At 34.3% G+C, this 72,089-nt stretch overlaps 1 protein-coding gene across 1 annotated transcript; it reads left to right on the forward strand.

Moving 5' to 3' along the window:
• Nucleotides 1–50,355: 50,355 nt before the first annotated feature.
• LOC141690674 (CENP-B homolog protein 2-like) lies at nucleotides 50,356–55,793 on the forward strand. Its single transcript, XM_074495453.1, has 6 exons — nucleotides 50,356–51,864; nucleotides 53,424–53,519; nucleotides 53,614–54,169; nucleotides 54,261–54,397; nucleotides 54,529–54,641; nucleotides 55,739–55,793. The coding sequence occupies exons 1-6, from the start codon at nucleotides 50,356–50,358 to the stop codon at nucleotides 55,791–55,793; spliced, it is 2,466 nt and encodes an 821-aa protein (XP_074351554.1).
• Nucleotides 55,794–72,089: the final 16,296 nt, after the last annotated feature.

The following is a 72,089-nucleotide window of genomic DNA, read 5'->3' on the forward strand; positions in this document are numbered from 1 at the left end:
ATTAAGGCTTCCATGGGCATTCCAAGGACCTTTCATGGATTAAAAGCTTCAAGGAAGGTATAACTCTTCATGGTCTTAGTTTTAAGTTTTGTTGTTTAGATTTCCTAATGTTTAGATGATGGGTTAGTGTAATGGGTGTGTAATCATGTTTAGAGCTTGTTATGAGTAGTTTAGTTGGTGAGAGGCATGATTATTGTGTGTTTAGAGATTGGTTGATTTTGTGATATTTTTGGAGTTGGAAATCTTGGTTATTAGTTAATGAACTTAAGTAAACTCTTAGTTCATAATTGAGAAATAAGTATGAATTGGAAATATTGAATTGTTGGGGCTGTTGTAGTATGTTATGGATGGATGTTGGTTGTATGAATGATATGTGGTTGAATTGTGGTTGTTTTGAATTGGTTTAAAATTGGGAAATCGCGTAAACATAGCCGTCGTAATGTCCGATTTACTTTACACTGCTTTTGTTCATAACATTAGGACACGAGAACCCCCTTCAAGTTTATGACCACTGCCATTTTTAGATAGCTCATGTTACGAGCTTCGTTTTGATATGTAGTTCGTTCGATTCCGATGCACGGTTTAGGAGAAACGACCGTTTCAAGTAACGGCGTTTCGCGAACGAAACTTTTCCCCTCGCCTTACTTTGAAACATAGGTTAAAGACCAAAAAGGGTTAATTAATGTATGAAACATTTATGGTAAGTGTGTTAGGCAGTTGGTAAGACACTCGCGAAGGAATCGCTTTAAAACTCGTAAAGGTTAAATTATTAAAAATGGTGGAGCCGAGGGTACCCGAGTGACTTAAGCGAATCAGTGAGCGCAAAACAAGCGTTAGAGTCTAAGTTAGTTAAAGTATAGATTTACAAGTGACTTTGGTTTAATTCCAACTTACTTGTTGTTTATAGGTTACCAGACTCGTCCCGATCTATTCGTAACCCCAGTCGCTCAGGCAAGTATTCTATCCGTTATACTGTTGTTGTGATGTAAATATATGTATATGCATTATCTTGTGATATTGCATGATTGTTATTAGCAAATTTTGCGATATATTGGAGCATGCTAATATGGTATATATGCATGTCTGTTTCGTAATATGGTTATCTATCTGTTGATTTCAATGCTTATAGTTGCATAATACCTATGCTAGAAATAAGCAAGTAGTTGCGTATACCCTTAGTATATGGGATAAAAGGTGAACATATTTCTAAACCGGGAGTCGATGTTCCCGAGTATATTATATATATATATATTTATTTATATATATATATGGATATAGTTTTTAAAACTATTAATCGAATAAGGTTTATTCGATAATTTTAACTTTATTTTATTATTGAATATTATTTTGAATATTCATTCGAGGACTTATGACTCCTTTTACTTTATTAATGAATATTATTTTGAATATTATTCGAAGGCGTATGACTCCTTTTATTTATTTATCTGAATATTATTTGAATATTCATTCGAGGGCTTATGACTCTTTTATATTATTTATTGAATATTATTTGAATATTCATTCGAGGGCTTATGACTCTTTTATATTATTTATTGAATATTATTTGAATATTCATTCGAGGGCTTATGACTCAGTTTATATTATTTAATGAATATTATTTGAATATTCATTTGAGGATCTATGACTCCGATTATTTGCTGAGGTATATTCTTTATTTTATTAAAGAATAAGGTGTCAGTAATCAAACTTATTTTCGATTATTCAAATAAAGATAATACTTTCATATAAGTATATCTTTGGTTATTTAATACTCGTTTCAAGTATAAGTTTTAATACTTCTACTTCAATTATTTTTATAAAGATTATTCTTTATGGGAATATTATTTAAATAATAATATTCAGTCATTTTCTAAATATTCTGGGGACTGATTTACTTTATTAAATCAGCTTTACTCCAAACACTCTATAAAGTGTTTTCGAGTCTTCAAAATGATTTTTAAAGTCAGAGCGGATCCCAAAACTCATTTTTATATTTAAGATCTTCCTTTTTAAGGGGATTTAAATACTCGCTCAAAACCTGGGGAATCCGGCTCTGTGGTGTATTTTATATTCGCAACGAGGTTGCAGTTTTGGTAAATGAATTGATTACTTGCCCAATGTTCGGGAAGTAAGCCCATCTAATTGAGTCGGCATAAGCGACAGGCCGGGGTACGGTCTATTATTGTGTAAGTGGCTGGGTGGCAGTCCATCAACGCGTAAGAGGCCGGGTGGCGGTCCAGCACAAGGTCCTTATGAGGCCAGGGTGATGACCGGTGGGGGATTCATCCATCTACTAGTAGAAAAGGTTACTTATTGGTATCTTTGCCTGATCAGCAAGATATCTGGTTTATGCCAAAATTCTTTTCCTTCCAAATTTATTGGATATTGCAACTCTGTTCATACTTTACATGACAGAGGTTTTCAGGAAATGTATAAAGAAGATGTATATGTGGATATATATATATATATCAGAACTTAATGAAGTATATCCTAACTTCATTTCCTTTAATAATATTTCAAAGATTGAATCTATTCAAGTCTTATCTTGTGGTCTCATCAGTGGGATGAACTTTTGAAACTAATTATAACTTGAACGGTGGTAGTTCAAGTAGTATTTGGGAAAGATATAAGTATATTGGGGTATCTTGTAACTTCATCTTTTAAACTTATATCTAATTAATAATTGTCTTATGAATGACAAAGATTTTCAGAAAAACGTTGAGACAAGGTTAGATATATGAGATCACCTTGCAATGATATTTTTTTATATACAGTTATACACTGGGACTTTGTGTATATTATGCATGGAAGATGACTTCCAATATTTTGAAAAGTATATATGTATATATATACTGAATATTTTGCGACTTCATCGCATTAAGATATCAAACTTGGTTCATTTCTTTTGACCAAGACTTTCATGAGTATTATGAGTAGGCTCATATATTGTAAATCATTATGCATATTATTTTGGTGGGCTTGCTGCTCACCCTTGCTTTCTTCTTTCATCACACAACAACAGTTAGGAAAGATGGCCAGACTCCAGCAGACCCAGCGCAAGCGCGTGGGAAGCATCCCGCGTCTTCCCGTTGTTGTTGTAGCTGCTATAGCTGCAGAGGTAGATCTATTGTAGATCAGACCATCTACTTTTGAGAATCAATTATGTATAATTATAACTTGTGGCAGATAATGGCAATTAACTGTAAATTTATCAAGTAATCATTTTGGGTTGTAATAACTTTTAAATTGTGGATTCAAAGACTTGTACTTATTTAAATTTCATCTCTGAGACTATAACGGGTTGTGGTGTGTGTTAGTGTGGGGTCACAGCATAAGGTTATTTATTATTAATTAAGTGAAGTGATATTGTGGAAAGAAAGACCGTGACGACCCGGATCCCCGACCCCGGATCTGGGGGTGTTACAGAAATGGTATCAGAGCTAAGCGTTATAAACCTCAGAGATGATGGGACGTTAAGATAATAAGTTAACTAAGATAATAAGAACTCTTGCCAAGTTCATAGTCGGGCTACCTAACGTAGCACTGACAGTTAAAACCCTTATGGGGACCCTTATAAATATCGTGATAGGAGCGTAGTTCGTTATCGTATATGGTAGCGGGACTCCGAACCCTGAGGTTGAGGAGCAACATCGTGATGATATTTTATTACTAATTGGAGATCGGATTGTGGATCCGATAGAGTGTCCTAATGCAGGACCGGATGATGTTGATATTGAGGATGTTGTCCTAGTAGGGATAGTTGTTGAGGAGGACCCCATGGAGGATCCTGACAGGATTGGATAAAGGACCACTGATGAATTGATGACCATGGTTTGGTCGACTACCAGAGGTAGGATTGGCCGGTCACTACCGGAGGTTCGTTCAAGTTTGTAAAGATAGTAACCCCTTTAACGCGGCTTACTCGTAAGACTGAGAAGTTCGAATGGATAGAGAAATGCGAGAACAGCTTTCAAGAACTGAAGCAGAGGTCGGTGATGGCCCCTATGCTGGCGTTGCCGGATGGAAAAGGAGATTTTGTGAAGTGTAGTGACGCTTCGCACAAGGGCTTAGGGTGCGTGCTTATGCAGCACGGTAAGGTAATCGCGTACATGTCAAGACAATTAAGGTAATATGAAATTCGATATCCCCGCTCATGAGCTTAGGCTCGTGGTAATAGTTTTACCCTAAAGATTGGAAGCACTACTTGTTTGGAGAGAAGTGCGAGAATTACCTAAGCCATAAGTGTTCTAGTACATTTTCGCGTAGAAAGAGCTCAACATATACCAGAGGAGGCAGTTAGAGCTAATCAAGAATAATGATTGGGAGATTCTTTATCATTCGGGGAAAGCCAATGTGGTGGCTGATGCCCTTAGTAAAAAGGAGAGACCCAAGATGATAATGTCTTTGGGATAGTTTATAAGAGATTTTGAGAAAATGGAAATAGAAGTGAAGGTAACCGGAGCCGGTACCGAAAAGCTGTTTGAGATTGCAATACAGACCGAATTTTTGGAAAAGAGCATACGGTGCCAGAGAAAGATGATAAGGGAATAATGAGGTATTCCTACAGAAATTGGGTTCCAAAAGTTCAAGAGCGTAAGGATGAGAACTTAGATGACAGCCATAGTTTGAGGAATAGGATTTAGGGCAAACCCTGAATGTGATAGTCAGGGAGGTTGCCATCAAGAAAGAAAGAACCCATAACATAATAGAGTGGAAAACAAGGTTTTTAATGTATAAGATAACCCCGATTATGGGAAAAGGTTGAAACATTTCATACTAAGGAAACAGAAAGTCGAGTAAGGAAAGGAGACCCGAATGGTACTCCTATACGACAATTTATGGACCAGTCTAGACAGAACTTAGACTATTATCCCCAACCTCCACCCTGAGGAGACAGTGCGGTGAGAAATTCTTTCAGGACCTTTAAATTGCTAAGCTCTCAGAGTTCCAAGGAACAGGTTGACCTAGTCGAGGCAAGAGCCTGGCTAAAGGAAATAGAGGAATCATTTGAGATTCTGAATGATTGACGAACCATAAAAGACTATTTTTGTCACTTACCCTCCTAAGAGAGAGACCACCCGCTGGTGAAAGACCAAGGAAGGCACGGAGTAAGAGATTATAATAAACTGATTTAAGTTCAGTCAATTGTTTTCGGGAAAGTAATTCCCAAAGATAAGGAGATAGTGTAAAAGCTTTAGAGCCAGAACAAAGGCAGAAGAGTATGATGAATTATGAATCTAAGATGTAAAAGTTGTCAAGATTCGTTCTGAGGACACGAATCCAGAATGACGGGATATTTGAAATCAATGCTTATGTTGTGTTGGTTCATGAAATAATGATAAGAGAAAGGAAAATAAAAAGAAATTGAAGTGGAAAGGAATATAAAGGCAACAGAGTTTGAGGAATGATAAGGGAGTTGGGTATGGGGAAACCCTAAAGACTCATATTAATAGAAATAGAAAATTATATGATCGTCAGGATGAGGGTGATTCACCATGAGTTAAAATTGATGGTTGAGGGCATAAGAGATACATATATATTATCCCCTGTAAGTTGGGAGGATTCGAAGAAACCTTGAGATAGTTCGAAGGATAAATAATGAGACGCGGATAGACTGAGGAGACAAGAAAGTAAGAAATTAAGAAAATTGGATGAAGGAAGTGACCTTCAAGAATGTGAAGTGTAAGACCGGTGGCTTGATACCCAGGAAGGGAGACGCCAGGTATGAAAGATATCCCAATATTGAGATGACTGTTGAGATAAACAACAAAAGTAAATAAGGATTTATTAAGAAGAAGTTCACGTTGAACACGACCAATATCTTCCAGATCATCCATGTGATCATTACCAAATCAGGAAAGAAAAGCGGATAACCATTTTTATCTTTTGGAGGCCATGTGGATTGACCTTAACTTGAATAAGGATGCTATTGTGAAATTCGGTATAGACTATCGAGGTAGAAATGATTGAATAAGATACCCTTAGCAGGGATATATGACTTTATTTATCCATGGAAGGATGCTTGTACCTTTTTAAAGGTGGAATTAAGGATAGAACATCGGTAACTTAAAACGAATCCTAGGGGAATGCATAAAGGTTGGCATTTCACCCTTAATAGGGATAGTATGAGTTTTGACAGTATGAATTGGAAAGGATTAAGGTAATAATAACCTTTAAGGATCAGTGGAGAAATTTTTTCAGAAGTATATAGACAATGGTTCTAGTATCAGTAAATGGTATTTTGATATGCCCTGTATATAGGGAATACAGGAGGAACGATTGAAGGATAACCTTAGAGGTTTTACAAGGAGAAAGGAAATATTCGAAATTCTCAAGAATAAAAATGTTGATAAAGGAAATATGACATAATTATAATGATGCCAAGTGGGGCACGTGTTAAACCACGAGAAAGTATGGATCGAACCAGTATAGGTCGAAATTATTCAGGGCAATTAAGACTTAAGATAAAAGATGTTCTAGGTATGATTGAGAGTCAGTCGTGACAGTGATTAACCTCTAAAGACTGAGGCAATAACTTATGGAAAAATGGTGATTTTTTTTTTTACTCATCAGATTTTAAGGAATACATCTTCACAAAAGCAGTGATTGAAATAAGGTAGAAAATTTATTTGGAGGTGGTTAAAATGACATTGACTATAAGGAAATTTTAATATCAGGAAAGGCCAAAGAGGTGGCCGACACTTTAAAGGTAAGAGGATAATTATAGGCGCTTGTGCCAGAGGAATACAGTGATGATGGTTAAAACTGTGAAGGTTGTATTATGGTTTGGAAGATTGACATTCCTTCTGATGACTGTGCAATACCCAACCGTAATAGTAGTTGGTAAAGGTTTAATTCGTGTAATCGCCATGAACGGGCTATCTATCTTAGAAGGTCCTATCTTGAATGAGCCAGGACTATATTTCAAAAAGGACTAAACAAACCTTTGAGTTAAGTCTTCTATTGAAGGTATATGATTAAGAATGGTATTAACCTGCTATCGTTGCTTTGAGCAAAACTCTTCTGCAAATTTTATCTGCTTCATGTCATGTATGTATGTCAGAATCAGGAGTGTACTCCATGAATCATGAATGGTGATTATGTTATCTCCTTAGAAGGAATTGATACGACATGTATGGACTCCGTATGGTTAGCTATTAAGACTTCATGGAAAATGAATGACTACAGTAGGTCAGTGATGGACCATAGTAAGGCAGCAATGATTCTGCGAGTATTGAGCTGAATACAACCGTGAGAGTTGTATTGGAATGGGTGTTGAGATTGTGTACCACTAATCGGGTCGTGGTAGTGTATAAGTTATCATTGATAGACTAATTAAGTAGAGTATCTACCTAGTGAATAATTATTCTTTCTTATCAATAGAGAGTCGTATTATTATACGAGGAAGGTTGCGGTACAAGCATAGAATTCTAGTAACGATGATGTCTAGAATGAGATCCCAGGTTCGATTTTCGATATCGAGGGAGTTTCAAAGGTAATTATGTATAAGCTAAAGGAAGTGCATGGGTCCATAGAATGATGGACGGAATAGCAAATATTTAAGCATGTGAAATGCGATGCGATAATACTCGATGTTGATATAAATACATATATGTTTTGTTCTCCTATGACAAACCTCTATAGTTCAGAGGTAGATTCCAAGCCAGATATTTTATGGCAATATTTTTTTACATATATATACAATTCTCTTCAGTTCGCTCTTTTCTCTTCTTTTCATTTCATTCATGTAAGCTAAGAAGAACAACCCTTCTAGAAGGGGAGGTATTGCCGAATGACTATCTATCTTTGTGATAGAAGCCCAGTAGGATACCACATGTTGTTTAATTGCTTGTCAAGTACTAAAGGCTGGCCACCTTCTGTACTAACTATGCGATATAACAAGTGTTCATGATCATAGTGATCTCTCAACAAATTCCTTTACTTCTATTTGATTGATCAAAATTTGGAAAATAGAAACAACTGAAAAAGGAGTAATAAAGTGGTGGTAGTATGCGGAATGGGAACACATTCGTGATACTAAGGTTGACGTGGTTATTAAAAGGTTATAGAATGCTAACAAGCAAAAGTATAACCAGTATAATATTAGGAACGGAAGGTAGTAGCGATTACGAACTGGAAAAGAATGGGTATTAAGAAGCAAAAGCTATAATGCTAGAAGCTATAATGAGAGTCTGTGCAATAGACTTGAAAGGAATTGGAATGATCACTTAATGCGGATTGAGTTATCTTACGACAATAGATCATATGTCATTATCGAGATGTCGCCTTATGAGACCCTTGAGGGAAGATAATGTCGATCTCCCTTATGTTAGGATGAAGTTGTAGAGCGCAAGATGCTCGGACCCGCAGTAGTCCAAAGGACCAAGGATATGATAGATCTAATCAGAGGACGGCTGGTAGTAGCCCAAGATGGACATGATAAGTATGTTGATTTGACATGAAAGGATAAAGAGTATGAAATAGGGGACCTAGTAATGTTATAGGTATCCCTTGGAAAGGATTGATGAGGTTCAGAAAGAAAGGAAAGCTAAGTCTACAATTTGTTGGACCCTTGGATATATTAAGACGTTTGGGAAGTTAGCATATGAGCTAGCCCTAACCCAGAACATGTAGCAGGTCGTAACGTGTTTCACGTATCAATGTTAAGGAAGTGTAATTCAGATGCCAGATAAATAGAGGCATATGAGCGCATAGATATGCAACCCGACGTAACCTATATGGAGCAACCAGGGAAGGTTATAGAGTGAAAAGGAACAAGTGCTTAGGAGAAGGATTATCAAACTAGGCAGAGTTTGATGGTAGAACCACAATGTGGGAAAATTGACTTGAGAGTTAGAAAGTGCAATATTAAGAAGGTATCCCCATTTGTTTTCTATCTGATTCCGGGACAGAATCCTTTTAAGGAGGGGAGACTGTAATAACCCCAATTTTTGGGAAATTTTTGAAACCCTTATGAATAGTGTTTTTGCTGAATGAGAAAACTTTTCATGCCACACTACGTAGGGGTTCTGTTATTGATCTTCTGGGATATTATTAGTACTCTATGTGGTATATAAGTGTATGTAAAGATCGTCAGAATCCAATTTCCGAACACTTTGATTTTTCCCGGAAATCCACTAGATACGGAAAGAATTGAGAAAAAGGTAACAGAATAAAAAGGATTTAAATTAAAGGATTATAAGAGTGGATCATAAAAAGGAATATAATGTATTGAGAAAGGTTAAGGGAACCTAAGTAATAAGATCCCGGGTATGATCCCTCAAACGATAAACGAAAACGAAAGTTAAGAGAACCGTATAACAGATCAGCGGTCATTAGGCAAACAATTAGGAAGTTAATCAAAGGGATTAGAGAGGATGATGTCACCCAACCAATGAGAAGAGGACAAGGAGGGGAGGATGACATCATGAGGATGATGCAAGCATGACATAAGAGGGAAGGAAATGTGGTGGAATATTAACCACACAAAGTCAAGGCTACAAAGGGAATTAACCAAAAAACAAGACAAAAAGCAACCAACCAAGCAAAACAAATCACAAAACACCAAACCTTCCATTTCTTCATGAAGCTCTCGGCTTCTTTCTTAAGAATTGGGAAGTCCAAGCTCCTCCACTTGCCATTTTACAAGGTAATTATCCTAGCTTCTCCTAGTTAAGTTACATACTAACTAGAAATCTTAGCTTCAAAATCCTTTCCTAGCATTTCCTATAAATCATTCAAGAAGATGGTGAATAGTACTTTCTTGAAATTAATTTTTGTGTTCTTGATTTCTTTGAAAGAACAAGCTTGTAGGAGGTTAGATTAAGGCTTCCATGGGCATTCCAAGGACCTTTCATGGATTAAAAGCTTCAAGGAAGGTATAACTCTTCATGGTCTTAGTTTTAAGTTTTGTTGTTTAGATTTCCTAATGTTTAGATGATGGGTTAGTGTAATGGGTGTGTAATCATGTTTAGAGCTTGTTATGAGTAGTTTAGTTGGTGAGAGGCATGATTATTGTGTGTTTAGAGATTGGTTGATTTTGTGATATTTTTGGAGTTGGAAATCTTGGTTATTAGTTAATGAACTTAAGTAAACTCTTAGTTCATAATTGAGAAATAAGTATGAATTGGAAATATTGAATTGTTGGGGCTGTTGTAGTATGGTATGGATGGATGTTGGTTGTATGAATGATATGTGGTTGAATTGTGGTTGTTTTGAATTGGTTTAAAATTGGGAAATCGCGTAAACATAGCCGTCGTAATGTCCGATTTACTTTAGACTGCTTTTGTTCATAACATTAGGACCCGAGAACCCCCTGCTAGTTTATCACCACTGCCATGTTTAGATAGCTCATGTTACGAGCTTCGTTTTGATATGTAGTTCGTTCGATTCCGATGCACGGTTTAGGAGAAACGACCGTTTCAAGTAACGACGTTTCGCGAACGAAACTTTTCCCCTCACCTTACTTTGAAACATAGGTTAAAGACCAAAAAGGGTTAATTAATGTATGAAACATTTATGGTAAGTGTGTTAGGCAGTTGGTAAGACACTCGCGAAGGAATCGCTTTAAAACTCGTAAAGGTTAAATTATTAAAAATGGTGGAGCCGAGGGTACCCGAGTGACTTAAGCGAATCAGTGAGCGCAAAACAAGCGTTAGAGTCTAAGTTAGTTAAAGTATAGATTTACAAGTGACTTTGGTTTAATTCCAACTTACTTGTTGTTTATAGGTTACCAGACTCGTCCCGAGCCATTCGTAACCCCAGTCGCTCAGGCAAGTATTCTATCCGTTATACTGTTGTTGTGATGTAAATATATGTATATGCATTATCTTGTGATATTGCATGATTGTTATTAGCAAATTTTGCGATATATTGGAGCATGCTAATATGGTATATATGCATGTCTGTTTCGTAATCTGGTTATCTATCTGTTGATTTCAATGCTTATAGTTGCATAATACCTATGCTAGAAATAAGCAAGTAGTTGCGTATACCCTTAGTATAGGGGATAAAAGGTGAACATATTTCTAAACCGGGAGTCGATGTTCCCGAGTATATTATATATATATATATTTATTTATATATATATGGATATAGTTTTTAAAACTATTAATCGAATAAGGTTTATTCGATAATTTTAACTTTATTTTATTATTGAATATTATTTTGAATATTCATTCGAGGACTTATGACTCCTTTTACTTTATTAATGAATATTATTTTGAATATTATTCGAAGGCGTATGACTCCTTTTATTTATTTATCTGAATATTATTTGAATATTCATTCGAGGGCTTATGACTCTTTTATATTATTTATTGAATATTATTTGAATATTCATTCGAGGGCTTATGACTCTTTTATATTATTTATTGAATATTATTTGAATATTCATTCGAGGGCTTATGACTCAGTTTATATTATTTAATGAATATTATTTGAATATTCATTTGAGGATCTATGACTCCGATTATTTGCTGAGGTATATTCTTTATTTTATTAAAGAATAAGGTGTCAGTAATCAAACTTATTTTCGATTATTCAAATAAAGATAATACTTTCATATAAGTATATCTTTGGTTATTTAATACTCGTTTCAAGTATAAGTTTTAATACTTCTACTTCAATTATTTTTATAAAGATTATTCTTTATGGGAATATTATTTAAATAATAATATTCAGTCATTTTCTAAATATTCTGGGGACTGATTTACTTTATTAAATCAGCTTTACTCCAAACACTCTATAAAGTGTTTTCGAGTCTTCAAAATGATTTTTAAAGTCAGAGCGGATCCCAAAACTCATTTTTATATTTAAGATCTTCCTTTTTAAGGGGATTTAAATACTCGCTCAAAACCTGGGGAATCCGGCTCTGTGGTGTATTTTATATTCGCAACGAGGTTGCAGTTTTGGTAAATGAATTGATTACTTGCCCAATGTTCGGGAAGTAAGCCCATCTAATTGAGTCGGCATAAGCGACAGGCCGGGGTACGGTCTATTATTGTGTAAGTGGCTGGGTGGCAGTCCATCAACGCGTAAGAGGCCGGGTGGCGGTCCAGCACAAGGTCCTTATGAGGCCAGGGTGATGACCGGTGGGGGATTCATCCATCTACTAGTAGAAAAGGTTACTTATTGGTATCTTTGCCTGATCAGTGGTCTCATCAGTGGGATGAACTTTTACTTATTAATAATATTTCAAAGATTGAATCTTTTCAAGTCTTATCTTGTGGTCTCATCAGTGGGATGAACTTTTGAAACTAATTATAACTTGAACGGTGGTAGTTCAAGTAGTATTTGGGAAAGATATAAGTATATTGGGGTATCTTGTAACTTCATCTTTTAAACTTATATCTAACTAATAATTGTCTTATGAATGACAAAGATTTTCAGAAAAACGTTGAGACAAGGTTAGATATATGAGATCACCTTGCAATGATATTTTTTTATATACAGTTATACACTGGGACTTTGTGTATATTATGCATGGAAGATGACTTCCAATATTTTGAAAAGTATATATGTATATATATACTGAATATTTTGCGACTTCATCGCATTAAGATATCAAACTTGGTTCATTTCTTTTGACCAAGACTTTCATGAGTATTATGAGTAGGCTCATATATTGTAAATCATTATGCATATTATTTTGGTGGGCTTGCTGCTCACCCTTGCTTTCTTCTTTCATCACACAACAACAGTTAGGAAAGATGGCCAGACTCCAGCAGACCCAGCGCAAGCGCGTGGGAAGCATCCCGCGTCTTCCCGTTGTTGTTGTAGCTGCTATAGCTGCAGAGGTAGATCTATTGTAGATCAGACCATCTACTTTTGAGAATCAATTATGTATAATTATAACTTGTGGCAGATAATGGCAATTAACTGTAAATTTATCAAGTAATCATTTTGGGTTGTAATAACTTTTAAATTGTGGATTCAAAGACTTGTACTTATTTAAATTTCATCTCTGAGACTATAACGGGTTGTGGTGTGTGTTAGTGTGGGGTCACATCATAAGGTTATTTATTATTAATTAAGTGAAGTGATATTGTGGAAAGAAAGACCGTGACGACCCGGATCCCCGACCCCGGATCTGGGGGTGTTACAATTACTTAAACAGACATATCACTTATCAGAGTTTAGAAACATATATCAGACAACAGTCAGTACTTAAAAACATTTATCAATTAAGCACATAATACACAATGAGATTAATTATGTAAATACTGAGCATAAAGTCTAATAACACAGAACAAGACTAAGCAGATTTAGAGAAAGAACCTGAAATTATTCCAAGTTCATTTACCAATCTTGTAAAAGTAGCTTCACATAGTGGTTTTGTGAAGATATCTGCTAGTTGTTGATCTGTGGGAACAAAATACAATTCCACTGTACCTTCATCCACATGTTGCCTGATGAAGTGGTACCTGATGCTGATGTGCTTTGTCATAGAGTGTTGAACTGGATTACCTGTCATAGCAATAGCACTTTGATTATCACAGTAAATAGGGATTTTGAAATATGTTAACCCATAATCCAGTAACTGATTCTTCATCCAAAGAATCTGTGCACAACAGCTTCCTGCAGCAATATACTCTGCTTCTGCAGTTGATGTGGAAATTGACTTTTGTTTCTTGCTGAACCAAGAAACCAATCTGCCTCCAAGAAATTGGCAGCTTCCACTTGTGCTTTTCCTATCAATTTTGCAGCCTGCAAAATCTGCATCTGAGTAACCTATTAGTTTAAAGTCTGATTCTCTAGGATACCACAATCCCAGATCAGCTGTTCCTTTAAGATACTTAAAGATTCTTTTCACAGCTGTTAAGTGAGGTTCTCTTGGATCTGCTTGAAATCTTGCACAAAGACAGGTAGCATACATGATATCAGGTCTACTAGCAGTTAGATAGAGTAGAGAGCCAATCATACCTCTATAAGCATTAATATCTACTGATTTACCAGTATCCTTATCCAGTTTTGTTGCAGTGGTCATGGGAGTGGATGCACTTGAACAATCTTGCATTCCAAATTTCTTCAGCAAGTTTCTGGTGTACTTAGATTGACAAATGAAAGTGCCTTCTTCATTCTGCTTGACTTGAAGGCCCAGAAAGTAGCTAAGTTCCCCCATCATACTCATCTGATATCTTGACTGCATCAGTTTGGCAAACTTCTTGCAAAGTCCGTCATTTGTAGATCCAAAGATGATATCATTAACATAAATCTGGACCAGAAGTAAGTCCTTTCCATGGTTGAGGTAGAATAGTGTTTTGTCTATTGTTCCTCTGTTGAATCCACTTTCCAGAAGAAACTGAGCTAAAGTCTCATACCATGCTCTAGGAGCTTGCTTAAGTCCATAAAGTGCTTTATCAAGCCCGTAGACATAATCTGGATGTTTGGAATCTACAAACCTGGAGGTTGTTCAATATATACTTCCTCCTCCAATTCTCCATTGAGAAAAGCAGTTTTCACACCCATTTGAAAGACAGTAAACTTTTTGTGAGCAGCATAAGCCAAAAATATCCTTATGGCTTCTAACCTAGCAACTGGTGCAAATGTTTCATCATAATCAATTCCTTCTTATTGAGAATATCCTTTTGCAACCAGCCTTGCCTTATTCCTTGTAATTATGCCATCACTGTCAGTTTTGTTTCTGAATACCCATTTTGTACCAACAACAGATCTATTCTTTGGTCTTGGCACTAGGGTCCAGACTTTGTTTCTTTCAAATTCATTTAACTCTTCCTGCATTGCTTGCACCCAATCAGCATCTTGAAGAGCTTCTTCAACTTTCTTTGGCTCAGTCTGAGAGAGAAAAGAATTGTAGAGACATTCATTTGAAGTACCTGTTCTAGTTCTGACACCTGCATCAGGATTTCCAATTATCAAATCAGGTGTATGTGATTTTGTCCACTTCCTTGCAGATGGAAGGTTGTCTCTAGAACTGGATGCTCCCCCATTATCCATGCTATCTTCATTTTCATTTTCTGATGCTCCCCCTGAAACTATGCTCTCTGAGTTGGAGTCTTCAGTATTTAGATTTTCAGAATTATCAGAACTTGGCTTATCAGAACTTGACGAATCAGAACTTGAAGAGCCAGATGTATGTTCTGATGTTTCTTGAGCTGTGGTAGGATCTTGAGTATGCTCCCCCTGCATAGGTGCATCTGCCTTTGACGTAGTTACCACAGTTTCAATAACATCAGAGTTTAATCCATCAGAGTTTACAGTATCAGGACTTAGACTGTCAGGAGTTTCAGTATCAGAATTTGAGTCTTTATTTTCAAATCTCAGCTGATCATGGTCAATGAAATCTTCAAGACCAGTAATCTTCTTGTCATCAAAAGAGACATTGATAGATTCCATGACCACTTTTGTTCTCAAATTATAGACTCTGAAGGCTTTTGTGGAAAGTGGATATCCAACAAAGATTCCTTCATCAGCTTTTAGATCAAACTTTGATAGCTGTTCAGGATGAGTCTTGAGAACAAAACACTTGCATCCAAATACATGAAAGTATTTCAGATTTGGCTTCTTTTTCTTCACCATCTCATATGGTGTTTTTCCATGCTTGTTAATGAGTGTTACATTTTGAGTAAAACAAGCAGTCTGCACAGCTTCAGCCCAGAAATAGGTTGGAAGCTTCGCTTCTTCAAGCATTGTACATGCAGCTTCAATGAGAGTTCTATTCTTCCTTTCAACAACTCCATTTTGCTGTGGAGTTCCAGGAGCAGAAAATTCCTGCTTTATTCCATGGTTTTTGCAGAACTCTTCCATTATCAAATTCTTGAACTCAGTGCCATTATCACTCCTTAAAATTTTCACAGAATCTTTGACCATTTTATCCAGCTGTTTGACATGATCAATCAAGATAGATGCAGTTTCACTTTTTGTGGGCAAGAAATACACCCAAGTGTATCTGGTGAACTCATCCACTATGACCAACGCATACTTCTTCTTTGCAATAGACATGACATTTACTGGACCAAATAGATCAACATGTAGTAGATGATAAGGCTCAAGAATTGATGATTCAGTCTTGCTCTTGAATGAAGATTTTCTTTGTTTGGCCTTCTGACAGGAATCACAAAGACCATCAGGAGCAAATACTGACTTTGGCAGTCCTCTCACAAGATTTTTCTTGACCAGTTCATTTATATTGTTGAAATTTAAATGAGAGAGTTTCTTATGCCAATTCCAGCTTTCTTCAATTGATGCTCTACTCATCAGACAGATTGCAGAACCATCAGTACTTGTTGAAAGCTTAGCTTCATAAATGTTACCACGCCTGTATCCTTTCAGAACAACTTTGCCTTTAGATTTACTCACAATTTCACAGTGTTCTTCAAAGAAATCAACATGATAACCTCTGTCACATATTTGACTTATACTCAGTAGGTTGTGTTTAAGTCATGAGACCAGAGCTACTTGTTTAATTATGATATTTCCAAGATTGATATTGCCATATCCCAATGTTTTTCCAATGTTGCCATCTCCATAAGAAACACTTGGGCCAGCTTTCTCCACAAAGTCTGATAGCAGGGCCTTATTTTCAGTCATATGTCCTGAACATCCACTGTCCAGAACTAGAATATTTTTCCTGTTGCCCTGCAATCACAAAGACCACTAATTATTAGTTTTAAGGACCCAGACTTGCTTGGATCCTTTGGCCTTATTAAGTTTGTTAACATTTGCAGCGGATTTAGCATCAGAGTTTATGTTAACATTTTTCTTATCAGAACTTACACTATCAAACTTTGAATCAGAATTTACACTAGAAGGAACAATGGAAACTTTCTTCAAAGAAGGTTTTATTTGATAATAATCATAGTACAAGCTATGATATTCCTTACAAGTATAAATGGAATGCCATAAACTACCACAATGAAAACAAGGATTTTGTGGTTTGTATCTAACAGACTGACTCTTAACTCCTGACTTTGAAGGTAAGGAGTTAATATGCAGTAAGTTTCGTACCTTGGCATCCTTAGCAATTGATGCTATATCTTCAGCAGTATAATCACTCTTCTCCTTTGGTACGGTCTTTGCTGCTTCACCTGCAACTGCAACAGCGAGCGTGGTTGGTTTGTGAGGGCCTTCCTTGATTCTATCAAGGTATTCTGGATCTGTTGCTTCCAGGAACATGGTCATCCTTACCTTCCATATGGGATATTCAGATGGTCTCAGTATGGGAACTCTGATGGTCTCATACCGACTCTGAATTTGTGTCTTTGGTGGTTCCTCAGTTTTGGTAGGCTTAGTTGGAGTTTCTGTATCCGACATGATTGTGTTTGGATCTTTAACTGTATGTGTGTTAACAGATAGGCTCTGATACCACTTGTTAGGTCAAACACACACTGTAGAGGGGGTGAATACAGTGTATAGTACACTCAAATCGAACTTTAAGAACTTAAGTAACAGAAAACAAACTTTATTGAAATAATAAACTCTGTTACAGTATGGAACTGTTACCTCTCAGTGATGAACAATATCACGAGAGCTGCTAGGGTTACAATGAATAATCTTCTCGAATAATGATAACACTTATAGTGTAAACCCTATGTCTGTGTTTATATACTACACAGTTACAAGATAATCGCTAATTGATATGGAATATAATTCTGCTTCCTAAAATATATCAATCAGATATCTTTTCTTCCAAGTATTCCATTCTTTACAGAATTCCTTCTTCATGCATATCTCTTCTTATGTTTATCTTGATCTTCTTTCCTTTAATCAGCTACTGTCCTTATCTGATCGTCCTTCAGCACTTAAGTTCTGATATCTATCTTCTGATGATTATCTCCTGATAACATAAGTACTGATATCCTTAAGTCCTGACTTCCAGTATAAGTACTGATCAACAGTTAAGTACTGATTTATCCTGTTCAAGTAAGATCTGAAAGCTAAACATAAAACATATTAGCCATGACATTATCAAATATATCTAACATTTAAGAATAAGTATAATTGTTAACATTGAGTTGATTGGGGCTGTTATGATGTAGTGTGGATGGATGTTGGTTGTATGAATGAATTGGGATTGATTGGTGATTGAATTGGAATGGTATAAAATTGGGAAATCGCGTAAACATAGTCGTCGTAATGTCCGATTTACTTTAGACTGCTTTTGTTCATAACATTAGGACCCGAGAACTCCCTGCTAGGTTTTGACCATTGACATTTTTAAATAGTTCATGTTATGAGCTTCGTTTTGATATGTGGTTCGTTTGATTCCGATGTACGGTTTAGGAGAAACGGCCGTTTTAAGTAACGACGTTTCGCGAACGAACCATTACCCCTCGCCTTACTTTAAAACATAGGATAAAGACCTTAAAGGACTAATTAGAGTATGAAACATTTATGTAAAGTGTAATAGGAAGTTGGTAAGACACTTGCGAAGGAATCGCCTTAAAACTCGTAATGGTTAAATTATTAAAAATGGTGGAGCCAAGGGTACTCGAGTGACTTAAGAGAATCAGTAAGCGCAAAGCGAGCGTTAGAGTCTAATTTGGTTAAAGTATAGATTTACAAGTGACTTTGGTTTAATTCCAACTCACATGTTGTTTATAGGTTATCAGACTCGTCCCGAGCCATTTGTAACCCCCAGTCGCTCAGGCAAGTTTTCTACCCGTATAACTGTTGTTGTGATGTATATGTGTATATGCATGATCTTGTGATAAATGCATGATTGTTATTAGCAAATTCTTGTGATATATTGTAGCATGTGATATGGTATATATGCATGCCTGTTTTGTATTTTTGATGCATATATTTGTTTATTCAGTTGATAATACCTATGCTAGAGATAAGCGGTATTTGAGTATACCCTTAGTATAGGGGATCCAAAGGTGAATTTTTTTTAAAACCGGGAGGCGAGGCTCCCGAGTATTATATATATATACATATATATATATATATGAATAGTTTTTAAAACTATTAATCGAATAAGGTTTATTCGATAACTTTATATTAATTAATGAATATTACTTGAATATTCATTCGAGAATTTATGACTCCTTTTATTTTATTTAATGAATATTACTTGAATATTCACTCGAGGACTTATGACTCCTTTTATTTTATTTAATGAATATTACTTGAATATTCACTCGAGGACTTATGACTCCTTTTATTTTATTTAATGAATATTAATTGAATATTCACTCGAGGACTTATGACTCCTTTTATTTTATTTAATGAATATTATTTTGAATATTCATTCGAGGGCTTATGACTCAGTTTATATTATCTAATGAATATTATTGGAATATTCATTTGAGGATCTATGACTCCGATTATTTGCTGAGATATATTCTTTATTTTATTAAAGAATAAGGTGTCGATAATCAAACTTATCTTTGATTATTCAAATAAAGATAATACTTTCGTATAAGTATATCTTTGGTTATTTAATACTCATTTCAAGTATAAGTTTTACAACTTCTACTTCAATTATTTGTATAAAGATTATTCTTTAAGGGAATATTATTTAAATAATAATATTCAGATATTTTCTAATATATCGGGACTGATTTATTTCATTAAATCAGCATTACTTCAAACATTCTTTAAAGTGTTTTCTAGTCTTTAAAATGATTTTTAAAAGTTAGAGCGGATCCCAAAACTCATTTTTATGTATTTAAGATCTTCCTTTTTAAAAGGGGATTTAAATACTCGCTCAAAACCAGAGGGATCCAGCTCTGTGGTGTATTTTATATTCGCAACAAGGTTGCGGTTTTGGTAAATGAATTGATTACTTACCCAACGTTCGGGAAGTAAGTCCATCTATCGAGTCGGCATAAGCAACATGGCTCAGTAGGCGTCCATGATAGTGTAAGTGGCTCAGTGGGAGTCCATCAAATGCGTAAGTGGCTGAGTGGCAGTCCAGCATAAGGTCCTATGCGTAAGTGGGGAATTCGTCCATCTATTAGTAGAAAAGGTTACTTATTGGTATCTTTGCCTGATCAGCAAGATATCGGGTTTATGCCACGATTCTTTTTTTTTCCTTCCAAAAATTTATTGGATGTTACAAACTCTGTTCATACTTTACATGACAGAGGTTTTCAGGAATTGTATAAAGAATGTATATATATAGGTGTATATATATATCGGGACTTAATGAACTATCTCGTAACTTCATTATTTATAATGATATTCAAAGATTAATCTATTCAAATCTTATCTTGTAGTCTCATCTATGTGATGAACTGTTGAAAGCTCATTATAACTTGAACGGTGGTAGTTCAAGTAGTATTTGGAAAAGATATAAGTATATTGGAGTATCTTGTAACTTCATCTTTTAAACTTATATCTAGTAAATGATTACCTTATGCATATCAAAGATTTTCAGAAAAACGTTGAGACAAGGTTAGATATATGAGATCACCTTGCAACGATAGTTTTATACAGTTATAAACTGGAACTCTGTGTATATTATGCATGGAAAAGGACTTCCAAGATTTTGAAAAGTATATATGTATATATATACTGAATATTTTGCGACTTCATCGCATTAAGATATCAAACTTGGTTCATTTCTTTTGACCAAGACTTTCATGAGTACTATGAGAAGGCTCATATATTGTTAATCATTATATATATTATTTTGGTGGGCTTGCTGCTCACCCTTGCTTTCTTCTTTCATCACACAACAACAGATAGAAAAGATGAACAGGACCAAGTTCCCGATTCGCAAGCAGTTAGAAAACGTACTGCAGTCTTCTGGAAGCATTGATGCCGCCATAGCTGAGTTAGGAGCTACCAATAGGCTAGGTTTTCAACTATTGATGAACCAGAATTATGTATAATATGAATTATAATAATGGCAAGGAATATGTAAATTTATTCAGAACCCTTTTAAGGTGTAACGGTTTATAATTGTGGAATATAAGGACTTGTGTTATTTTCGAGTATTCATCTCTAAGACTATAACTTGTGGTGTGTGTGTGTATATTGTGGGGTCACAGTACGGAGTAGTTGATCGTTTAATAAGATTGGGTGTTATTAAGGGAAATGGAACTCATGACAACCCGGATCCCCGACCCCGGATTTGGGGGTGTTACATTGGGGGGCAAATGATAGGGATTAATAAATCCTGATTGTGTAAATTAAATATTATATTTGGGCTGATATGCCCAATAAGAAGATGTATGACATTCAGACCAAAAAGGGTAACACATTAATCAGGCATGATGGACCAGATCAGGCCTGATGGAACACAAAAACCCTGAATATTAATTAATTTCATAAATTAACTAATAAGGGAAAAATCAGCTATTGAGAACTGTCCCAATAAGGACATAAATCCTTGCAGATTAGTCTCTAAGGGACCTAGAAGGATAAGGAATCAGTTTCCTACTATTTAGGACTCCAAAGTCCATTCTAATTCTGAGACTTGGCTACCAAGTCTCCTATACCAAGTCCAATTCAAGGACCACCAACATCTATATAAGGGGTCTCACCCCACAAATTAGAACTACGTTTTTTTATTTGATCCCTGGCATAAAACAAGGTACGTAGGCATCTTGTTAAGGCAGATTGAGTCACGAAACACAAAAGCAGTCAAATCGAGCCTCGAAACTCACGTTCCTTAGTAATAAATACAGCAATTATATATCTTAGTTTTTAATCCATAACAATATATGTTTTAATATAATATTTGCAGGAAATAATGAAGAAAGTGCTCCAAAGAAAAATAATTGGATGGTTTCGAGATTCTTATGCTAGTTCTGTTTTGGCTTGAATTGATGGTTTTGTCCGTGGAAACCCTCAAGTTATGATAATTGTTTTTGCTTTTGCTCCTTTTCATTTATTATTGTTATCCTGTATGTTTTAATTATAACTTTTAGACGTGTTCCTTGCCGTTATCAAATATCGCTTATTGAGTGACTGTTGTTCAGGCTACCGAGATTGGAAAAATGATAAAGTTCTTCGAAAGATGGATCAAAGGACATCCTTCAACTAGCCTGCACACTCATTGCATATCTGTATAAAAGGAATCAACTTCCACTTCCATTGACTCATTTTCACCATTTTCCTTAGGCACTCATACTCTACCAAGAAAAAAGACTTTATCTTCTTTCATAAAAGCGTGAAACCAAACTTCATTATGCTCTACTTCCTCAATAGAAGCTTCTACCATTTTCCTTTTTCTAAATAACTGCCAGATATTCTCTGTTTCTTCTTAGGCCGAATCCCACATCCCTCGAACCCAATCACTATGAACCCGTAAATCTTCACCACCAAAATAATCAAATTAGGCGGGTTTGAGTACGTAATCTCAAACATCGTAAACACCTTAGTAATCACACCAGTCCACCACCTTTCTTTTTTAAAGCCATCAACAACGGTATTAAGCTGAAAACTTCACTAATTTCGGGTTCTAGAGGAGGATTGCTCTGACAAGGCTAGAATTCACAAATTTTCAGAAGAGTTTTGATAACTATTCATCTACAAGAGTTTCATATTGAATATAAACATGATTAGGCTTTTTATGGGATATGGGTCAATGATTTTAAAAAAACATGCTCTAGTGAAGCCTTCAAATGTGATTGTTACAAGAGCATTTTTGGTTCTACAGGAGGGGCTTTCTAAAGTTGAAACACGCATTGGAAAATAATAATATAAGTAATCTTTCTGTGATCTCTGTGTATAATTACATTACTGTATTTCTGACATGAAGATATTAGGAAAAAGTAATTATCTTAACTCAGCTTATCATATTTGAACATCTAAATTTTCTTTTCTAGTATAATATTAGTTAAAATTAGTTATTTTATTTATAAAAAATAAAACTTATTTCGGTATTCTATGACCAAATTATTATGGTGTTCGTCTAGGAAATCGAGTATTTACTATAATATTATTTATTTTCCTGTTGTGTACACTTGCACATCAGTATATTATGCGATAATACACCTTTTTGAAGGCCACAACTTGTTTTATTAAAACAATAAATATTGTAAATTTTATGATTTAATGCATAAAATTCGTGTATGAATCCACGAAAAAGAGGAATTATGTAAAAAAACTATCAATCTTAAGTCACATGATAAATAAACATGGTGTTCATTTAGAAAATAAATATAATGTGCATTTGTATGATGATTCATCGATAATATAAGATAATGATTTAAATGCCTTGACAATATAAGGTGATGAATTCAAGGAAAACTTGGTTACACTCATCGATAATATTAGATGATGATTCAAATGCCTTGACAATATCACGCAAATAAGTTGTATACATATTTAGATCCTAAAACATATAAACAAAATGACAACTTATTAGATTGCTTTAAGAACACCCTCTGGATTATTGACGGACGGTCCAGCGGAAGGCCATGTACTTTGATCCTAAACAAACTGAGGAAAATACTTCTCTACAAACAACTCCTTGAATCTTTCCAAAGTAATAACATATGTTCCTTAGAATGTCTTAACAGTTTCCCATACGTAGGTGGCTTCATTCTTCAAATACTAACTTGCAAACTCAACTTTCTGATCCGCCATCACCTTGACTAAAGCAAATGACTTCTCTATCTCCTTTAACCAAACTCTCGCTTCAATCGGATCTAAAGAACCTTTGAATTCCGGTGGATTCACTTCCTAAAAAGTCTTAAAAGTTACCTAAGGATTGTGATGTCTCTGCTGCTGTTGAGTCAAATTGATTGTTTGTTGAGCCAAGATCTGGAGAATCTGGGCTATAGTTGGGTCTATGGGACCTGGATTAGTATTTTGGTTATTGTAGATCGGCTATTTATTATGGGAGGCATTTTCTGTAAAGAATTAAAATACTTATTATCCTGTAAATCAAATCTTTCTTTTATGAAAAGTTTTTGTAAAACAAAAATATCTCATTTTGAAAACATTTTCAGTGGTTAAACTAATTAAATTGCATGCTTCTTTACAGAATTTAAACAATTAAAGGGGATAGGGTACATGTTATCACAAGTGTTTATAACTGGTGCAGTAAATGAAGTAAAATAAAACAGGTACGGTAATGTAAATGATAATGCTGGGAAAGAGAAGGTACTGATATATATATATATATATATGTGTGTGTGAAAGTTTGGTAGTACAAGCGTGGAAAATGCTTCAGCAAAAGCAAAAGGGTACAACAAGCCTACACACTAATCAGCAAGTCTAGTCTATATATACAAGCCAAAAGTCTACCGATATACACTACACACTAATGTACATATAAAAGCTGTCACAACATCTCTGTCGACTAGCTCCAGAGAAACTCTGGTCCACCAAGCCTCGTAAGATCCTCTATAACCTCTCTGGCCCATCCTATAAGAGTACCTAGGCCTGCATACTCACAAGTAGGTCCATGCAATCTAGCCTCGGGTATCCTCTGGGTCACAAGAATCTTATCCCTAAGCTCTTTCGCACTTCTGTCAAAATTTATGGTCCTCACAATGTGTTGTAGCTCCTGAATTTGTGCCAACAAGGCCTCTCACTCAAAAAAGAGCCTCATACCGATAATATAGAACAGGGCGTGGAGTAAACTGGAAAGATGAACCCGTAACTGAATACCTAGTAGAGTCAGAACCAGCAGGTGGGGGTCCTCGGATAGGTGGCCTCATACCAGGGGGAAGAATAGCTTGCAATGGTATAGTCGACATAAAAGGAGGTAATATAGCTAACACTGGTGGAAGAGCAGGGCATGGATCAGATGATGGTCCTCCAACTGAAGGCTCAGAATGATCACATGGTACTGGAATGATAGAATCTGCCATCGCTGCTATCTGAAAATCACATCGCAAGATAAGAATCTCAAATCACTACACGAATCGTACTAACACATACTATATAGTCACACTCAACCTCTCGATGTTCTATTTTTCTATTTCTTACCTTTAATCCTAACCCTCTACTCATTCCCGAAGATCTAGGCTTGTGTCAGTGACTTATAGCATATAGCTCTTATACCAAACCTGTGACGCCCTCCAAACCCGGGTCAGAAGTTTGGGGTTCACAACATACACATACACACCATTTATAAACCTGTTTATGAAAATAATAATATGCAATGACCCAACTTATCATATTCCATGGATCACAACAGGTTAAATTATGCACACAAGCCACAACCACACTTATGTTACGAACGTACCAAAACCCATCTAGTTTAAATTACATCTGAATAGTAAACATTCTTACAACTTTCAGACTTAAACTATTACAAAACTCTTCATCTAGCTTATTCCGTCTCAACCTGGAATCCTAGCTCGCACACTTGACTGGGGATCCTCTTTACCAACGGGCTCCTTCTTAACTGGAAAATAACATAAACAGATTCGCAAGAGTGAGCTAACTAGCTCAGCAAGTCACAGTAACAATAATGAGATTAAATAATGATCAAATGAAATGATTTAGGGTATCAAGTTTCTTGTTAAGCAATGATTAGAATTGGATATTCAAATTTTATTTTAAAAACCAAGGTTAGGCTGCTGATCAGTCGCACTAACCCCGAGCAAGGCACACAGCTCTGCTTTATATATTGGATCCAAGGCATACATTGGCCTAATACGACTATGAATCTGGTCTAACCACGAATCTGGTCCACATGTATTAAAAAATCCAATTCTATAACAGTAACAGAATAAATAATGCAAATTAGTAAATAGAATCATAACAACATTTGTCTTAAAGCATAATGTGATTTACAATCACTAACAGGGTATAACAAGGTAAGTATAAAGATTAGCTATCAGCCGGTAACAAAATCAGATAACAGAAGAATCAAGGTCTCGTGGTTATAAGGATTAATCTTCTGATGTATAAGGTATGAAGGTTCGTATGTTAAAGAATTCTAGTTCAGTGATCAGTGTAAAGTTTTTATGAATTCGTGGAGTAGTATCGTATATCTGTAGTTTGTATCTGGTATTCAACAATTAATAGTTTACAAAGAATAAGGCTTACAGCCCAGAATCAATAACTGGAATCAGGGTATAGGGTTAAATACTTCACATCACTTGTAATATAAAACAGAACTATTTCAAACACATATCAAGATAGTTTAGAAATCACTTGCCTTTTCTCAATCTGCTATGCTTCACTTGCTCCAGTTCACCGACTCCTAATCATTGACTATCTGCTTCCGCTTTCTATGCCTTACTTCCTCTTCTAGATATCACAAATATCTATCAATACTCATTCTCACTTTATTTTATATGTTATAAGCTTTTATCTACCCTTCGTTTTACCCAAATCCGACTTACGGATTGAAAGTTACGATAAAAATAGTTAAACAATACACACATAAGCATATCGTACATCAATCGGATCACATATAGCACATAGCACGTAAGATATTCGATAAAAATAATTTTCAAAGAAGATTTGAGGTTAAAATGATTTTCAACGTATTTAATATGGATTTTTAAACATTTTTCGGAATTAAAATGGGTCGATAAATTATTTATAAGCAATTAACAGTGTTCGAATACCCGAATCTTACTTTAAAATAATTTTTTAATAATTATCGAGTCTTTAAAATAATTTAAAATAATATTTTAAAGCTTGAAACTATTTTTCGGAATTTTTAAATCAAAAAAAATAATTAAATCTAATTAAATAATCAATTAATATTATTTAATAATCAATTAAATTAATTAATATTTAAATTAATTGACTGAATAAATAATTAATTATCAATTAAAATTACTTAATTAAATAATTTGGATTTATTTTTAAATTAAAAAATAATTTTCAGAATAAAAAATATTGATTTTTGGATTTTTAAAAAATTAAAATTGATTTTCTAAAATTAAAATAAAAAAGAAATGCAATTTTTGAAGATAATTAAAACAGAAATCCAGTTTTTGCAAATTTTTAAACTAAAATACTAATTTTGTAAGTGAGGGAAAGTTCAGGGGCCAAACTCTAGTTTGCCACCCTGTCGTCTTTCCCGACGACCACCGCCGGCCGGACTCCATCGCCGCCGCCATGGAGCTTTTTTGGGAGGCCTTAAAACACTCCAAAATTACACGAAATTAATAGTGGATGATCCCAGAACTTCCAGGAACCTTAATCTGTGATCAAATTAATCAAACAACTAGCAAATCGACCGGAAAACTCAACTGAAATTTCTGCCGCCGCCAAGCCCGATTTTCCGATGAACGCCTACCAGTTACCCTCTGTTCAAGCTACTAGTACCAATCGATTCATTTTTCAACAATCTATTCATTGGTACAATCAATTTAAGCTAATAACCCTTGAATAAAAAACGCCTAAATTCAAATTAAGAACAATCATACTGCACTCAAACCCTAATTTCACTATTTCGAAAATCAAACCCAATTTTCTATATGTGATTGAACTCCAAATTCAACATATGATATACCAAAATGATCAGAATCAAATTATCTACAACATACAATCATCAAATCATACAAACAACATCAACATCAAAAATTCATAATTAATCCCAAAATAATTCGAATTTAAATAAAATTATAGAAAATTACCAGTTGATTATGCAGTAGTATAGATAATAGAATCTGATAGTACTCTTCAATACATTTGTTTTGGTTACTTGAACTCCAAAATCGGATATCGATAACACCTTCAAATCTCAGTTTGATTCTCAAGAACACTATGAATTTAGGGTTTTTCTCTGAAAATTTATATATTTTACTGTTTGCAAATGATTATTTGTACAAAATAAATTAAGGTAAGGGCTATTTATATTTACGAAATATTGGTACCCCGCTGAATCATATCGATATAAAATAGAATACCTAAATGAAAACAGATCCAATTCAGTACCGGTTTTGAGATAATTATCAAAACTAAACTTTTTGTAAATACGGTCTTGGTCTCAGCAGATTGGTTACACGAACTACGAGAAGATAATATAATAGTTTAATCAAAATATTTCGTTTCTCGAAAATACGGGTTTTATCGGTTTACCAAAATGAATATTGTATCGAAAATTTTGTGCGGGGCCTGCACAGGTAAAACCGTACTCTTGATTGAAAAAGTCAAAATATGGAAAATGCTCGGAATATTATAATTAGGTTAGAAAGGAGTTTCCCGAGACTTTTGGGTTGTAAAAACATATAAATGATTGAAGTCGGTTGATTCCCGATTATACAAAATAGTTTATAAATACTCGGAAAAATAATTTATTAAATCCATAAATCCTTTATAAAATCATATAACAACATAAAAATTAATAGAAAAATATCACAATTATCTATACTTTATTTTGAACATATAAAAATTAGAATACTCAAATTTTATCAAATTTAAACATCCAAACATATCACCAAAATTCATATAATAAACACATAATATTTATTTATTGATAAAAATAATTACACGATATATCCCGGATATTACAATTATCGAAGATTTGTTAAGGATTTTTCAAGGATCGCAACCCCGTTGACGAAGGTAACCAAAAAGAATGAAAAGTTTATTTGGAACCAGAAATGTGAAGAAAGTTTTCAAGAATTAAAGAAGAGATTGACGACAACTTCGGTGTTAGCATTGCTAGACGAGACAGGAAATTTTGTAATCTAAAGTGATGCTTCTTTAAAAGGTCTGGGCTGTCCGTTGATGCAACATGATAAAGTTATTTCTTGTGCATCGAGACATCTAAAACCTTATGAGTAGAAGTATCCAGTACATGATTTAAAGTTAGCAGTACTTTCATGGAATCATTTCTAGTACTTTAGACAACATCTTCATTGTTACTACAATCTTGAATACTTCGTTCACTCATTCTTCACCGGCGCTTGAACATATAAATGAACTCCTGTCACTGAGTATAACTTCAAGACTGAAACTGTCTTCTTTAACCTCTGTCTATACCATGTCTTCAATGTTTCATATTCCTATGCTTCAAACACTGTCTATCTTCAATCAATTCCAATTCCTGAAATCTTCTAGTAGCACTTATACACTGAATATTCATCATTTCTGAAACCTTGAAAGTCTTTAACCTCTATTCTCCCTTGAGGCATGAACATATTAATGAGATTCTTTCAGTGACCTGTAAATAGACTTCAAGATTTCTTGTAATCTTTTGATTTTTTGTATTTTCCTTGTCTTCATTTCTTCCTGATTTCTTCCGTAGACGTAGTATTATTAACCTGCCATGTTCTAGTGTTGTTCTCGTGTTGAGTTAACACGTAACTGTTCATATAACTACGCAGTCTCACCAACATTTATTTCTTCCCTCAACTTATTTTCACTACTAACCACTTTTGCAATTTTCTCTCCAAACTTCATGTCCAAAAATAGGGCCTTCGCACTAGCAAGGGATCGATCATGAGCAGCCTCTACCAGTTTCAACTTATCCCACTCCGCTACGGCCGTCTCCGGATTCTGATTTCCCACCATATCAAAAAAAATCTTCTTTTTAGGGGAATTATTGGATGGGGCATCTTCTAATGAAGGTTTTAACCTCTTCATAGATCGAGACCAGAGCTCACATGAGGGTCTCACTACACCATATATGGCCATTCCCAACACTTTTTTTGGTGTTACAAGCAAAAATATTACTTTACATCCCCCAAAATCTAAGCTAACAAAAAAAAATTAACGTTGTAGTAGTGACTAAAAAGTGTTACCATAGACAGGAGAAAATTTCTATTGTAACATTAAAAAATATGTTAGCATTGATATCAAAAATGTGTTACCATAGAACTGAAATTTTAGGCCGTTCTTTTTTCCCCTTTGGACAATATTTAGGTGGTTCTTTTTTGGACCAAATTTTTGGGCGGCACAAAACAAACTAATACCCCACTCATTTATTTTCTCCTTAATATCAAAAACACATCTCAAAAGCAGACACATAAACACTATCGTCACACTCTTACACACACAAACAGTTGGGTTCAGAGCTATTGTAGAAGATGAATTAGAGTTCAGAGCTAATAAGAGTCTTCTCAGTTGGGCTATAGTTGTTAGGTTTGAGATGGGCTTGAAGTGAACTAGTGTTCGAAAGTTGGGGCTTTTCTTAGTCGGGTTTAGGGTTTGAGCAATTGGGGCTTTCTTTTCAATCGATCTTTTCTCAGTCGGGTTTAAGGATTTGAGTAATTGGGGTTTTCAATCCTATTGAATCGTCGAATGTTTCTCGTTCTGTTGTGGGTTCCTCTCTCTCTCTCTCTCTCGCTCCATCTCTCCCTCTCTCCCTCCCCTCTCTAATTTCCATGGCTCTTACTGAAGCTGTTGCTTTCCAAATTGAAATGGCCACAAAATCAAGAGTTAATGTTGTTAGGACTGACATTTGGGGGAATGTGGTTCCTAAACATATTGTTTCCGACACTTTAAAGCTCTAGTCTTTTCATGGTTTGTTGTTTTCTTGATTTATCTAACTTTCCAAAGTTTGTATTTATTTGCTATAATTGTTTGAATTTATATCTATTATTGTGTTTAATGCATGATTTTTGTGATGTAATTATTTTTTAATATGATTATAAGAATACCCTGTTGAAATATTATGTTGATTTATAGAAGAAGTTAGAATGTGGGTTTTTGAGGATGTTTTGTCTTGTGGCCAGAAACTCTCTCAAGTTAATGTAAAATACGTGAATTTATTTATTTATTTATCAGAAATTAGATAATAATTCGTTTAGATAAATATTTTTAAATTAGAATATTCCGGAAATCTTTTTGTGCAAGTTATTTGAGTTGAAAAAAAGATTTGTTATTTGTGGAAATAAGTGTAGGAATAATTTAAAAAATCAAAAACTTTTTAGTTTAGGTAATTGTGTGTGTCAAATATTTACTAATGTCATTTGATTTTACAATGGTTCCATGCTAGGTTCCATTTAGGTTGATTAAATTAATATTATCTTGTCAGGAGTTTTAATTTTCTATAAATGATTTGATTGTGTTAGTTACATGCATGTCACGTTGGTTCCATTAGAATTTATAATACAAAATCTATGTTATTTATTTTATGCGATTAAGTGGCCTCTCGTGTGATTTGAATGTATAAATTTGATTCGTGTTTTGTTGATTAAAATTATAGGATTTGGCTGTGTATTAACTTTCGGCCGATGTCGATTTTGAGGTAAGTACTTTTTGGCTTACTTTTATTTTCGGAAAAGTTTTGATACTCTGATTTTCGAATTTCGTATAAGATATAAAAATTCTGTTTCGAACTGTATAAGAAATAAGAAACAAGAATCTTTTGAAACCCAGTCTCTACATTTTTGAACATGTTCGTAATTTACGCTATAGTTTCGGAACTAGCCTTAGATACCCTTAGTAGGCGCACGAGTGTGCAACTTTAGATACCTAAAAAGGGCGCGTTATTATTGAACTTTAGATGCCGACCACTGGCAACGTGTGGTATAAAGAATAAGAATAAGAATTAGATGCCAGCTACTAGCAAAGTGTGGTCGTAGATCAAGACTGTGGTATTTATAAGAATTATCTTTTCGTTTTGTTTTACTCTGTTCTGATCTATTATAAAATATGCTCTGTTTTGTTTTAAATTCTGAATTTTAAAATATAAAACTTTGGGTTGGATTTATTTTAGAAAATGTTTTGCAAAATTATTATTGTTTTGGGAAAATCATTTTATTAAAACACCAATTGTTTTTCAGATAAATAGTTTGTCAATTTATACTTGCTGAGCTTTGTAGCTCACCCCTTTTAATATTTCAGGTTTGGAATTTTGGAGCATATTAAGAATAAGGAATGTGAACTATGTGGAGGTTTGTGCTGCTTAGCTTTGTGCTATAAAGACTTTCGTATTTAAAGAATAAATTTGAATTATTAGTTAGACATTCATTATCGAATTTTATGGAGCCGCGCGTCTCTATTTTTATGATTTTGATTTAATAAGTTTAACCGTTGCTTTGACTCTTTTGGTTATTTTTGAATTATCAAAATAAGAATTTATTTTTATTTTAGTTTCGATTTAGAATTAATAGTTCGGAAGTGCGGGTTGTTACAGTTATCAACCAAACCAATGTAATCCAACTTCCCGACTTCAGTTTTTTGATACTCTTACTGCTACATGTATGATGATTGATGTGTCTGCGTATTAAAATTTCGAACATTTTATTTAATAGGAAAATGTTAGGTATCATCCTGGTATGAAGTTTGGCCAAAATGTTGTTGCAGTTCCAGACCTTGAAAATGCAGGTACTGATTTAGTACTACTATTGAAATATATCTTTAATTGATGAACGTATATGTTAAAGTAGATAATAAGACTATTGGTAAACTAGATTTGGGGTTATTATGAGTGAGAGATGTAACCATGTTAGTATTTGTAACCCTGCATTAGTTTATAGAAGGCATATGCAGAAGGCTTGTCGGAAAGATAAGTCAAAATTCCCAAGGAATTTCCCTCATCAAAGGGATGGAGGTTCAGCGGGAAAGTCTATGTATTATCTCTAACCTTATCGACGAACAGCTCAGGATTAACTGTTATGTGTTTATGGGGGCACTACAAGAAAAACGGCTAAATACAACCGGTTTAAAACCCGTCGCATTTAACTAAATTCGACCGCGGGCAATCAAATTTAGTTAAATATAACCAGTTTTTTGACCGGTCGTACATATAGGAGTGATATTTAGTAGTCAGTTGTATTTATACTAAATTTGACCGATTAAATTCTACCCGTTAAATACGACCGGTCAAATTCGACCGGGGTCAATCGATTTTGATTTTTCATTAAAAATTTGAAAATCCCACCAAAATAATTAACTTTTCTTAAAAAAATTAAAAAGTCCGCCTAATAACTAAATTTAACCACAAATGGTTAAAATTAATTATTCTTTGTTCGACCGCAATCGGTTGAATTAATAAAAATAATTTTAAAAAATAAAATATTTAACCAGCTAATTTAATTAATACAAACATAATCTTTAAAACTTTTATTAAAAAGATTGATCCAAACAGTTTTTAGAATTAAAAATCAGTTTTAGAGATCAAACGGCGGTCCTAACCAAGAACTTGTTCAGAAAACTAAGAACCGAGATTCCGATCACTTTGTTGAGGTCATTTTCACTATTTTTCATTATGTTTCAATTAAACAACAGCAACTCAGCAACAATCGGTTTGAAACAACAAACTCAAATCCCAACCTTAATTAAAAACATCAACAAACAATAACACCAACCTCGAATCCGACTAATTTCAAACAAAACTAGATGATAACTCCCGCAAAACTCGATTTTTACTCAAATCTTAACTAAAATCAACACACAACCATTCAAGAACCCTAAAATTAACAACAAAGTCAAGAAAATCAAAACCCCCAATTTGATTCAAGAACCCCAAAATAAAATTGCAACAAAAACTTACAACTAAATATATGATACGACTCAAAATTGGACGATCTTTTCACATACATAATCAAAGACATTGAAAAATTACTCAAATCCAACCATGGTTCAATCGAAATTTTAAAAACAAAATACCCAAGAATGTGATTTGATTGTGTACACAAATATACGTAAAAAGAAAATTGTCAAGAAATAAAAAGAAAAAGAAATTGTATCTTGTGTTTGGGCTTGTTCGGAAAAGAAATAAGCGAAGGAGAGAAGGTGTGCGGCGGCTGGAGGGATGGTTCGGGATGGGGGTAGTTAATAAACAGGGGGAAGGGTTGGTTTAATACCTAGTAAGTAGTAACTAGTATTTGTTTTTTTTAAATAACTTTTTTTGCTACTATATTATTAACCTTAGGATCATAATTTTAGAGACTAAATTTGGTACGTCAGATGAAATTCACGCGGATTGCTGAAATGTCACTAAATTTTGACTGCCTGTGGTTGTATTTAGGAGTTTCAATTTTTAAATTCAACTGGCTGATGCTAACTATTTATGCTATAAAAATTAAACTTCCTTATTTTCTCCAAAAAAAACCTATTTATAAATTTTAGGTCAAAAAATTATAATTAATTAATCATTTTCTTACAAAATATTAAAAAAATTATGAATTTATTATAATAACACGTTTCTTTAATTAAAAAAATGAAATTGTCGTTTTGGTTGATTAGTACCGTTAACTAGTGTTTAGTCCTAAATTGATATTTTAATTTTTTTTTAAATATTGTTTATTAATCCAACTGTATGAATATCAAATAAATATGTTAGATATATTTGAGATGTCATGTCTAATATGATTTGTGTTTAGTTTTCAGAACTTAACAATAGGACATATCAGGTTTTACTGAAATCAGGACTTACTAGAAGTCAGAACTTAATATCAGAACTTAAGATCATATCAGTACTTAAGTACGGGAATACTTTCAGTTAAGAAATGAAGCTGATTTATAGGAGAAGATCGAGACTAAAATAATAGAAGATATGTATGAAAAGAGTTAGAGGACTAGAAGACTTGTAGAAGATATCTGATTGATATATTTTAGGAGACAGAATTATATTCCATATCAATTAGAATATATCTTGTAAATTTGTACTATATAAACAGAGACTTAGGGTTTACACTATATGTATTATCATTATTGAGAATATTATACATTGTAACCTAGCAGCTCTTAGTGATATTTGTTCATCACTGAGAGAACAACAGTTTATATTATAACAGAGTTTATTGAATATACTTGATCTTTGTTACATACTAGTGTTAAATTGATTTGATTGTACAAATACTGTATTCAATCCCCTTCTACAGTGTTGTGTGACCTAACAATTGGTATCAGAGCTTTTCTGTTAACACACATACAGTAAAGATCCAAACAATCATGTCTGAAGAAACACAAACCCTAACTAAGCCCACCAAAACTCAAGAAACTCAAAACACCCAAACCCACAGTCGATATGAGACAATTAGGGTTCCCATACTGAGACCTTCTGAGTATCCCATATGGAAAGTGAAGATGGCTATGTTTCTGGAAACTACAGATCCAGAATACCTTGATAGGATTAATGAAGGACCATATAAGCCTACCAAGCTCTATGTTGCAGTTGCTGATCAACCAACAAAGTCCATACCAAAGGAGAAAAGTGATTACACGGCTGAAGACATCTCATCTATTGCCAAGGATGCAAGGGTAAGGAATTTGCTGCATAGTGCCATTGATAATGTTATGTCAAACAGGGTAATTAATTGCAAGACTACAAAGGAGATATAGGATACTTTGGAGACAAGATGACAGGGAACTGATGCAATCAAAAAGAACAGAAGAACTATACTCACTCAAGAGTATGAGCACTTTGACTCAAAAACTGATAAGTCATTAGCTGACTTATATGACAGGTTTGTCAACCTCTTCAATGATCTGTCACTAGTGGACAAGGAATATGATCTTGAAGATTCAAATCTAAAATTCCTTTTAGCTCTTCCTGAAAATTGGGATTTAAAGTCTACTACAATAAGAGATAACTATGACCTTACTGAAACTACTCTTGATGAAATTTATGGTATGCTCAAGACTTATTAACTTGAGATGGATCAAAGGAGCAAGAGGCATGGAAGAAAGTCAAGGACAGTTGCTCTTAAAGCTGAGGGGGAATCTCCTAAAGTGGCTGCCTCAAAAAGGGGCAAAAGAAAGGCTCTCATCATAAAGTCTGATTCACAGCCATCATATTCTGATGATGATGATTCAGAGACTGAAAGTTTACCTGAAATGGATGTTGATGCAGAGATGATGTAATTGTGTGCTCTTATGGTGAAGGGTATCACAAAGATAGCCTACAGGAAATTCAGAAAGGGCAAGAAGTTTTCCAGGAAAGTTGGAAGTTCTGATAAGAAAGGATTCAGAAAGTCTGAAGGCAAAGGAGGAAAGTCTGACAGAGGAGACAACTCAAATGTCAAATGCTACAATTGTGGTTAAAGAGGTCACATATATCCTGACTGCAAGAAAGGAAAAAGTAACAAAGGCAAGGCACTTATCACAAAGAAGAAAAGTTGGACAGACACTTCAGATTCTGAACAAGAGGTGAACTATGCCTTGATGGAAAATGCTGATAGCAGTACTGAAACTGCTGAATTGAAGGTACCTCAAACAACTTATGCTTTTCATACTGATGATATTACTGAGTTGAGATTATATCTTAAAACCATGTTCATTAGTTATAGAGATCAGACTTTAACATGTGAAAGATTAACATCTGAAAATCTTGCTTTTAAAAAGAGAAATGACTAATTAGAAAAGGAGTTAGTTTTTCTTCATCAAACTAAGAAAGAAAGATATGATGCTTTGTATGTTAGATGTGAAGTGTTAAAATTGAACGAATCTCTAAAATCTGACTTAGAAAAGAAAGAGAGATTATCAGAACTTGGACTAACTCTGGCAGAACAACTCAGAATTTACTAAGTAGTGGAAACTGGAAAGAGGGCTTAGGTTATGGAGATGATAAAAGTGAGAAAGGAACTGTGAAAATTAAGCCAATTGTTGTTAAACAGACTACTAAGCCAAAGGTAAATCCTGTTAAGTTTGTAGCAAAAAATGTAAAGTCTGATTCTGAAAAGATGAAAGAATCTAGGACAGAATTCAAAGAAAAGTTAACTTCTGACAGATTAAAACAGGATAAACCAGCTGAAGTAAACATAGGCTTAATGACAAAGAAGCAGCTTAAACATAAGCTGAAAGAGATTAGAAATGTGAACAAGGTAAAGGAGGCTAGGAAAAATAGGAATGGAAAGGAAGGTGTGAATAAAAGTAATATCAATCTTGGGAATGTCATCATTAAAGAAGTAGCTCTGGTCTCAGGACTTAAACACAATCTGCTAAGTGTTAGTCAAATCTGTGACAGAGGTTATCATGTGGATTTCTTTGAAGAACACTGTGAAGTTGTAAGCAAATCTACAGGCCAAGTTGTTCTGAAAGGATACAGGCATGGTAACATTTATGAAGCCAAGCTTTCAACAATTACTGATGGTTCTGTAATTTGTCTGTTGAGTAGAGCATCAATTGAAGAAAGCTAAAATTGGCACAAGAAACTCTCTCATTTAAATTTCAACAATATAAATGAATTAGTCAAGAAAGATCTTATGAGAGGACTGCCAAAATCAGTATTTGCTCCTGATGGCCTTTGTGATTCATGTCAAAAGGCAAAACAAAGAAAATCTTCATTCAAGAGCAAAACTGAATCTTCAATTCTTGAGCATTATCACCTACTACATGTTGATCTATTTGGTCCAGTCAATGTCATGTCTATTGCAAAGAATAAATATGATATGGTTATAGTGGATGAGTTCACAAGGTACACTTGGGTGTATTTCTTGCACAAGAAGAATGAGACTGCATCTACTCTAATTGATCATGTCAAACAGCTGGATAAATTGGTCAAAGATTCTGTCAAAATTATAAGAAGTGATAATGGCACTGATTTCAAGAATTCAATTATGGAAGAGTTCTGCAAAGAGCATGGAATTAAACAGGAATTTTCTGCACCTGGAACTCCACAGAAAAATGGAGTTGTAGAAAGAAAGAACATGACTCTCATTGAAGCTATACGAACTATGCTTGATGAAGCAAAGCTACCAACCTACTTTTGGGCTGAAGCTGTGCAGACTGCTTGTTTTACACAGAATGCTACACTCATAAATAAGCATGGAAAATACCATATGAGATGGTGAAGAAAAAGAATCCAAATCTGAAATACTTTCATGTATTTGGTTGCAAGTGTTTTGTTCTTAAGACTCATCCTGAACAGCTGTCAAATTTGATTTAAAAGCTGATGAAGGAATTTTTGTGGGATATCCACTTTCCACAAAAGCCTTCAGAGTCTATAATTTAAGAACAAGGATTGTCATGGAATCTATCAATGTATCTTTTGATGATAAGAAGATTACTGGACTTGAAGATTTCAATGATCATGATCAGCTGAGATTTGAAAATGAAGATTTAAATTCTGATTCTGTAAATTCTGATGACTTAAATCCTGATCCTGTAAGTTCTGACGGGTTAAGTTATGATGTCATGAAACTGTGGTAACTACTCCAAGGGAAAATGCACCTGTCTAGGGGAGCAAGCTGAAGATCCTACCACAACTCAAGACTCTCAAGAAGCATCAGAACCTCACTGGCTCTTGAAGTTCTGATTCATCAAGTTCTGATGAGCCAAATTCTGATAATTCTGGAAACTCTGATTCTTAAATCCTGAAGGATCCAACTCAAATTCTGAAGTCTCGGAGAACATAACTACAGGGGGAGCATCAGAAAATGTTGATGGAGACAGATTCTTTGGATGAAGAATCAGTTACTGGATAATGGGTTATAATTTTCTAAAATACCTATGTATTGTGATAATCAAAGTGCTATTGCTATGACAGGTAATCCAGTTCAACACTCAATGACAAAACACATCAGCATTAGGTACCATTTCATAAGGGAACATGTGATGGAAGGTATAGTGGAATTGCATTTTGTTCCAACAGATCAACAACTAGCAGATATCTTCATAAAACCACTATGTGAAGCTACTTTTACAAGACTGGTAACTGAACATGGAATGGTTTCAGGTTCTTTCTCTAAATCTGCGTAGTTTTTGTTCTCATGCATCAGACTTTATGATCAGTGTTTACAAATTATCTTATCTTCATGTAATCTGTGCTAAAATTGTAATACATTAAATACTGATTGTTATCTGATGTGGATCTATATACTCTGATAGTGTTTTGAATGTTTTGTGACTATTCAATCCAATGAGGATTACTGTGCTAGATGCTGACCTAGTAGTCTTTAACATACTAGAAATCCCATGTTTGAATTAGTTGTTTATGTGGAAATTCATTAACACAAGAAAATTATGATGTTGAGCTTAGTCAAATTTACTTTGTGTATCTTATTACTAAGTCACAAACTAGATTCTTGCTTATTATCTGTCAAATTCTGATGTCAGTAAATCTTAAGGATGAACCACATGCTTGATAAGCCTCACTTACCTAAAGAAAAGAAAAGAAAATTGAAGTCAGGTACTCCTTTGAGATCTAGAGTAAATATATGGAAGGAAAAACCCAAGTGCATTGCTGGTATTAAGTAATATGCATTAGAAAAGCAAATAAATTTTTCTTGGTGACTTTTCACATTCTCTGATTACTGGAGAAATACTTTGATAATATCATAAATTCTGATAGCAGTTGTGACTCACTTACACTGAGAAGCCACTGTAAAAAGGAATTTCAAAAGATACATAAAATGAGCACAAACAGTTGAGGTGTATTCTTGCATAAATTTATTCTATAGTAGACTTTATTATTAATGACAGGTTTTAAGCACTTTTCTTAGTTATGCCTTATTTGTAAGATGTACTGAAGTTTATCAGACTTTAATCTTTATCTGAAAATTTGCTAATGCACACACTATCACTTCATATGAATGATGAAAATTACTATGGTGATTAGGTTGTTTTAGACAAACAGTTAAGTGTCATATGCATAAATTCTGAGGACAAGTTCTGATGTTTTAACTCTGAAGAAACAAGTCAGTATTTGTATAAAGAATCACAGAAACAGACATTCACTTTTTGAGTACAGAAGCCATGTTCTGATGACCGTAAAATCTGGTAATATTCAAGTTCTGATATTAAATCCTGATGCAAACTCTGATGCTTACGTGGTATTATTTATATACTTGACTTATTTGTGGTAAATACTGTAACGGTCATATTTTATCAAAATATAATTAGGTGAGATAAAAACAATCATAATCATTTAGTAAGTGGGAAGCGTGTTTTCCTTGAAACACTGCATGTGCACATTTATTATTGCTTATTACCCGTGCCCACTAATAATGTTTTGACTAATGATATGCTGCCAGGTGTCTAAACTCTGTTCTGCTTCAATCATAACAGTTGTCAAATAGAGTGTATAAATATGGGAGTTAAAAGATATTATAATCTTTTACCTACTTTTTTTTCTCTAATCTCTCTTATTCTCTCTCTCACTAATATTCTCTGAAGCTATTTTCTTACAGGCCTTTTAATAAACACCTTGTGTACACTCTATTTTCTCACTTTTTTTTCACAAAAATGGCACCAAAAGACATCATTTTCAATGGAGCCAAGTTTGTTCCTAACAACTACTTGGCTATATTGAGCAAGGGTGAAGCCCCATTAGAACTTCACTTCATCCAAGATTTCCTTGCTAACAGTGAGTTTGGGTATGCTTTGACCCAACCAGAAGCAATCTCAGGAACTCAAGTGCTGGAGTTTTGGAGGAGTGGTGTGTATGATGATGGTGGAGAAAATGGGTCCCCTAGTATTATTTTCACAACAGGGGAGGATGAACATGTGGTGACTGTGGCTACAGTTCGCCAAGCACTATAATTGCCAGAAAACTACATTTATTCAACAGTTGAGGAGCCAGCTCTTCAATAGCTAATGGTCAATCTGGGCTATGAGAAAAGTTTGTCAAAGCTTGGGAAGTTGAAGAGACCCTACATCAGGAGGGAATAGAGTTTCTTCTTTGACTGCATCACCAGAACTTTTGCAAACAAATGTCCAAACTTTGACGTAATTCCTATCCTAAGTCAGCAAATTGGGTATGCTCTGATTACTCAATCTCATTTTGATTATGCTACTGTTGTACTACGATTCATAGGGGATAGGATGACAGAAGATAGAAATACTGTATATTTTACTAGATTCTATCAACTTATTTACAACTTTTGTTGCTCTGATGCACCCTAATTAGCAAGTGAGTTGATTTCACCATTTAAACTTGCTAAGAGAGCATTTACTGACTTATTATCTACTGATAATAAGAAAACTGTTCTTAGACCCCTCTAAATTCCATAATCAGTCAAACAGTTTCTAGTAAACTCTGACCTAACCACATACACTGCTAAATATCCTGATGTCCAACCATCCCAACCTCCATCAGCACCTCCAACCACTACACAACCAACCACCTCTCAACCACAACCAACTCAAACTACCACAGAATACACTTCCAACCAGCTCAATCCCAACAACAATAACCATCAACACCTACCATCAGACCTTCATCCTCTAGGCCCAAAAGAGCAAAGTCTGTTCTTAAATCTCCACCAAGGAGAAGAAGGATGATTATCAGGGATGAATATGATAATGAAGATGAGCAAGTACAGGTTCATGCATCAGAACCTGTGACTATTGAAGCTGAAAAAGTCAATTTTCAGAAAGAAATAACAGCTGAAAAGGAAACTCATCAGATAAATGCTGAAGCTGAAAGTTCTGATACTTTGAAGAGAAAGAGAACTGTAAGTTCCGATGCTGCTAAGGCAACTCTTACACCATCTAGGAGATCTAAGAAACAGAGAGCAGGAAGGCACATGGCTCAACCTTAATCTGAGGATACTACTGAAGCTGGGGAAGGGGATCAGGAATCTCTGACCTTAAAGCTAATTGTGATTGAATCTTTGCCACCGCCTACTCAGGCTAAAGACACTGTTCAGGATACAGTGATCACACCTCCTGTCTCTCCAATTTATGAAAATGTAATAGTTGAAGATTCAGGATTAAGTCCTGAAATTGACATCCACAAGCTGATCATTCCAACTGTGTTATATCTTGAAGCTCCAACCACAGCAGCTCAGCCATCTACAGTCAATTCTCCTATTCTACAGGCTGAGATACCAACAACTCCTATTCTGGAGATAAATTCTGTTGATCAGAATTTAGATGAAGTTGTTCCAGAATCTCCAGTTGCCTCACATACTCTTGTACTGTCAGAGGATAATGAGTCTTCTTCCAGTTCTGAAGACAGTGTTTCAGTACATACTTCAGCTCCTATTCTTGGAAAGGAGGCATTGATCCAAAAATTTGTTGAACATGATGCACCTATTCCTTGGAAAGATACTCACAGAGGTGTGGAGTGGACCAAGAAGTGGAATGAAACTAATTTTATTCCAAGCTCTAAAGTTCTGACAGGGCATATTGTTAAAGCTGATGAGCTGATGACAAATTCTGATTTCAAGACTCAACTCAAAGTCACAGCTCTAAGTGTCAAGACTCTTTAAGGTCAACACTCTACAACTCATGAAAAGGTTGACAAACTTCTTGAAAAGGCTGAAAAGCTGGATATGGAGACCAAGCTTGATAAAAAGAGGTTTATCAGACCTATTTCTGAGAAAGTTGAAGCCATTGAGAAGATTCAAGAATAGCAACATGCCCAAATCACTGAGGTCCTGCAGAATCAAGCTTCTCAAAAAGCTCAATTGGATGAAATCCAATCTTCAGTTGAACTTCTTCTCTCTCTCCTACTACCTGATGATGCCAAAAAGGGGGAGAAGGTAAGTAAGTCCAAATGCTCAATCATTCAGATACTGAAGAAGAAGGATGACAAAGGTGATGACCAGGGAAACTCTGATAAGAGTAGAGGTCAAGGTCAAGGGCAGAGCAGCAAGGTTTCTTCTAGGAAACTAATTACTGAAGTAAGAAAATTTTCTACTCAAAAGAAGACAAGTTCTGAAGCTGCTCAAACTCAAAATCTAATAGCAAGTACTGATATTCAAATTTTGATATCAAGTTCTGATGTTCTGATTCAAGGAGGAAGTAAAGACTCTCAGAAGTTTTTGCAAACTCTGAAGCTCAAGGGAAAGCAGACTACTGTCTACTACAAAGATCCCAAGATTCAGACACTTGATGAAGAGATTGCTAAAAATTATTTCTGAAGCATAATCATGTAATAGATTTAGAAAATCTCAAGGAAGAATAAGCTAGATTTAAAGCTGAGAAGACAAATCTAAAGTCAAAAGCTTCTGTAGCAAAGAAACCTCCAAGGCCTAAGGTAAAAGGCATTGTGATCAAGGAGAAATCTAATACTGAGGCATCAAAGCCCAAAACTAGATCACAGACTGAGATTGATCCCAATGACAAAGGGATGGGAAAAGTTGATGAACCAACAAAGCCATAGGAGATGAAAATTCCTCAAATCCTGATAAAACCTGTGTGCAAACTGGTTCAAGTTCATGATGATACTCTTGTTGAAGATGAAAATGTTCAAACTCCGAAAAGAAGGAAGATAACTGAAGAATCCAAGACAACCTCTAACAGAGCTCAAGTTGTTCAGAGTGAAGAACAGCAAAAAACAACAAGTTCTGATAAAGTCATCAAGACATCAACCTCTGACAGTGCTCAAGTTGATTTAGACAAGATGAAAGTAGCTGACAAAAAGAAACTTCTATGGAAAAATGTCAAACCATAAGATCCAAAGAAAAGCCAATTATTGTCTGATTTCATGACTATTGGGTTAAATGCTAGAGAACCAAGAGACAGAGCAGGGCTAGGTTCTGATGAAGCTAAGATCAAGACAGAAGTTGAAGTTGCTACTAGAGATCCATTTTTGTTAACTGACAAACCTCTTGAAGATGTTACACGGAAACACCTTAATAAGGTTATCTCTGTTCAAGTGGTACTGGATGCTCATGACAAGCATAATGTCAAAGAAAATCTGATTCTATTTCTTGAAGATGGAAGGACATATCAAATGTCAGAATCAGATGTGTTGAACAAATAACTGAAAGAACTTCAATTCTTTCATTATCTTTTAGAGATAAAGTCTGATATTACCAAGAGATGGTCAAAGTTCATAATGAAGACCATAAGAGATAAAGCAAGAATTTCTGGTTTAAGGGTTATAGAATTTATTCCAAACATAGTTGAAGATGATGGAAGTGAAATTCCAATGAAGAAGGATTCTGCTAACCTTGAAGTGATACTGAAAGAGAAATGTCTATGCTACAATGAAGATTCTTCTCATCCAAGGGTAATAAGACTGGATGATGGTTTAGAAAGAAACCATATTTCTGCTCTAAGGACTACAATCTACCAGATTGGAAGTCAGGGTGAAGATTTGAAGCAAGTCAAGACTACAATGGCTCAAGTCCTGAGGATTAAAGAAGAAAAGCTGATATCAAACTTTGTCAAGAATCATTTTGGATTCAGATTGACTCAGTGAGATTGGTAAAAGCTACAAGGACTATAAGTTATTGTTAATTGTCTATTTAAACTCTTATTGTATTTGTACTTAAATGTTTTTGACATCATCAAATCTATTAACTTGTATATTTTGCATAATTTACAAGTTGGGGGAGATTGTTAGGTTTATTTGAGATGTCATGTCTAATATGATTTATATTTAGTTTTCAGAACTTAACAACAGGACATATCAGGACTTACTGAAATCAGGACTTACTGGAAGTTAGAACTTAATATCAGAACTTAAGGTCATATCAGTACTTAAGTGCGGGAAGACTTTCAGTTAATGAATGAAGCTGATTTACAGGAGAAGATCGAGACTAAAATAATAGAAGATATGCACGGAAAGAGTTAGAGGACTAGAAGACTTGTAGAAGATATCTGATTGATATATTTTAGGAGACAGAATTATATTCCATATCAATTAGAATATATCTTGTAACTGTGTACTATATGAACACAGACTTAGGGTTTACACTATATGTGTTATCATTATTGAGAAGATTATACATTGTAACCTACAAGCTCTTAGTGATATTTGTTCATCACTGAGAGAGAACAACAGTTCATATTGTAACAAAGTTTATTGAATATACTTGATCTTTGTTACATACTTGTGTTAAATCGATTTGATTGTATAAATACTGTATCCAACCCCCTTCTACAGTGTTGTGTGACCTAACAAAATATATCAGTAAGACAACCAAAGTTTTATATCAAAATAATTTTATTTGGTTTGCTATTTTTACAGTCAAGCATCAGTTTGACTGGGACCACTGACTAATATTTAGTCCTGAAGTGGTGTTTCGATTTTAAAAAAATATATATTTCATCAATCCAACCGTACGGATGTCAACACATTTATATATTAGTCATATGACAAAATTTTCAGAAAATAATAAATTCATTTGATTTGCTATTGTAACAGTCCACCACTTATTTGACTAGTACTTATTCCTAGTGTTTAGTCCCATGTCGATATTTGGATTTTTTAAACATTTTTATGAATGATCCAAAGATACGGATGTCAATACCTATATATTAGTTATATAACAAATATTTTAGAAAAAATAAGTTCATTTAATCTGCTATTTTAACAGTCAACCAGTTATTTGACTAGTACTTCTTACTAATGTTTAGTCCCATGTCGATGTTTCTATTTTTTTTAAAAAATATTTATGAAAGATCCAACCGTACGGATGTCAAGACATGTATATATTAGTGATACGATAAAAATTTCAGAAAATAATAAATTCATTTGATTTGCTATTTTAACAGTCAACCAGTGATTTGACTAGTACTTCTTACTACTGTTTAGTCCCATGTCGATGTTTTATTTTTTTTTAAAATATTTATGAGTGATCCAACCGTACAGATCTCAAGACCTGTATATATTAGTGATATGGTAAAATTTTCAGAAAAAAATAATTTCATTTAATTTGCTATTATAACAGTCCACTAGTTATTTGACTAGTACTTATTCCTAGTATTTAGTCCCATGTCGATGTTTTGATTTTTTTAAAACTATTTATGAATGATCCAACCGTATGGATGTCAATACCTCTATATATTAGTGATATGACAAAAAATTCAGAAAAATAATAAATTCATTCGGTTTACTATTTTTATTGTCAATCAGTGATTTGACTAGTACTTATTACTAGTGTTTAGTCCCATGTCGATGTTTCTATTTTTTAAAAAATATTTATGAATGATCCAACCGTACGGATGTCAAGAACTGTATATATTAGTGATATGACAAAAATTTCAGAAAATAAAAAATTCATTAGGTTTGCTATTTTAACAATCAACCAGTGATTTGACTAGTACTTATTACTAGTGTTTAGTCCCATGTCGATGTTTCAATTTTTTTAAAAATATTTATGAATGATCCAACCGTACAGATCTCAAGACTTGTATATATTAGCGATATAGTAAAATTTTCAGAAAAAAATAATTTCATTTAATTTGCTATTATAGCAGTCCACCAGTTATTTGACTAGTACTTATTCCTAGTATTTAGTCCCATGTCGATGTTTTGATTTTTTTAAAATATTTATGAATGATCCAACTGTACGGATGTCAATACCTGTATATATTAGTGATATGACAAAAATTTCAAAAAATAATAAATTCATTTGGTTTGTTTTTTAATAGTCAACCAGTGATTTTACTAGTACTTCTTACTAGTGTTTAGTCCTATGTTGATGTTTCGATTTTTTAAAAAATATTTATAAACGATCCAACCGTACAGATATCAATACCCGTATCCAGTTATTTGCTATCTTAGACAAATATTTAAATTTTAGAATATTATCAAATATAAACAATCAAAATTCTCCCATAATATATATTTTTTCGCCACTATAAATATTTGTACATGTGATAAATGTTATACTAGTAAATAAATATATAATTTTTTACTATATTTAATACTATTTAATTTTTTTAAGTATTTTTTTTGTTTTTTCGTTTACTAAATACAACCGCTTGCAATCACTTTAATTATTTCAACCAATTTCGATTGAATTTCTTTTTTGCCATTTCAGCAAATTCAAACAAAAAGAGCGGGAAAATATCCCGCCATTTGGTAAGGCTAAATTCGACTGCTAGCGGTTGAATTTAGGAACGCTAAAAAATTCAGTTGACGGGAAAACTCCCTCCATTTTTTGATGGAGTCAAATTCAACCTCACAAAAAATCCAGTCATATTTATAACTAAATTCAACTGCGTGCGGTTATATTTAGCCATGCCCAATGAAACAACCGTTATCAGTTGAATTTAGGTCGGTTGAATTTATGCAGTTGAATTTAGCCTTATTTTTTTTAGTGGGGCCAATATTGCTAATGAAGTAATGTGAACCGCATATTTTATTACAGATGTTCTGTTTGAGTATTTAGACGAAACTATTGAAAATGTAGATTAATTAACTATGGAATGTTGGCTATGCAAATTGCTATCGAGAAATTTAGAGAAACAAAAGTTGGGTATAGAGACAATAAAGAAATTGCGGAGAAATGAGTTCAGCTTTTCAACACTACTTACTTCATGGTCTCAGCTGAGTATAATAAACATGATTTTGTCTGTCAAAATTTTTATTTTTTTGGTCTAATATTTGTCAAACATATAATATATATATATATATAATATATAAGAACATAAAATGTTTTAAGTCCAATTTTAATCGATGTAGGACAAATAAAAGATAACAAAAGGATGCACACTATCATTGTAATATAATTATTAAAAATAGTGTAAATTATATAATTTAATATTTATAAATCTGGTTATAAAAGTATATATATATATGTAGGGTAAAGTTCTATGATGCCTCACAGTATCATAGCCGTGAATATTCTGAATCTTATATTTATACTAACAAAATTATAAATTTTATCTAATTTTGGTCAGAATATAAATTCATATAAAAAAGTTCCATATGTGACTTCTACAAGAGCATTTTTTCTTTTACGGGAGGGGCTTTTAAAAGATGAAACTCCCATTGTATAGTATTAATATAAGAAATCTCTGTTCTTGTTGTAATACTACACTTCTTTATTACTGACATGAAATAATAGGAGGAAATAAATATCTTGACTCAATTTTTCATATTTTAATGTTCAACTCTCTTTTCTAGTATAATATTAGTTAGTTAATTTAGTTATTAATTAATTAGTTTAGTTAGAAAAATCAAAACTCATTCTTATATTGTATGACCAAATTGTTTAATACTAATTGCGATTTATATATATTAATCAACTTTTCATATTTAAACGTCCAACTCTCTTTTCTAGTATAATATTAGTTAGTTAATTTAATTGTTAATTATTTAGTTTAGTTAGAAAAATTAAAACTCATTCTTATCTGCTATGACCAAATTGTCTAGTACTAATTGCGATTTATACAAACTTACAGAGTTTTTGAGAAACAAAATTTGGTAGCTACTACTATATTAATTATTTTACGATCGTGTACACTTCCACATCAGTATTTGGCGCAACCATATACCTTCTTAAAATCCGCAACTTGTTTTATTAAAACTACGAATATTATAAAATTAATAAGTTTAAGACATAAATTTATCTGCAAATTCATGTACGAATCCACGGAGACAGGGATATTTGAAAAGAAAATTGGCAATAATAAGTCACAGGATAAATAAACATGACGTGCATTTAAAAAATAAATATGGTGTGCATTTGTACGATAATTCATCGATAATATAAGATTATGATTCAAACGATATTATGAGACGATGATTTAGTGAAATTTTGATTGCACTCATCGATAATATGGATGATAATTCAGATGCCTTGACAATTTCAGTCAAATAAGTTATAGCAACTTTTAGATCCTAAAAAATAGATAAAAAAAAATGACAACTTAATAGATTTCCTTAAAGACACCCTCTGGATCATGGATACTAAAAAATATGGTATTATCTCGACATGACGGTCCTTATGTTGTGCTAGTTAAGGAACTGCAGTTTTTACGAATATATCAGCATCAAAAGAGATTATTTGCAGAAAATGCAAAATGTTACCTTAAGAAATTTGTACATAAAAATGCCTTCTACTTCGCATTTGACTGCATAATGTTACTAAAAAAATTTATAGTCAAAATATGTGTAACTTGTCTCGAGGAGCTCCTAAGATTATGAAATGCCTAGTTGGCCAATAAAGAGTTTTATTAGAAAAGTTGAGGCAACATTAACAATGTAATCAAGGTTATAATACGAAGACCTGAATCGGAGTTAGTCAGACCAGTTACATTAGGCGAAAACAGCTTGGGAAAGAAATTTGGGTATTATTTATAGAAGGATTGTTAAGTTGAGAAACTACTTGGATTGAACGTTTATATGTTAAAATACGAGAAGAGATGTGCGGGGTATACAGCTAAACAGCTCAGGGTTCAGGCGGAGTTCAAAGTTTAATTGTTAAACTAAATAAATTTATTTAGTGGACTTTAATATAATTTATTTAATAAATTTAAAATGATTTATCTTATAAACTTTAAATAAGTTTATTTTATAAATCTAAATTAGTTTATTTATATAAGTTATATTTAAGTTTATTTTATAAATTAATTTAATTACAATTTAAACTTAAAAAGAAAAACAAAAAAAAACAAAAAAAAAGAAAAGAGAAAAAGAAAAAGAAAACAAAACAAAAAGAAAATTAAAAGAAAAAAAAAGAAAAAAGAAAGGAAAATAAATAAACAAAAACCGCATGAATATAAGGGTATGACATGTAGACGGCACTCCAAGCAGTTTCTTAGTATAGTTTCTATTATCTTCATATTCATTTAAAATGTTCTCAGTGCTTCGTTCTTTCTTCTGTTACATTATATGGATATCTTACCTAGCTCTTATGCTCAGAAGGAAAAGGAAACACCAATGCCTTATAATTCTCTCAACTATACCAGGAGATTATCTATAACTTTTTGATCTTATAATTACCAATGCATGTTTAATTAGAAATTTCCCGGTAGATATCAAAGAATCTGCATTCATTCTTCAAAAAATAGGAACTTGTGCTTCATAGTTTGTTTTGGTTTCTTATTATTTCTTACAAAGTTAAAGTAATATTATACATATAGATATTCTTCCGAAGACAAGTATTTAATTTCCAAAAATTAAAAATTATAAAATGCCCTATGGTACTTACAAGAGAATGCATTCTTACAATCAAACTTATGGATTGCTTTAGCATCTAGCTATGTCGATTGATTTTTTTCAAGGCATCGACAAGGCTCTTCATGATCCTTTCCTCTCTACTAGCTATTTGATCTGTCTTTTCTTCATTCCTTCACCTCAAAATATTGAAATGACACCATCAGTAGGGTTAAACTAGACAATATGTATACAATAGAAGCTCAGCTCCTTCATTTCCAGTAGTAATAAAATACAGTCCAACTCTTTATCGCTATCCCCTTTTTGTTTAATTAAGGCACAACAAAGTAACTAAAATCACTTAATTTTGATTGAATAGTTCATCATTCTACTGCAAATAACCTTATACAAGATTAAACAGATGTACACACAATCAAACATATACAGTAAAACCTCTATAAATTAATATAGTTGGGACCGGAGAATTCTATTAATTTAGAGAGGTATTAATTAATCGATAAATTAATAATTATTAATTTATAGAGAATTTTCGGTAGCAAACAAAATTAACTTTTGATTAAATTTTTATTCACATAAATTTAAATAAAATGAATTGTACAATTTATATTTTATACTTAATTCAATTAATTCAATGTATATGAATTTAGAAAGTCAATGTAATGTACAATATATTAGATTCAAAGTCCATGTAGTGTATAAGTTAAATTCATTGTATTTTACATAGAAAATATTCAATGTATATTAGGAAAATTCAAAGTACATGAATTAATTTAATTCATTGTATTTTACATAGAAAGTATTCAATGTATGTGTAGTCATAAAATATATTATATATACTGTATATACTAGATTGGGGGAAAAATTATACAAACAAAACAATGGCTTCTCATCTAAAAGGTGTCACAAAATCAACAATGACGGATGAAGCAAGAAAAGCATTATGTGAATATAAAAGAGAAAATTCATCATGCACTCAAAAAGATCTCCAGTTGTGGCTCGAGAATAAGTTTCATCTAAAAGTTAGTCAAGGTATAATATCAAATACACTGAAAAGGTCAGCAGACTATCTTGCAGCTAATTACTTGGAGAAAAGAAAAGATATTAAGCGACATAAACCAGCAAAATATCCAGATATGGAGAAGGTTCTCTATGAATGGTTTCTCCAGTACCAAGATCGTGTTAATATGACAGGAGAGCTAATTTTAGAGAAGGCAAAAGAGACCATGAAAATTTTATACCCTCAACAAGATCAGGAGCACACTTTTTTTCAAGGTTGGCTTGAGAAATTCAAGTTAAGACATGGTATTAAGTCATTTCGTCGCTTTGGAGAAAGTGGTTCTGTTGATGTACAGGACATGGAGAAGAAACTGGAGTCCATAAGGGAAAAAATAAACCAGTTCCCTATGAAAGATGTTTTTAACATGGACGAAACTGGTTTGTTTTACAGGTTACAAGCTGATCACTCTCTTGCTACGAAACAACTTGAAGGAAGAAAACAAGACAAAGAAAGGCTCACGGTTGTTATATGTTGCAATGAAGATGGCTCTGAAAAAATTCCTTTATGGATTATTGGAAAGTATGCAAAGCCACGGTGCTTCAAGAATGTTAACATGGGCAGCTCGAATTGTCATTATCGTGCAAACAAAAGAGCTTGGATGACTAGTGTACTTTTTGATGAATACATTCGTTGGTTTGATAGCCAAATGCAAGGCAGAAGAATTTTGTTTGTGGTAGATAACTGTCCAGCACATCCAAAAAATATTGAAGGACTAAAAAATATTGAGTTGTACTTCTTGCCACCTAACATGACATCAAAAATCCAACCTTGTGATGCAGGAATTATAAGAGCTTTCAAGATGCACTATCGCAGGAGATTTTATCGTGGGTTATTAGAAGGTTATGAGTTGGGACAATCTGATCCAGGAAAGATTAATGTTTTGGATGCTATCAATTATGCAGTCGCGACGTGGACGACAAATATAAAACAAGAGTCAATAGCAAGGTGCTTTCAACATTGCAAAATTCGTTCCATAGATGAAGTTTCGAGCAATTTAAATGAACATACAACTCCGAAAGAATACATTCATGAACTTGAGGTGATGATTAAGGATCTAGGTTATCGTAATAAAATGGATGTTAATAACTTCTTAGATTATCCGGGTGAAAATGAATCATGTTCCGAGGTCCAGAGTATAGAAGAGATTGCAAACACCATCCTTGAAAATAGTGTTGAAGATGATCTTCAAGACGATACAACACCGTTGGAGCCGGTTACACGTAAAGAAGCACTTAAGGCATCAAAAATGCTTAATAACTTTTTGATGCAACATAAAAGCACCACACCCGAGCTTTTGGATGCAATAAGGAAGATTAGGGATGAGCTTCATGTTGATTTAAATTATATGAAAAAGCAAATTACAATTGAATCATATTTTACAAAGATGTAATAGCTATATTTTTATGAATATAAGGGAATTATTAATTTATAGTTTTATTGGGACCATATTTTTATACAGGGTTTTCAAAAAAATTATTATCTTATTATCTTATCGAAATTGATCATTTTTTGAACTGGCCCAAGTCGGGACCGGACAAAATTATTAATTTAGAGAGATTATTAATTAATCGAGTATTAATTTACACAGGTTTTACTGTATATACTTGTATATACAAGATTAAACAAAAACACAAAAACAAACATACATACACAACAAAAAGTAGATAGATCAAAAATTGGATGAAATTGATATTTGAAATTTGATTATCTTAATAAAAATGAAATATGGGATGCGATAGGCTTCCATAAAAATAAGAGAAAAAAAGAAGCATGTCAAATTTTCAAGAATAACTAGCTAGTCTGTTGCTGACACTTAAATTTTTATATTTAAGGGTGCACATATGTAGTCCATTTAAGATGTTATTATAAAAGATCGTTAATAAGGATTCAATCAAAATTGACACTCCAACAACATCCTAGTAATTCTTTGAATCCTTAAGATACTCTTTTGCTTCCTTCAAGATAAGGAACTCATGCTCATTCCTTATCTTATATTTATTAGTTAAATATTCATTTTCTCATTTTTCACACTTCTTTTCTCATATTTTTTTTCTCTCTCTATTTGAATTTAATATTACAATAATAATAAGGAACCAAAATAAGAATTATTATTGGAGTTGTCATACCTTTTAATAATTGAGAATTTTTTAAGAGTAAGTCCACCAGTGTTATTTGCTTCCTTTTAATATAAAAAAATTAACTTTTAGCAATTTAGCATATGGTATCGTGTTTCAACTCCAACTATGATCACTATTCTCATCCCTTAAAAATGTTATATAATAAAGTGAGAAGAAAGAGAGAGTAAAAAGTAAAAAGAAAAGAGAAATAATTCTTTTATTGTTAAAAGTGAAATAAGGAAGCACTACAATTCTTTTAAAATAAGGAATGAAGGTCATACTCATTAGTGATTTAGGATATTGTTACAGTGTAATTTTGTATAAAATTCCTTTTCATTAAAATTAAGAGCTTATTTAAGGAAATTCATGAACTTGCTAATTTATGTTATTTTTAAAAAACATAAGAAGACACTCTTGAAGTTACTCCCGGTAGGAGGGAGTTACAAGGACTTGCACAAACTTGAAATAAAAGGGTACACATGTAAAGCATTGAAAACTGAAAAGTTTAACATAAAAGCTGCTAACATACATTCCGGGCTCGAAAATCACAATAACTGTTTAGAGATTAGGAACATGCAGAAAAAAAAATAGTACTCTACTATATAATACAGGGCAGTCTATGCTAAGACTAAGAAGCAGACTGCTATGCTATGCCTGAGCTTCGAAAAATGCAAATCCAACAATCTTTTTGACTACTCAGTAAGTTTAGCTAGCCATGCATATGTAAAATACATAACTATTGCATGGTCTTAATAAAGTCACCTATTTGAAGAGCCAAGTGAAAGCAATGGACATATGTGATTCTCCAGCAAAAGGGCACAGTTTTTGTAAGATTGTGCTATCCGAAATTTCTTTTCATGATAAGCTGGTAAGGACTTCAAAAATTTCCAATAAATTTAACTAGTAATCATACATAAATCCATTGAAAAAAACTTGATATGTGTGTGTGTTTTTTTGTGCAGATGATTCCCAGAAAATATATAAGAAAATACGGGAAGTACCTCTGTGCTCGTGTTTACTTGAAGGCTCCTAGGGGTGGAGTTTGGCCTGTTGATTTGGTTGGATATGGCTGTGAGGTTTGGTTACAAAATGGTTGGCCCGAATTCGCAAGATTCTACACTTTATGTTTTGGGCATTTCCTAGTTTTTAAATACCAAGGAAATTCTTATTTCAATGTATTTGTATACGATAAAAGTGGGATCGAAATAGACTATCCATTAGTAAACACTGTTACAGACACGGATGAACAGGACAATCTTACTACCGGGCAATCGACCCAAGTGCAAGAAAGAATGATGAGTGACAACGATGAACTTAAGGCATGCAAGAAAACAAGAGATAATTCTGAATGCATAGAAGCTTATCACCTTGGCAATTGTTTGATGCGAATATTGCAGCACCAAAAAATTGCAAAAGTTTTTTCAAACAAAGCCCTTGATGCAACATCGGACGACAATATTGAACCTCTTGCCATGCCTACAAAAGCAGAGTTTAATCTTCATGATCCCCTGCACCAAGGTGAGTTGGACTTTGTTTATTGTATCATTGGTTGAAACTAAGCATAATTTCTGTGGTTTCTGCTCTAACATACATATGACAATACTTGCAGACAAGTTGAATAAGCGTGGTGCAGATAGCAATGAAAGGAATTCTACGACACTTGCATCTGCCAAAGCTTACAAATCTAACATCCCCTCTTTCGTTCTTAGTGTGGCTCCATCACATTTAAGTGTAAAAGGCCGAGTGGTAAATATATCTTGCTAAATCCGTACTCAAGTATATCAGCATCCTAGACATGCATTCAATGGTACAATGTAACTTTCATATGTTTTGATTACAATATGATGAAATAGTAATGCGCATGTGTGTGTTGGCAGGATATTAAGAAAGCTTTTGCAGTGAAGTACATGAGGAGCACAAAAAAATTCAAAGTTTGCCTTAACGTTAAAGAAAGAAGTTGGCCTGTTATGTGTACTGTTTGTGGGAACAGGTATAGGTTTTGTAAAGGTTGGTTGAAATTTGTTAAAGGCAATTCACTATCCGTAGGAGATGTTTGTGAATTTCAGCTGATAAATCAAGCTCAAATGTTGCTAAGAGTTTTCATATATCGAGCAGCAGAATGCTAGATTGTTTTCATGTTGTTGGAAGCTCAGTGTAACAACAAAACATTCATCTTTGGTTCCACTGCTGGGGAAAATATATTTTTGAAGAGATATTACTAAACCAAACTATGGAAACAATGTAATGCACTCCAATCTCTTATAATGTGAATTATGGTTCTGTAGTCCATATTGAGTACGAAAGCAAAACCCAAAGTGAATAAACAAGAATCACTACAAGAATCCCACTTATACCAACAAAAAATGGTAACAAAAATAAATCTGTTAGTAATTACCAACAGATTGCCAACGGGACTTAGAAACTTTGAAGGCTAACAGTATACTAACTCATTAGTAATGGATTACTAACAAATATTTACTAACGGATATTTTTGTTAGAAAAATAGGCGCCAAAATTTCCCGCCACACGATACCAACGGAGAACGTAATGACATGCCAACGGACGTTCAACTTTGCTTTTCGTGTGCATTCCGTTAATATTCCGTTGCAATATTAGATCGGTTAAAAATATGTCTATTACTATTCCGTTGGTATGTCCAGTGACTCTATTATTATTCCGTTCGTATATTAAATCTGTATATTTAATACCACCTACCTTCATATATCATCTATTTTTTGGCCAATATATTCAGTCTCTCATATTTATTAATACTAACCTACTTAAATATTAATAATTAACAAAATTATAACAATTAAAAAATAAGATCTAAATCATAACAATTAAAAAAATTATAATTAACAAGGGTTTAGTTAAATCAAGGCCCAACCCATTAACAGAAACCCTAGCCATTTATCATTTATATCTAAAACCATCACAAACAGAACCAATTGTTGTGGCCGCCTCATCTTCGATTTACAATTTTCTATGTCCTCCTACTTCGACTTCCCCACCTTCACCATCCCCTCCTCCTCTCACCTTCATCTTATATTCTCATATACTATCATTAGATTGGCTTTTAACTGAAAGCTATGGAGTCGAAATCCAACGCAGAGATGATGAAGAAGAGCAAGAGATTGATTAAAAACGACGAGAAGATGAAGAAAATGAAGAAGATGAAGTGCGGAGAATGAGTTCAATATGTAAAAAGAAGAGGAGGGTTTGCGAGAGGTAGGGGTGGGGGTGTGTGCGAGAGAGGTAGGTGCGGCTGGAGTTGCTCGCCGGAAGTTCGGGCGGAGGAGGCGGAGATGCGGCGGCGAAGGTGGTGATTGATCTGTCGGTGATTGCGTTTGAGGAGTTTATGGAGCAGTATGTAGGTAGGTTTATGTGTTGTGCTAAGAAGATTGGGGATAAGTTGAATTAAGTTATGAATAAAAGTGTTTGTATTGGAATTTTAGTTTGTGTTAGTTATAGTATTTGTAAGTTAAATGACTGATGTACAAAGAGAGATTACAATGAAATAAGTTTTGAGTTGAATTGGATTAATGAAATAAGTTTTGAGTTGAATTGGGTTATCGGAGTATGCTCGGAATTTTGGCAAACTCACCGGTTCTGGAAATTTAATCGTTTCCATAGTGTTGCTAATAGTACTAACGGATTTATCATTGAAAATTTGTCACTTAATTTAATAACGGGGTTGCTATTAGTAGCAACAGAATAATCGTTATTATAGGGTGGCTATTAGTACTAACGGGAATAATCTGTCACTAAGTAGTACTAACGGAATAATCTGTCACTAAGTTGGTCGGGATATGGTCGTGGTCTCAAAAAAGAATTCTGTTGTTAGTCTGCTATTATTCCGTTATTAAATTTAGTAACGAAAACAAATCCATTGGCAGTGATTTCTCCACGACGTTTCCTCCAATGGAATATTTTAGTTGTTATTCCGTTGGTAGAGAGCTTTACCAACGGATATCTATAACATAACAACGGCATTTTCTGTTGTCAAAACCGGATATTCTTGTAGTGAATAAGAAAGTAAAACGACAATCACATAAGACAAAGATTTACGTGGTTCAGAAATTCCTACTCTACAAGTCACACTAATTTTGTATTGATCTCTAACAATTTGTTGTGTTATGATTTTATAATTACATGAGTATTTATAAGAGAAAAACTAGCCCTAAATCAAAATTATAGTCCAAATCTGAAAAGTAGACTAATTCATAAACTAATCTGAATCTGAATAGTCTACTTTCATGGTCTTAATTAATAGATTCCACAAACCCAACAATTTCACACTACCAATCTTCACTTCTCTCTTGTAAGTCTAGTAAAATCAATTTTTCAATTAATAACTCTAACTAGTGCAGCGCCTTCTCATCAATCAATTCCGAAGGCCAATTGAAGCTACGCAAAATTTCAATTTTTCATTCATAACCACCTTGGTCAACATATCTGCAGGATTCTTTGATCCAAGAATTTTCTTCAAGGACAGAGTAACATTGTTTATCAACTCTCTTATAAAGTGATATCTCAGCTGAATATGCTTCGTCCTAGCATGAAACACGGGATTCTTCGCAAGATGAATAGCACTCTGACTGTCGCTATACAAAGCACTGTCCGCCTGTTTCTTGCCCAACTCCTCAAGAAAATTCTTTAACCAAATCATCTCCTTGCTAGCTTCATAGATAGCCATATATTCTGCTTCTGTGGTTGAAAGAGAAACACTCTTTTGAAGTCGAGACATCCAACTAACTGCGGTGCCACCCAAAGTGAAAATATGACATGTTGTACTTTTTCTTGTATCGCAACATCCACCCAAATCTGCATCAGAGAACCCTTCCAAGATAACATCTTTCTTACTGAAATATAGTGTAACCTTGGATGTGCCTTTTAAGTAGCGTAACAACCACTTGACTGCTTCCCAATGCTCTCTTCCTAGATATACATAAATCTGCTAACAACTCCCACTGAATGAGAAATGCATGGCTTTGTACACACCATAACATACATTAAACTGCCAACTCCAGATGCATAAGGAACTTTAGCCATATCTTTCTTACCTTCATCCATTTTAGGTGATTCCTTCTTTGTGAGATTAATGTGACTCGCCAACGGTGTACTTCTGGTCTTCGCATCTTGGACACTGAATTTCTGCAACAATTTCTCAACATACTTTTTTTTGAGATAATTTTAAAGTACCTTCAGCTCTATCCCTTATAATGCTCATACCAAGTATCTGTTTTGTTGCACCCATATCCTTCATCTCAAACTCCTCAGACATCTGTCTCTTTAACTTGTTGGTTTCCCTCTTGTTTGATCCTGCTATCAACATGTCATCAACATACAACAACAACATGATATAAGATGAATCAAACTGTTTAAAGTAATAACAATGATCCATAGCACTCCTCGTGTATATATTCTTCATCATAAAGCTATCAAACTTCAAGTACCATTGTCTTGGTGCTTGCTTTAAACCATACAAGCTTTTAATAAGCTTGCAAACAAGGTTTTCTTTCCCAGCTAGCTGGAATCCCTCTGGTTGAATCATGTAGATGTCTTCCTCAAGATCACCATGTAAGAACGCAGTCTTAACATCTAGTTGATCTAGATTTAACTCCTCTACATCCAATATACTTAGCACAATTCTAATTGTAGTCATCTTTACAACGGGAGAAAATATATCGATATAGTCACTACCTTTTTTCTGTTGATAACCCTTGACTACTAAATTCGCCTTGTATCTCTTGTTGCCATCATATTCTTCTTTGATCCTGAACACCCATTTATTCTGTAAAGCCTTCTTTCTAGCTGATAACTCTGTTAAAGACCAAGTCTCATTCTTCTCAAGCCATGGCTGATTTATATTGAACTGAATCATCCACTTGTACTACCTCTGAATAACACTGAGGCTCCCCGTCCTCGGTCAATAACATATAATATATTGAAGGAGAATATCTTTGTGGTGGTCTCACACTTCTTCTAGATTTTCTTACCTCAGTCTGTGGAGTTACTGGAACCCTGTCATCAACATTCTCCGAACTCCCACTATTTCGTGCAAGATCTGTTTTTGTAATATCTTCAAGCAATGCTTCCTCTTTTTCAGGTTGTTCCTTTGTAAACTCAGAATCGACTACAAGTTTATCCTTATACACTGCATTCTCATTAAAAGTACCATCTCTACTTCTAACGACCTTCTTAGTCAGTTCATCCCAGAAACAGTAACCCATATCATCTAAGCCATAACCAATTAAGATACACTTCTTTGCTTTCGGATCAAACTTGTCCCTGTCGAAATCTTTAACACGCACATAAGAAACACAACCAAAAACTCGCTAGTGTGAAAGATTTACCTCTTTTTCCTGCCACTCTTCTTCAGGAATCTTGAACCTCAAAGGACTTGAAGGTCCTCTATTTATGAGATACGCTGATGTGCTAACTACATCTGCCCAAAACATCTTTGTCAACCGTGCATGTAATCTCATAATCTTGGCCCTCTCATTCAAGGTTCTATTCATGCGCTCTGCAACATTATTGTGTTGTGGTGTCTCTGGAATAGTTTTAATCATTCTAATCCGAAATTCTGCGCAATAACTTTTAAACACACCACTACTATATTCACCGCCATTATCTGACATCAAACTCTTCACCTTCAAACCGGTCTGATTTTCAACTTCAGTCTTCCACTTCTTGAAAGTAGCAAATACATCTGATTTATTCTTCAAACTATAATCCCATACTTTTCTAGTGAAATCATCAATAAAAGTGACATAGTAGCGAGATCCGCCCAATGATGCAACTGTTGTTGGATCATATACGTCTGTATGAACTAGCTCTAACTTCTTAGCTTTGGGGGTCCTCCCTGATTTTGCAAAAGAAACACGTTTCTGCTTTCCAAGAATACAAGGCTCATAGAATCCAACTTCCATATTCTTCAACTCTTGAATATTCCCTTTCGAAGTTAACAGCTTCATACCTTTTTCACTCATATGACCAAGCCTTTGGTACCACAAAGTTGAAGACTCAATCTCATCAGCAACTGCATTTGCTTTATAGCTAGATTGTTCAACAATGTACAAAGCCCTATTTTTTTCTCCTCAAGCAATAACTAAATTCCCCTTTATAACCTTCCACTGTCTGTCTCCGAAAATAACTCGACCCTTCCTTATCTAACTGACCCATAGATAACAACATCTTCTTCAGTCTAGGAATGTACCTTACATCTTTCAACGTCCAACTAGTTCCCAAAGAGGTTCTAAGATTAATGTATACCATGCCTGTAATATTCAAACTCTCATCATCAGCAAGACTAACTTTACCAAAATTTCCAACTCTGAAACTTAACATTAAATCCTTGCAAGGGGTAGCATGGAATGATGCACCAGAATCCATAACCCATGAACCAACCGAACATTCAACACAAAAAATCAAAGTATTGTCATTCACCACTTCTTCAACTACGTTAGCTGAATTATCCTCTTTACTTTTTCCTTTAGGAGCCGTAGGAGCCGTGTACTGATTCCTGAAGTGACCCTTCTTCTGACAATTCCAACAAACAATATCCTTGCGATCTTTGGATTGTCCTCTCTTTTGTGACTTTGATCTGCTACGCCCTTTATTCTGCCCATTTTCGAACTTTCTGCCTCTACTCTCAGCACTGAACAAGGAACCTGGTGACTCTCCTGAGTTTCTCCTACGAATATCTTCTCTAAGAATCGAATCTCGAACTCCGTCAAAAATCATATCACCATTCCTAGATGAATTACTTATAGCAATGACAAATCTCGACCAATTGTCTGGTAATGACGATGCCAACATGAAGGCATGTACTTCATCATCGAATTTAATATCCATCGATGCCATTCCTTCTAAGATAGAATTAAATTTATTCACATGATCAGCAACACAATATCCTTCATTCAATCTCGTGGAAACTAACTGTTGTGTATATGTTGTGTACTTGATGATTTCATGAACAAAACACCTTGGTAGATTTTACTTAGTGAAAATGTAGAACTCGACAAATAAGGATTATAGTCCCGACGGATAACTCATTTTAGTCCCGACGGATGATGACTTATTATCCATCGAGTGAGTAGCTTATGTAAAAATAAGTCTGTAGCACATTTTTGCATACACATTGTTTAGAATCTGTAGTAGTACTTAAGTCATGATGACTTTAACTAGATATGTAGAATAGGTTGATTAATTGTACATAGATGATGTCTTGTAATTCTGCATAAATGAAATAGAGTCAAGTGCCTGATTGCTACCCGACGGATAAACAACAATGAATTCGACGGATGATCAACAACCCGACGGATGATCAATAACTCGACGGATGATCATAAACCCGATGGATAAAGAATTCAAATATATGTTGACAATGACAACACAGTCATATGCGTCGAGTGTATACAAATGGAATGTGGTAGCCTATTCAACTGGGTTTTCGAGAACAAAGAAGCATTGCCATTTCCATGCTATTATGAAGATATTCAAAGATACTGGAATAGAGTAATGAAGTAGCATTGTATTAGACTTGATAGTTTTTGTTTTATTATCCTGTCTTATTATTTTGTAATCTTGGTGATATATATAAAAACCAAGAAGCACCAATAGAATAGTAACTAAGGAACTAAGCAACCAAGAGAGAAACATTTGTAAGCTGTATTCTTAGCATTTCTCTCGTTCTTAGTTGTTATCATTTTGTAAGCAGCTGTGAGCTTTTTGCACACAGAGTTCTCTCGATATATATTATATATCTCTGGTGGAATCATTCAAATCCACCAGAAAGTTTTTAAAGACTCTTGTTTTTAATTACTTGTGTTTTGATTCATTTCAAGTAACTATTCTGTATTCTGCTAATCAATTCACACTTAAATATATATTTAAGTTAGAACATTTTTATTAAAGAAATAGTTTCAAGAATTCCATTCAACCCCCCTTCTGTAATTCTTGTTACATTGTTAAGGGACTAACAATTGGTATCAGCGCAAGCTCTTGAAGAACAAAGAGTTTAAAGATCAAAACAATACAGCAAGATGAACAAGAAGGATGTTGGAGTCAAGATTCCTTTTCTGGATTAAGATAATTACCATCATTGGAAGGTAAAGATGCATCTTCATTTGCTTTCTCAAGATGAGGCCTATGTGGACTGCATAGAAAGAGGCCCTCATGTTCCAATGAGAGCTACAACTGGAAATGAGCCATCTGTCCCCAAGCCAAGGCATGAATGGTCTGATCCTGATATTGAACAAGTCAGGAAGGATAAAAAGGCCATGAATATCCTGTTTAATGGAGTTGATGGTGATATGTTTGACAACATTATCAACTGCAAAACTGCCAAGGATGTTTGGGATATAATACAGATCATCTGTGATGGCACTGAGCAAGTTAGAGAAAATAAGATGCAGCTACTGATTCAGCAATATGAGCATTTTCATAATGAAGAAAGTGAGTCTCTCACTGATATTTTTATTAGGTTTCAAAAACTGCTAAATGCTCTAAAGTTGCTGTAATAACCCCAATTTTTGGAAATTTTTGAAACCCATATGAATAGTGATTTTGCAGATTATGCTGAATAATAAACTTTTCATGCTACACTATGTAAGGGTTCTATTATTGATATTCTGAGATTTTATTATTACTCTATATGGTGTATAAGTGTATGTAAAGATCGTCAGAATCCAATTCCGAACACTTTGATTTTTCCCGGAAATCCACTAGATACGGAAAGAATTGAGTATAAGGTAACAGGATAAAAAGGATTTAAATTAAAGGATTATAAGAGAGGATCATAAAAGGATTATAATGTATTGAAAAAGGTTAAGGAAACCCAAGTAATAAGATCCCGGGTATGATCCCTCAAACGAGAAACGAGAACGAAAGTTAAGCGAACCGTATAACAGATCAGCGGTCATTAAGCAAACAATTAGGAGTTAATCAAGGAGGTTACGGATGATGAGGTCATCCAACCAATAAGAAGAGGGCAAGTAAGGGATGATGACATCAGGTGACATAAGCATGACATAGGGGGGAAGGAGGTGTGGATGAATGATAACCACACAAAGTTCAAGGTTAAAAAGGTAATTAACCAAAAACAAATCAAAACCAACCAAGGCAAATTAAAACAAATCACTAAAAACACAAAAGCTCTTCCCTTTTCTTCATCAAGCTCTCGGCCAAAATAAACACAGCAACTTCAAACTGCCATATCTCCTTCAATACTCACTCAAATGTTGTGTTCTATAGCTCGTTGGAAAGGTATTGAGATGGCCTATAACTCTTGTTCACAAGTCTTGTCCAAATAAGGATCGTAAGACCCTCATTTTTACAGTTCTTTCAATCGGACTTTTAGAAACTTTAAAGCCTAACTTTGTGTTCTTGATTTCTTTAGAAAGATCAACCTTGTAGGAGGCTCCATAAGGCTTCCTAGTAACTTTCCACCCTTCAAGAAAGGTATAAATCTTCACACCCTTTAGTAATAAGTTTGAATGTTGAAGTTTGGAGATGGTTTGGATGGATGAGTAGTAATTTGAATGATAAGCATGATTCGAGCTTAATTGTTAAGTAGTTTAGTTGAATTTGGAGATGTTATAATATATGATTGGATTGAGATCCTTGAGCTTATTATGACTGAAATCAGTAGCATTGATGTGTATCTTGAGTTGTTGTTGATTGGTAGTTGGATTGATATGATTTGGAATGGTAAAAATTTGGGAAATTGCGTAAACATAGCCGTCGTAATGTCCGATTTACTTTAGACTGTTTTTGCTCTTAACATCAGGACCCGAGAACTCCCTGTTAGGTTTTAACCATTGCCATGATTAGATAGTTCATGTTATGAGCTTCGTTTTAATATGTGGTTCGTTTGAATCCGATGTACGGTTTAGGAGAAACGACCATTTTAAGTAACGGCGTGTCGCGACCGAACAATTACCCCTCGCCTTACTTTGAAACCTTGGTTAAGGATCTTAAATGACTAATTGGGGTAAGAAACAATTATGTAAAGTGGATTAGGCAGTTGGTAAGGTACTCGCGAAAGAATTTCCTTAAAACACTTAATGGTTAATTTATTAAAAATGGTGGAGCCGAGGGTACTCGAGCGACTTAAGTAAATCATTAAGCGCGAAAGCGAACGTTAGGACTCTAAATGGTTAAAGTCTAGTTTCTTAAGCGACCGGGGTTTAATTCCGACTTATGTTGTTGTTCATAGGTTATCGGACCCACTCTAAGCTTAAGTCTATCCGGGAGCACTCAGGCAAGTTTTCTACCCGTATAACTGTTGTTGTGATGTATATGTGTATATGCATTATCTTGTGATAGATGCATGATTGTTATTAGCAAATTCTTGCGATATATTAGAGCATGTGATATGGTATATATGCATGTCTGTTTCGTAATCTTAATATATATCTGTTGGTTCAAATTCTTACTAGTTGCATAATACCTATGCTAGAGATAAGCAGTAGTTGCGTATACCCTGAGTATAGGGGACCCAAAGGTGAACCCTTTTCTAAAACCGGGAGTAGATGTTCCCGAGTATATGATATATATATATATATATATATATTATATATATATATGAATAGTTTTTTTAAAACTATTAATCGAATAAGGTTTATTCGATAACTTTATATTATTTAATGAATATTACTTGAATATTCATTCGAGGACTTATGACTCCTTTTATTTTATTTAATGAATATTATTTCGAATATTCATTCGAGGGCTTATGACTCAGTTTATATTAACTAATGAATATTATTTGAATATTTATTTGAGGACCTATGACTCCGATTATTTGCTGAGATATATTCTTTATTTTATTAAAGAATAAGGTGTCGATAATCAAAGTTATTTTTGATTATTCAAATAAAGATAGTACTTTCGTATAAGTATATCTTTGGTTATTTAATACTCATTTCAAGTATAAGTTTTACAACTTCTACTTCAATTATTTGTATAAAGATTATTCTTTATGGGAATATTATTTAAATAATAATATTCAGATATTTTCTAATATATTGGGACTGATTTACTTTATTAAATCAGCATTACTCCAAACACTCTTTAAAGTGTTTTCGAGTCTTTAAAATGATTTTTATAAGTTAGAGCGGATCCCAAAACTCATTTTTATATATTTAAGATCTTCCTTTTTAAAGGGGATTTAAATACTCGCTCAAAACCAGAGGGATCCGGCTCTGTGGTGTATTTTATATTCGCAACAAGGTTGCTGTTTTGGTAAATGAACTGATTACTTACCCAATGTTCGGGAAGTAAGTCCATCTGTCGAGTCGGCATAAGCAACATGGGCTCAATGGGCGTCCATGAAAGTGTAAGTGGCTCAGTGGGAGTCCATCAAATACGTAAGTGGCTGAGTGGCAGTCCAGCATAAGGTCCTATTGCGGCCAGGGTGATGACCAGTGGGGAATTCGTCCATCTACTAGTAGAAAAGGTTACTTATTGGTATCTTTGCCTGATCAGCAAGATATCAGGGTTATGCCAAGGTTTTCTCCTTTCCAAATTCATTGGATATTGCTACTTTGTTTATAATTTTCATAACAGAGGTTTTCAAGGAGTGTATGAAATGTATATATATATAAGTGTATATATATATATCGGGACTTAATGAAGTATCTCATAACTTCATTTCTTTCAAATGATATTTCAAAGATTGAATCTATTCAAGTCTTATCTTGTAGTCTCATCAGTGTGATGAACTTTTGAAACTGATTATAACTTGAACGGTGGTAGTTCAAGTAGTATTTGGAAAAGATATAAGTATACTGGAGTGTCTTGTGAATTCATCTTTTCAACTTATATCTGGTTAATGATTATCTTATGCATGACAAAGATTTTCACAAAAATGTTGAGACAAGGTAAGATATATGAGATCACCTTGCGACGATATTTTTATACAGTTATAAACTGGAACTTTGTGTATATTAGGCATGGAAGAGGACTTCCAAGATTTTGAAAAGTATATAAGTATATATACTGAATATTTTGCGACTTCATCGCATTAAGATATCAAACTTGGTCCATTTCTTTTGACCAAGACTTTCATGAGTACTATGAGAAGGCTCATATATTGTTAATCATTATACATATTATTTTGGTGGGCTTGCTGCTCACCCTTGCTTTCTTCTTTCATCACACAACAACAGATAGAAAAGATGAACAAGACCAAGCTCCCAATTCGCGAGCGGATTGGAAACGTTCCGCAGTTTCCTATAGGCGTTGATGTCGCTGTAGCTGAGGTAGGAACTACCAATAGGCTAGGCTTTCAACTTTTGATGTACCAGACTTATGTATCTTTATCAATTGTAATAATGGCAAAGAAATGTAAATTTATTCAGAAACCCTTTTAAGGTGTATGGGCATATAATTTTGGAATAAAATGACTCGTGTTATTTTTGGATATTCATCTCTAAGACTATAACTTGTGGTGTGTGTGTTTATTGTGGGGTCACAGTACAGAGTAGTTGATTGTTTATTAAGATTGAGTGTTATTAAGGGAAATGGAACTCGTGACAACCCGAATCCCCGACCCCGGATTTGGGGGTGTTATAGAAATGGTATCAGAGCTAAGCGTTATAAACCTCAGAGATGATATGACGTTAAAATAATAAGTTTACTAAGATAATAAGAACTCTTGCCAAGTTCATAGTCGGACTACCTAACGTAGTACTGATAGTTAAAACCCTTATGGGAACCATTATAAATATCGTGATAGAAGCGTAGTACGTTATCGTATATGGTAGCGGGACTCCAAACCTTGAGGTTGAGGAGCAACAACGCGATGATTTTTTTATTAATTATTGGAGATCAGATTGTGGACCCGATAGAGCGTCCTAACGCGGGACCGGATGATGTTCATATTGAGGATGTAGCGGTTGAGGATGTTGTCCTAGAAGGGATTGTGGCTGAGGAGGATTCCGTGGAGGATCCTGACAAGAATGAATAAAGGACCACTGAGGAATTGATGACCATGGTTAGGGAAACTACCAGAGGTAGGATTGGCCGGTCACTACCGGAGTTTCGTTCAAGTTTGTAAAGATAGTAGCCCCTTTGACGCGGCTTACTCGTAAGACTAAGAAGTTTGAATGGACAGAGAAATACGAGAAAAGATTTTAACAACTAAAGCAAAGGTTGGTGGCGACCCATATGTTGGCGTTGCTGGATGAAAAAGGAGATTTTGCGAATTGTAGTGACGCTTCGCATAAGGAATTAGGGTGCTTCTTATACATCACATCAAGGTAATCGCGTACGCGTCAAGATAATTAAGGGAATATAAAGTTCGATATCCCCACCCATGAGCTTGGGCTCGTGGCAATAGTTTTGCCCTAAAGATTGGAGGCACTACTTGTATGGAGAGAAGTGCGAGATTTACACAAGCCATAAGTGCTCTAGTGCATTTTCACGCAGAAAGAGCTCAACATGCGCCAGAGGAGGTGGTTAGAGCTAATCAAGAATTATGAGTGGGAGATTCTTTATCATTCGGGGAAAGCCAATGTGGTGGCGGATGCCCTTAGTAAAAAGGAGAGACTCAAAATGATAATGTCTTCGGGAGAGTTTATAAGAGATTTTGAGAAAATGGAAATAGAAGTGAAGGTAACCGGTGCCGGTACTGAAAAGCTGTTTGAGATTGCAATACAGTCTGAATTATCGGAAAAGATCATATTGTGCCAGAAAAAGTGATGAATGAAGGCAGAGAGCCAACAATTAGATAAAAGATTAATACCGAGAAAGATGATAAGGGAATAATGAGGTATTCCTACAGAATTTGGGTTCCAAAAGTTCAAGAGCTTAATGATGAGAACTTAAATGAGAGCCATAGTTTGAGGAATAAGATTTAGGGTAAACCCTGAATGTGATAGTCAGGGAGGTTGCCATCAAGAAAGAAGGAGCCCATAACATAATAAAGTGGAAAACACGGATTTTAACGTATAAGATAACCCCAAGTATGGGAGAAGGATGAAACATTTCATACTAAGGAAACAGAAAGTCGAGTAAGGAAAGGAGACCCGAGATGGTACTCCTATACGGTAATTCATGGACCTGTCTAAAAAGGACTTAGACTATTATCCCCAACCACCACCCTGAGGAAACAATGCGGTGAGAAATTCATTCAGGACCTTTAAGTCGCTCAGCCCTTAGAGTTCCAAGGAACAAGCTGACCCAGTCGAGTCAAGAGCCTGACTAAAGGAAATATATGAATCATTTGAAATTCTAAATGATTGACGAATCACAAAAGACTGTTTTTGTCACTTACCCTCCTAAGAGAGAGGCCACCTGCTGGTGAAAGGCCAAGGAAGGCACGGAGCAAGAGATTATAATAAACTGATTAAAGTTCAGTCAATTGTTTTCAGGAAAGTACTTCCCAAGGTTATGGAGATAGTGTAAGAGCTTGAGAGCCAGAACAAAGGCAGACGAGTATGATGAATTATGAATCTAAGTTGTAAAAGTTGTCAAGATTCGTTATGAGGAAACGAATCCAGAATGACGAGATGTTTGAAATCAATGCTTATGTTGTGTTGGTTCATGAAATAATGATAAGAGAAAGGAAAATAAAAAGAAACTGAAGTGGAAAGGAATATAAAGGCAATAGAGTTTGAGGAATGATAAAGGAGTTGGGTATGAGGAAACCCTAAAGACTCGTAGCAATAGAAATAGAAAAGTATGTAATCGTCAGGATGAGGGTGATTCACCATGAGTTAAAATTGATGGTTGAAGGCATAAGAGATACATATATTTTATCCCCTGTAAGTTGGGAGGATTCGAGGAAACCTTGAGATAGTTCGAAGGATAAATAATGAGACGCGGATAGACTGAGGAGACAAGGAAGTAAGAAATTAGGAAAATTGGATGAAGGAAGTGACCTTCAAGAATGTGAAGTGTAAGACCGGTGGCTTGATACCCAGAAAGGGAGACGCCAGGTATGAAAGATATCCCAACATTGAGATGACTGTTGAGATAAACAAGAAAAGTAAATAAGGAATTATTAAGAAGAAGTTCACGTTGAACACGACCAATATCTTCCAGAATATCCTTGTCATCGTTACCAAATTAGGCAAGAAAAGCGGATAACCGTTGTTATCTTTTGGAGGCCATATTGATTGACCTCATTTTGAATACAGATGTCATTGTGAAAATTAGGCATATACTATCGAGGTGGGAATGATTGAATAAGACACCCTTATCAGGGATATATGACTTGATTTATCCATGGAAGGATGCATGTACCTTTTTAAAGGTGGAATTAAGGATAGAACATCGGTAACTTAAAACGAATCCTAGGGGAATGCATAAAGGTTGGCATTTTGCCCTTAATAGGGACAACATGAATTTTGACAGTATGAATTAGAAAGGATCAAGGTAACAACAACCTTTAAAGATCAGTGGAGAAAGTTTTCAGAAGTATATAGACAATGATTCTGGTATTAATAAATGGTATCTTGATATGCCCTGTATCTAGGAAATACAGGAGGAACGATTCAAGGATAACCTTAGAGGTTTTACAAGGAGAAAGGTAATATTCAAAATTCTCAAGAATAGAAATGTTGATAAAGGAGATATGACGTAATTATAATGATGCCAAGTGGGGCACGTGTTAAACCACGAGAAAGTATGGATCGAACCAGTAAAGGTCGAACTGTTCAGGGAAATTAGGACCTAAGATAAAAGATGTTCTAAGTATGATTGAGAGTCAGTCGTGACAGTGATTAACCTCTAAAGACTGAGGCAATAACTTATGGAAAAATGGTGACAATTTTTTTTTATTTTATTTTTACTCATTAGATTTTAAGGAAAACGTCTTCACACAAGCAGTGATGGGAAATGAGGTAGAAAATTAGTGAAAGTGGTTAAAATGACACTGATTGTAAGGAAATATTCCTATCAAGAAAGGCCAAAGAGGTGGCCGACACTTTAAGTGTAAGAGGACAATTACAGGCGCTCGTGCCAGAGGAATACAGTGATAATGGTTGAAGTCGTAAAGGTTGTATTATGGTTTGAAAGATTGACATTCCTTCTGATGACTGTGCAATACCCAACCGTAATAGTAGTTTGGTAAAGGTTTAATTCGTGTAATCGCCATGAGCGGGCTATCTATCTCAGAAGATACTATCTTGAGATAAGCCAAGACCATGTTTCAAAAAGGACTAGAAGAACCTTTGAGTTAAGTCTTCTATTTAAGGCATATGATTAAGAATGGTATTAACCTGCTATCGTTGCTTTGATTGAAACTCTTCTGCAATTTTATCTGCTTCATATCATGAATATACGCCAGGATCTGGAGTGTTCTTCATGAATAATGAATGGTGATTATGTTAACTCCTTAGAAGGATTCTATACGACATGTATGGACTCCGTATGGTTAGATAGTAAGATTTCATGGAAAGTGAATGACGACAGTAGGTCAGTGGTGGACCATAGTAATGCAGCAATGATTCTGCAAGTAATGAGCTGATTACAACCGTGAGAGTTGTATTGAAATGGATGTTGAGGTTGAGTACCACTAATCGGGTCGTGGTAGTGTATAAGTTATCATTGATAGACTAATTAAGTAGAGTATCTACTTATTGAATATTTATTCCCTCTTATCAATAGAGAGTCGTATTACTATACGAGGAAGGTTGCGGTGCAAGCACAGAATTCTAGTATCGATGATGTATAAAATGAGATTCCAGATTCGATTTTCGATGTCGAGGGAGTTTCAAAGGTGATTGAGTATAAACTCGAGGAAGAGCATGGTTATATAGAATGATGGACGGAATAACAAAAATATTCAGGCATGTGAAATACGATGCTATAATACTTGATGTTGATATAAATACATATATGTTTTGTTCTCCTATGACAAACCTCTATAGTTTAGAGGTAGGTTACAAGCCAGATATTTTGTGGCAGTATATTTTTTTATATATATAATTCTCTTCAATTCGTTCTTTTCTCTCATTTTCATTTCATGTAAGTTGAGAAGAACAACCCTTCCAGAAGGGGAGGTATTGCCGAATGACTATCTATCTGTGTGATAGAAGCCTAGTAGGATACCACACGTTGTTTAATTGCTTGTCAAGTACTAAAGGCTGGCCACCTTCTGTACTAACTATGCGATATAACAAGTGTTCATGATCATAGTGATCTCTCAATAAATTCTTTTACTTCTATATGAAGGATTAAGCTTTCGAAGATAGAAACAACTGAAAAAGGAGTAGTAAAGTTGTGGTGGTATTTGGAATGGAAACACATTCGTGATACTAAGGTTGACGAGGTTATTAAAAGGTTATAGAACGCCAATGAGCAAAAGTATAACCAGTATAATATTAGGAACGGAAGGTAGTAGCGATTAAGAACTGGAAAAGAATGGGTATTAAGAAGCAAAAGCTCTAATGCTAAAAGCTATAATAAGAGTCTGTGCAATAGACTTGAAAGAATTTGGAATGATCACTTAACACGGATTGAGTTTTCTTACGACAATAGATCATATGTCAGTATTGAGATATCACCTTATGAGATCCTTAAGGGAAGACAATGTCGATCTCCCTTATGTTAGGATGAAGTTGTAGAGCGCAAGATGCTCGGACCCGCAGTAGCCCAAAGGGCCAGGGATATAATAGATCTAATCAGAGGACGGCTGGTAGTAACCCAAGATGGACATAAGAGGTATGCTGATTTGACTCGAAAGGACAAAGAGTATGAAATAGGGGACCTAGTAATGATATAGGTATCCCTTGGAAAGGATTGATGAGGTTCAGAAAGAAAGGAATGTTAAGTCCACAAATTGTTGGACCCTTGGATATATTAAGACGTTTTGGGAAGTTAGCATATGAGTTAGCCCTACCCCCGAACTTGTAGCAAGTCATAACGTGTTCCACGTATCAATGTTAAGGAAGTATAATTCGGATGCTAGACAAATAGGGGCATATGAGCGCATAGGCATGCAACCAGACATAACCTATATGGAGCAACCAGAAAGGGTTATAGATCGAAAAGGAACAAGTGCTTAGGAGAAGGGTTATCAAACTAGGCAGAGTTTGGTGGTAGGACCACAATGTGGGAAAATTTACTCGAGAGTTAGAAAGTGCAATGCTAAGAGAGTATCCATATTCATTTTCTATCTGATTCCGGGACGGAATCCTTTTAAGGAAGGGAGACTGTAATAACCCCAATTTTTGGAAATTTTTGAAACTCTTATGAATAGTGATTTTGCAGATTATGCTGAATAATAAACTTTTCATGCCACACTATGTAGGGGTTCTGTTATTGATATTCTGAGATTTTATTAGTACTCTATATGGTATATAAGTGTATGTAAAGATCGTCAGAATCCAATTCCGAACACTTTGATTTTTCCCGGAAATCCACTAGATACGGAAAGAATTGAGTATAAGGTAACAGGATAAAAAGGATTTAAATTAAAGGATTA

The sequence above is a fragment of the Apium graveolens genome, chromosome 10, assembly GCF_009905375.1.
Source record: "Apium graveolens cultivar Ventura chromosome 10, ASM990537v1, whole genome shotgun sequence".
Lineage (NCBI taxonomy): Eukaryota > Viridiplantae > Streptophyta > Magnoliopsida > Apiales > Apiaceae > Apium > Apium graveolens.

What these genes read in the sequence shown, in the direction of transcription:
- LOC141690674 (XM_074495453.1), top strand. Translation starts at nt 50,356, where the DNA reads ATGGCTTCTCATCTAAAAGGTGTCACAAAATCAACAATGACGGATGAA. An exon ending in TTTCTTTTCATGATAAGCTG is followed by an intron (nt 53,520 to 53,613) that starts GTAAGGACTTCA and finishes TTTTTTGTGCAG; the next exon opens with ATGATTCCCAGAAAATATAT. An exon ending in TCATGATCCCCTGCACCAAG is followed by an intron (nt 54,170 to 54,260) that starts GTGAGTTGGACT and finishes CAATACTTGCAG; the next exon opens with ACAAGTTGAATAAGCGTGGT.